The 72089-nt window shown below is 31.9% G+C and overlaps 1 long non-coding RNA gene across 1 annotated transcript; it reads right to left on the bottom strand.

Annotated features, from left to right (window-relative positions):
- Positions 1–30506: 30506 nt before the first annotated feature.
- On the bottom strand, positions 30507–44634 carry LOC123668739. The gene is made up of 3 exons (XR_006745638.1): positions 44468–44634; positions 42628–42630; positions 30507–30517 (listed from the first exon to the last, which is right to left on the bottom strand). It is a non-coding gene; the product is annotated as an uncharacterized LOC123668739 (long non-coding RNA).
- Positions 44635–72089: the final 27455 nt, after the last annotated feature.

The following is a 72089-nucleotide window of genomic DNA, read 5'->3' as shown; positions in this document are numbered from 1 at the left end:
ATACCACAAAGCTTATTAAACTGTTCATATCAAAATGAACTAGAGGAAACGGAAGCGAAACATCTTTTATTTTACTTTGTGGTGGAAATTAATTTATTCTTGTTACAGTTCATGCAGACTGGAAGCTATATGATATATGGTACGTATTCTGTTTTAATTATATTACAAAACACCATGCTATTTTTCGAAATATCATATTATCAGTAAAATAAAATGCGTTCGAAGATTTTAAATATTATATAAATACAAAACGGTACTGATGTAGTATAAATATTATTAGTATAAACCTTTTTCATGAACAAGCATAACATGAATAATTGCTAACTTATTATATATAACTAAATCAGCAAACAAGCGTACGCTCACACTGATGACACTGTGTATTAAAATACATGCAATTTTTCATACTATTTGTTAGTATTTATAAATCAATTTTATGTTTATAGAAAAATTTCCAGCACGCAAATTATTTTAATAAATATTGTTTTCACTAATTATCGAAAATTTAATTTTCACTATATTACCTATATTAGGTACGTCTAAACATTGTCTGAGGTCTTGTTTTTCTTTTTGTATGATTTAAATTACGATTTGTCGTTTGTGTTTTAGCTGTTAATAAACCACAAATGTAAGAGTTTGTAAAAATGAATGAATTATTTACTATGAAAACTAAGTCGATAATTTTATCTATTATATAATTTCAAACATCTATATATTTATATCTGTATATTAATACGTGAAGCAATAATTACATTAATCTTATAAACGTTTCTATTTCGTAAAGATATACTCCGAAACTAGTGAAATTATCTTTATCTAATATAAGTGATACGTGAAGCAAAAACTTTGTGCCCCTTTTTACGAAAATTGCGTGGACGAAGGAGTATCAAATTTCGCACACTTATCTATAGTTTACTAGCTGACCTGGCGAACTTCTTATCACCTTATTTTTTTCTGAAATATAATAATAACATAATATATCAAAATAAAATATAGCCTATCTTTTAAGTTGGATCAAACTGCACACGGTGTGCAAATTTGACTAAAATCGGTTAAGTAGTTTAGGAGTCCATTGAGGACAAACATTGTGACACGAGATTTATATATATTAAGATATAGAGTAAGTAATATCTTTAAATGTTTATTGTCAAAGTCTGATGTCAAATTGAGAATATTATTTGTCTATTCTGAATGTCAAACATAACCATAATAAATTCATTAAAACCTTAATAATGTTCAGACTTATAATTTAAATTAATTATAGTCGAATTTCGACCATCGGGCGACCAGTAGTATAAAATTATACATATATATTATACATTATTTATACATACCTATATTTATCAAAAAAACAGTATGTAGCTAAGTCAGTCGGCTGTTACCTAAAACACAATATACATATGTTAAAGACCTTAATAATTTTCAAAGAATCAAAATATTCGCAGACGAACTCGCGAAGCGTAGTCGATATTAATATAAAATAAATTTAAAATAGATTGCCATAACTCGATATAGAGTAAATTGATTTAATGAATTCGATCATAATCGCTACATCAGCCAATTTGCTCTCGGAACTGGAACAGATTTCGGTACCTTCCATATTTTGCTATATACCGCTTTGCCTATCAATGCTCATATAAAAGTTACCTCGCATGATGTCGACATTTGCACCTGTATATAAAAATATAATGTTACAATTAAGTTACTTTAAAATAAAATAAAATAAATACTTATTCGCAGACAAAATTTTAGGTTGTAATTGAATTTGAAAGTTATATTTATTATTAGTTATATATTATATATCCGTCAAAATATAAGCTTCTTGGACTAACGATCTCGATATTTCTTCAATTTAATTTTAGCACATATAAATCTCTTTGCAAATGAGTAACTCTACTTTTTCCGCGCTGGAATTTATTTCGAGAGAGTAATCAGTGGAAAATCATGCAGAAGCGAAACGAACCTATCAGGAAAGGAATTTAAACAGGAATTTCTTTCGTTATTTATCAACTTTATCAAAATGATAAAGAACTTTTAAGAATACACAGCTATTAAAAAGATCACATCACATTTGATTTTTGAACTTGTTATCCATTATGACAAGGAACTGTAGAATGGTTTAATCCAACATATTCTTGGTTTTTTAATATGAGATTATATTTCCGAGCAAAGCCCTGGAATTTCAATAATTTTAACGAAAGTATCTCTTCCGTTTCTTAAAATGTTGTATTATAATTGTATTTGCTCGCAAACGAAAAAAAACCGACTTCAATTACATCGACAAGTACAAAACGTAGGAAGACGAAAATATAGTCAAGTAAATATGCGTTATCAAAGATTACTCAAAAAGTTGTTATCAGATCTCGATAAAATTTATATGTGACTACATGATAAACATCAGCTTTCGATTAAATAAAAAATTATCAAAATCGGTACACCCAGTAAGAAATTATTGCGGATTTTTGAGATTTTCCCTCGATTTCTCTGGGATTCCATCATCAGATCCTGGTTTTCATATCATGGTACCAAGCTAGGAATATCTTCTTTCCAACAAAAAAAGAATTATCAAAATCGGTACATGTATGGGAACCCCCTTAAATATTTATGTTATTTTGTTTTTAGTATTTGTTGTTATAGCGACAACAGAAATACATAATTTTTGAAAATTTCAACTGTTTAGCTATCGCGGTTCTAGAAGTATAGCCTGGTGACAGACAGATGGACAGACGGACGGACAGACAGACAACGAAGTCTTAGTAATAGGGTCCGGTTTTTACCCTTTGAGTACGGAACCCTAAAACAATCACAATATAGTTCACAGAGTAATTATATATCATAAAAATTTCCGGTTACCGATTGTCTTACAAAAGGAAAACACGATGACAATTAAAAACAAATTAAATTGTCGATGGAAATGATACGCATGAAATATTATACTAATAGTCGAATAAATTTCTTCAAATAAAATAAAAACGAAAAGAGAGTATGACAAAGGAATTGTTTAATTAATAGTTATTATAATTTGTCAGCCGACTGATTAATGTGAGTGATCAAAAATAATTGATATATCGCAATTTCCTGTCTGTGTTAATTGCAAGTAAGTCAACCTTTTGCTGTGACATAACATTTCGTTTTGTTTTTTAACCACCTTTGTATTATACCGCTCAACTTTTCACTAGGTGTACCGGTTTTAATGATTTTTTATGAAAGTTGTTTGTTGCTTGTATTTTTTCCCATTTAAATTTAATTGAAATCTGATTAATCTTAAATATATGTAGTATGTAAATATATTCATTACTTTAAATTTTAATTTTATCTTTAAGGTTTTGAAGAATTAATTGATAATGTAGAAATTGAAAAAGTAAGACATATTGCGTTTTTAATTTGTTTTAGAAAATAACTAGCAGTCCGCGAATTCGTCCGCGTGGAATTTAACAAAAAAGTTATTTTTCAGTTCGCAGAGTTAGAAAATAAATATATTTCTAAAATAAAAGCAGCCTAAGTTACTCCTTATTACATCACCTATCTGCCAGCGAGTCCCGTAAAAATCGGTCAAGCCGTTTCAGTGATTAGCCGGAACAAACAGACAGACAGATAGACAGAAAAAAAAATGTAAAAAATGTTAGTTTGGTATATGTAATTTAGTAAAAAGCGATTATTTTGTTATTACATAGAGACACTGCAATTTTATTTATTTGTATAGATGTTTGATACTATTTAGTTTTTAATGATTTCATGCAACTGTAAATTAACTAATTTCATAAAAAAATACTGGAATCTAACAAGCCCAGAATACTTTTTTTTTTTAATAATCATTTGATAATCGTCGATAAAAATACATTTTTTTTTTGTAATAAAATTTTTCCTGTACTCATAATAGACTTCCAGTTTCAATGTATTAACAAGTAGCAAGATTTTAGGTAATTTAGTTTAACATAGGTTGCTTAGGTATTTTTGTACCTTATAACATTCTCACCACACTTACCTAACTTAGCTAAACTTTAAGTTATTGTGAAGTCACCAAATTAAGTTGGGAATGCCGCTCTGATGCTGTTACGGTTAAACTATTAGAAATATTTAGCTAATACCTCTTTAAACAGTAAAACCAACTAATAAACAAGTGCTATTGTGTGCACAATATCTTGATTTATCATTTTGAACTGACTGGTGCCTAATGCTTAACTGTATCTGTTAGTCATAGACAGTGCAAATGTAGACTTAGTGTGTATTACTGGTATGGGGTGTATGTAGGCTCATTGTCAGTGTTGCTTAGCTCGTAGTGAGCAATCCACTTAAAGGTACTCCTGTAAATACGAAGCTCAACCTGTAGTGTGGTTAAACTTGTGAGGTAAACAAGACTAAAAAAACCTTATAAATTTTAGGAGAATTATAAATATTTGTATATTTCATCTTATTATCATCTTAACTGTTAATAATTAATATTTGTTGGTTATAAATACATCATATTTCTGTAAAAAATACAAAGAGTAGCAACTGTGAAACTTTATTTTCACAAGAAAATAATACAAAAAAAAATTAAACCACTTAAAAGGCACGGTTACAGTACCACGCAGGTAATACGAAGGAATTTCGAATTAAAATTCCATATCTTATTTGTTATTTTAAAATTAAAAATGAAAAGAGCAAGGATGAAGAATTTAATTGTACTTACAGCTATACAATAGATGCTCAGATACGGGGAGAATTCCTTACGATAAGGTATATGTGCGCATTCCTCATGATATACGGGGATCCGAGATATTTTTGAAAAAGAATTTTGGAATTACAAATAATTAGCTTCGAAAGGTATGAGCCCATGCCTTTCATTGTAAATCACCATCAACAAATATTAGAAATGAAATCGTGTTATAATCCACATTTATATGACTGAGCATAGTATAATAGGGAATGTTTCACGTATTCTCAAGTTATTTTATAAACTTATTAACAAAGCGAAAAATAATTGTTCTTGTAAACTTATTTTGCCTTGCCTGATAAAAGTAATCTCACCAAAAACATTTTCATGTAAAATGTCGCCAAGACGAGATCATATGGCTCGCACTGTCAAAAAGTTATCAGATCTCATGTAGAGCCAAGCTTCTAACTCTACACGCCCTAACTCTACAAGCCCTAACTTCACAAACTTTACACCTTAGTCTAAATATGTGGCTTGGCCGTTTCGTTACTACCGGCTACCGATGTTGTAGATGACGACTTTCCTGTCTCATTTATAGAAATATATTTTCTCTTTTTATTTTTATTTGTATTATATGTATATCAATTATTCTTCTTCTTTTTATTTTTTCTTTAATAGAACTATTGTATGAAAGAAAAGTAAAAAACAGTGAAAAATTTTTTCACCTTACGTGACGGTAGCGAAACGGCCAAGCCACATATTTTGACTAAGGTGTAGAGTTTGTGAAGTTAGGGCTTGTAGAGTTAGGGCGTGTAGAGTTAGAAGCTTGGCTCTACATGAGATCTGATGACTTTTTGACAGTGCGAGCCATATGATCTCGTCTTGGCAACATTTTACATGAAAATGTTTTTGGTGGGATTTCACTTCTTTTTGTAAGTTGCTTATGACAATATTATAGTTGCATTTTACCTCCGAGACATTTTATACCATAAATATTATCCGATCTTCACCATATTCAGTTTAAGCACGCTGTTTTTGATTTTATGTTGAACTGATATGCAAACGGTGATCTCCGCCAAAACAAAAAACCAAAATTACAAAATGTAAATTTTCGACATAAACTAATAACCTATTTTTATTTTTTATGTATTTTATTATTATTATTAATAACAAGGAGTCCCTATATCAATTTTCAGACCTCTAGCATCAAAATTTGCGGAAGTCTCATACAAACTTCCATCCCCTAGTTTAAGGGGTTGGGGGGTAAAAGTTCCAAGTTTTAGAATTTTTTTGTTGTATGTGTACTAATAGTAGCTTACATACCAAATTTCAGCTTTCTGGGACTTCAGGAAGTACTCTATGAATTTTGATGATCATCAGTGAGTGACGAAATCGGGGTTTTTTAGGTATCAATAAAATCTAAAGTATAAGAGCTATGCAATTGAAACTTTATATGTTTAATAAGTTCACTATTGACATCATATCCCTAGAATTTTGTTTATCTGGTATAATCCAAACCCAAGTTATGAGGGTTCAAAAAAACGACGAAGCACTTCGAGAAAAGATAGGTAGTGCTTTTCGTTTTTTTTGTTTTTTTTTTTTTTTTTTTTGGTTCGTCTTGGCGGGGGCACTACCGTGCCCCCAGATTATTTGTCATTCAATCATAGAATACGGTGTCTGTCCATCCTCTGTCTGTCATTTTTGAACCGTAATAATATAAGACTTTGGATTCTACTCGTAAAAATATAAAATACGTCCTATGACATAACCAGAATTGTAATTACACTAAAAAGGTTGACTAACTTTTAACAAATATGCAATATTAAACGTTACTAAGACATTTGACTTTTTAGTTAGGAAATAATGGAAAATATCAATTTGATAATATCTTTTATGTACCAACAAGCTTACGTTAATAAAAAGATCAAAGAAATATCATACAAGATTTAACATAAATATATAATACTTAAACAAAAATATTAGTTTATTAAAAAAGAATACTTTAAAATTGTTTAACTGTTATATGACGGTCCATGGAGTATTCGCTTTCTAAATGACGATTTGTCAATACGGTTTCCATTCAGCGTACATTTTAAAATCGGCTACAAATCATAACCAACTTAAGATGACCCCATTCAAACGTTACTCTCATACATTTTAGGCTTCAAGTTATTTTGGAAGTTCATACTGTATGTAGTTATCGTTTGGCAATATCAGACTCCTTTAATTTGACTTTGACAATATGCTTGTACTTTAAGCCGATACGATAAATGGGCGATCCCACTACCGTTTTCCTCTCACTTTAGTTTACACTGTTTTCTTAGTAGCAGTTGATTGCTGACATAATTGATGTGTTTTTTTTTTCTCTATGATGGTAAGGGATTACCCTAGCTTATAGACGCTTGCAACACCAGAAGCATCGCAAGCGCGTTGCTGACCCTACCCCTAATCCCTTAAGGTGTTCTGGGCACCTTATTCACCACAGGAACATAACGCTGTTTGGAAGCAGTATTATTTAACTGTGATCTTCTGTAAGGTTGAGGTTCTTCCCCAGTCGCGTTGCTCCAGATTTGGAGCAGGATATTTCCTGCTGCACCCTACCTCAGTTTACGTCAAAGGCAAAATTTGAGATTGACCGATTATTCAGATTGCGGAAAGTGCAATCACTAGTTTACTATTAGTCAAAGGTACGTTAAAATGATCCTGTGTGTTAATCTCAGTTTATTTGGGCTTATGACTTAGGGTTGTCACGTCTTTCACTTTTCAGAAGTATCAAATATAAATAATAATTCTTGGATTTATTGTAGGACAAAACTTAAGTTGAATAAATTTGTAATTAAAATCCATCTACGCGTTAATGTATTTTAGAAAAATCCATACTTTAAATTTCATTTCCTCTTCTAAGGGAACCGTATTAAATTGCGGGAGGGAAAAATCCAGCGTTCTACGTTTTTCAGCGTTAGCATGAACTCAAATTATGCCTAGACTCATTCTAATTTATATAGTAGTAACTGCATCCTTCACTATAATACGGATAAACGAACACAGAAAAATATACTTTTCATCTTAGTATTAAGTAAACAACGCAATAAACATCTGAATATGCTTGATATATAAATAAATTAATAGATGCTATACACTCAACGACCCCCAGTAGGATTAACTCCTATATAACACATACAATACAATAGCACAAATGCACAGACCACGAAAAATATGACCAATGCAAATGTATTCCATGTGTGGGGATCGCATAAGTGGCCGCTAGCGCTGTGGCAGTTTTTAATAAGAATACATTTAGCGTAAAATGTACTTAAAATGCTTAAAAACATGGTATATTCATAATTGATGCTTATATAAAGAACTACTTTGTTGTTGTTAGCTTCCTTATGACTTTGTTATTGAATCGTTTCGCAATTATTTTTCTTTACAAAAAGTCTTAACAAAGAACTTTTCACGTTTAAAAAATTCACGTGTTCTCATAACAAATACACGTAATATTAAGTTTCATATTGTTTGTTGTTTTTTAAGCAAAAGTGAAACAAAACTGGATCGATCGCTAGTGTATAAAAATAAAAGCATGTCGAAAAATGTGATGCTAAGCGCGAAACTTGACAGGGGCTGAATCGGCATTTTTTTTTTCGGCAGTTTAACAGAAAAGACAAAGTCTGTCGGGTCAGCTAATTCTATATATTATTTTATCTTTATATAAATAAAAATGAATGTTGCTAAGCGTATAACTCGAAAATGGCTCGACCAATTTGGCTAATTTATTTTTTTGTATGTTCCTTAAGGCCCATGGAAGGTTTTAATACTAAAAAAATGTTCAGTAAAAAATTGATATCAACTTTTGACAGAACGATTTCTGTCCATGCAGCTAGTATATAATAAAAAGAGTTTTCGACTGTGAAATTTTAACGTCCATTAGGACAGAAGCAATCACATATACATTAAGTACCACACATTAATATTGGCGCCGACCTGTATGCAGATGCGAACATAATCTCAGGCTCAATTAGATCCTATTGGTTTAATTTACATTCGTATGAATTATTTAAAACAAAAACAAATGCTATCGATTATATCATTGTAATGTAATACATAAGCTATGGACATGTCAAAGATAAGTTGTATTAAACATAGACATATAAAGTAACTTTAAAGTATTCGGCAACTTTTAATTTTTTGTTATCATATTAATTGCAATCGTATTTATTTTGTTTTATCTAGATTACTACTTAAGGTTTTAGAATAGTTATTATTACTACAATATTTAGGAACCAAAACAAAAAATGAGAAAAAGCGGGTAAACCCTTTTTTCAATACAATTATGAATATATATCCTAAAAACAAGTGTAATTATATGTTACAGTACTTTACACAGTCTGTTACTGTGAAAAGTATCTTAGCGTAAGGGAAATAAACGTCAAAACTATATCAACTATGTTACTTGCCATTTTAATAGACCCTGTGTAGAAATTTTCTATATATAAAATGTTCACCGATTATTTGTATATGTTAGCCGCAGAGTGATCTAAGCATTCCAAAGAGTGACGAGCTCATCTAGGCAATGTAGGAAATAGAGTTTCTCTTATTCATAATTATATAAATTGCCCAGACGATCTAGAATGCTCAAGCATTATACTCGTATAGGATGCCAGTCGAGAATCAGGCCAAGAATACAAGGGACGGTTTTTTGACAACCTGTCTTTTTATACTAATGCGCTTGTGTTATATAAGAAAACCCATAGAAGCGAAATAATAAACAACAAAGACAACAGAACAGGAATATTTACGCGCCAACATATATATACAAACGCCTCCATTCCAGGCATTTTAGCCTAGGTCTAAACTGAGTAATGTTCTTTAAACTAAAGTACAATCACCAACCCCTAAGAACATCCCGATTAACTCGTTTTACGTGAACTAAAAGATGTATTTTATTTAATACTTGCTAATATTGTGTAGAATGGCAGATTATATAGACGTTGACTTTTACATACACAAATAAAATAGAACAAAATATACCAAATATTAATACGATTAATATTACACCCCTAGTAACATAGTTATTATTAACATACCTTCGTACTCGATTATTGATGAAATACGGAAACACGTGAGTCCATCCTAAAAGCATATTACCTCTAAAATTTATACCGAATATTCTATCAATATGCCTCAATGCAATATTGTAATTTGGATGTGTATGGGTAACTGAGTAAGCTTCTGGTTCCATTAATAGCTTATAGTGTCATGTTACTGGCAAAAGCTAATTAATACGTTTTAGTACATGATACAAAACAAGTTATTGAAAGACTTGTTTGTTAATGATTATATGATACTAATGAGGTCTTATTTTTTTTAAATAAACTTTTTAATGTAAAGTGCTTAAATTTTGAGTACAATGGTCAATAAAAGTGTACAGTCATGATCTGTTAAGGCCCGTGGACGCTATTAATACAGTCTTGTTGTAATAAGTACTGAAACCTATTTGTTTAAATCCAAAATTCCTACCAAAAATTCGTGGGGTTCTTAGCATTAGTAATTTACCAGTGAACATGAGAATAATTTGTACGCCAATTTAGTCATTTAAAGTTCGTATTTATCAAATAAGACTTAAACCTCTTCGGTTTGGTCTATTCCCGTATTCTGTACACTATGACGTCTGAATTCGGCATAACATTATATTGTGTAGAACATAATTATGATGCTATTTGTGGTGTTCATATCAATTATTTATGTAAATCTATAATATAAAAATGAGTCGCTGAATGTGTTGCTAAGCGCAAAACTCGAGAACAGTTGGACCGATTTCGCTAATTCTTTTTTAAAAATATTCCTTGAAGTACGAGGATGGTTCTTACGGAGAGAATAATTCTAAAAAAAAAAAAAAAATTAATTTCCTGAAAAAGTCTTAAAACAACACTTTTCTATACCTACTCCCATACAAAAGATTTGTGATAATACTTAAAAGTCAATTTGAACTTTAATACCATACGATAAAGTTTGTGTTAGGCGATACGAAGTTCGCCGGGTCAGCTAGTAAATTATAAACAGATGACAATGAAGACGAATATCATCATGGCATATATATAACATAACATCTTACATAAACCTTAATAAATTCTTAGCAATGTACTAATGGTAAAGACCTTGAAACCTGAAAACTTACATCCCATTTATAGTTTTATTTTGCTTCACACTATAATTTTACTGCATAATCTTCATTCATTCATTCATTTCAGCCTATCACAGTCACTTCACAGCTGGACATAGGCCTCCACAAGTTTGCGCCAAAAATGGCCTGAACTTATGTTTATTGCTCATAGTCACCACGCTGGGCAGGTGGGTTGGTTACCGCAGGGCTGGCTTTGTCGCACCGAAGACGCTGCTTTCCGTCTTCGGCCTGTGTATTTCAAAACCAGCAGTTTGATGGTTATCCCGCCATCGGTCGGCTTTTTAAGTTCCAAGGTGGTAGTGGAACTGTATTATCCTTTAGTCGCCTCTTAAGACACCCACGGGAAGAGATGGGGTGGCTATATTCTTTACTGCCGTAGCCACACGACAGGCATAATCTAAAATGCATAATCTATACATCTATATCTATAATATTAAAATAACTGCTTTTTACTAAATTCATATTATACACGGTACATATACCAAAAAACATTTTTTTATAATTTATGTCTGTCTGTCTGTCTGTCTTCTCTTCGTTCCGGCTAATCTCTGAAACGACTGGATCGATTTGACGGGACTTTCACTGGCACATAGCTGATGTAATATGGAGTAACTTGAGCTACTTTTATTTTAAATTTTATAATTTTTAACTGCGAACTGAACAGTAACTATTTTGTTCAATCTCACGCGGACAAAGTCCCGGGCAAAGCTAGTAAGAGTATAAAGTTTGATATAGTTGCATATAATAAGTACTAAGTAGATAATGGGTCCTCTATAATGTATCGGGAAAAGGCACTTAGTATCTATAAAAAACATTTTATCTGTACTTATTCATTATTCATTAATACCGCTATATTAAAGGTTTTATATGTATTCACGTATACATATTTTTAAAAAACCTTGATACACTTTCACAACTCATTAATTATTATCTCGAAACAAATCCAATTATTACATTAATGTAATGTACGTTAAATATTAATTTGAGATATATTTTTTCTTTAGTACCGTGATGTTTTCTTCTACTTTATATAAATTACATTCGTAGTACAGAATAGAAAAATAACATATTTATATTATATTTTTATCTGTTCGAGTGAAATAATAATTCATTCATTCATTTGGACTAATATGGTTTTAACAGTGTTATAATGGCAAGAATGATTTCTCAATGTTACGCAGAATTGAGAAGGCACGAAGGAGAGTGAAATTAATATACTCGTGTAATATAATGTACTCGTGTATGTAATATAATGTACATGCGAAAACGACGACGGGACGTTTTAATAAATACCCAGTGGTCGCCCAGTGGTTGCAATTCGACCATATTTAATTTAAATTATAAGTTGCAACATTATTAAGGTTCTCTTGTCACAGACTATATTTCTATAATAATAAACAAAAGAGAATATATGCGTGGGTGTGAAATACATGGTAATTTGTGTAATGTTTTTTTTTTTTTTTTAAATTGAATTAATGTATTTTTATGCATAATTTAAAAAATATATTAGCAATCTGCACTCCTCTATATAAACTACAAGTGTGCGAAATTTCATACTCCTCAAGAGTACAAATTTTTTGCTTTGCTAAACTAAAAGACATTAAGTCAATCAATGCAGTGCAATCAAAAACTGTAAACAATTTTAAGCTAACCTTTGTTACACAAATATTGTAGAATCAATTATTCTATTTCGATTTTCTGCTTTTATTTTAGTTTTATTTTTTAGTATTGTGCATGTAAATAAAAATGTTTCTGAAAAGGGCATGACAAAAAAAGCGGATAACTTAATAATGTCCACGCTATAGGCAACAGCCACCAGATATAGTGTTTGTTTTTATTTGATATATAAATGATATTTTAACCAGACCTAAACCGAAATCACAACACTGGAGCTGAAAACGAGTCAATCCCAACTGCGCGAACGGGCTAGTGAATGTCGGCTTGTTATTTATCTAATCTAAGTGAAACAATATTTAAATAGTATATAATATAAACTATATTTACCCTAAAAGTATAACAGAAGGGGTAAGACAATGTAACATAGCTTATAATTTTTGAAGTAAAACTTCTTTACATACGCTTAATTTGTGGTTTTTGTTTTTCGTTCGTTTTTTATCAGTATACGTGAAAAGTTTTTTTTTTTTTTTTTAATTAAAATGAACATCTAAATGCTCTAAATTTTTAATGCCTTTTTCTATAAATTATAGTTTACGCTTATCGGTTTGTAACTTATTACTTATGACTGTAGATCGATAGTCTTGTGACTGCCTAATAGGACGTGATTCAACGCTGAAATTCTCCATTACAATGTCACAATTTTTTTGTGAATTCTAGATAATTCTTTTTGAGTTATTCCAATAACATATTAGGTATAAAAACTTTATTTTATATTCAATAATGTTATAGTAATAAATGTGAGTGGAAATATTATATCGAACAAGTTACTTAAACAGTTTGTAGAAATAAATTGTATATACTTTATTTATTTTCGAAGTGTTTTTATATTGTATATTGTAATAGAGTATTTTTGTAGATTTTCTCCGCAGTCGCTTTTATTATATTATGGGTATTTTGTAGGTTGTTGAAAATAGGTATTTTTTATAGATTAATATGACCGGTCTGTTATCATGAACTGTCATGTATTTCGTTAATGTTCTATCAATATCTAATTTATAATTGAAGATCTCCAGTATTTCGATATGTATTTGTAGTAGGGTGGCTCTGTATCTGATCATAAATTATGTTCAATTGTTAATTAATTATATACCTATAACATTTACATGATTTACATTATGTTTATACCTGCTAACATATCCAATATTAACAGGTATTATATCATTTGGTATAAGTTTGTATGCGATTCAAACAAGCACAGGTTATATACTCTGTATTAATTTTTCAGATAGTCTGATATATATTTTTTTTTACATTTAGTCTCATTATTTTAGTGTTCTTTAATTACATGTTTCTTATAATTTTTATTATTTCTTTTATGACACTTATGTCATTAAAATTTTTCAATTGACTTTCCTCAATTACAGCAGACTTATCATAAACATATCATTTTTATGACAATATAAGAAATATTTGGCAATGTCAATCTAACTAAAATATATCAATCACTAGAAAGATATATAGATAATAGCTGTGCCCGCAAACGTAGTTTTGCCATATATATTATTAGCCACCTTAATCCCCCCCCCCCATTATAACTTAGAAGTATAAAAATAGATGTTGGCCGATTCTCTAAGCTACCCGATATGCACACAAAATTCCATGAAATCGTTCCAGCCGTTTCGGAGGAGTATTGTAACTAGCATTGTGACACGAGAATTTTATATCAACGATAACAGTATATTTCTTTTTGAGCTTCATTTGAGCGTGAATAGAGTTGCATTCCATGTGCGTGAAGGTGTTAAGAATTTGTGATGAATTCACATGTCCGGTATAACTTTCCTTATGCAAGGAAACATATCAGCGACGTGGCTATTTTTGCTTTGTCCACCACTTGCATCCGAGTAGAAAGTAATTTATTTCATATTAGAAGGAAGTGATTTTATAATAAGAACAGATAAGAAGCTATTTGGTTTGATCCACGTCCCTTCCACTTTGTCACATATAGCAATTTTTTCTTAAATCAATCATATATGGTAATGTTAAGGATCCAAAGTTGCATTTTATAAAATACGACATTAGTTCCATTAACATAAAAAGGTGTAGAGAGACATTGTTGGAGATCAAATCTCATCATTACATTCGTCCTTGTATTTTCTTTTCATTCAAGCGCCGTCTTTTTCCAATTGATGATCTCTAGTTCTTGAGTCTTAGAGTTTTTTTCATCTTGCGGTAAAGCCAGTTTTAATTTCATTTTGTACGTGTCATACGTATTACAAGAATCTAATTACTGTTTTTTTAACGATATACCACAACATAGTGAGGAAAACATTGCCAAAAAATGTATACAACACTGGTTTTCAGTAACATTTTCTCTACATTGAATACATTAGCTCAATAAAAGTGAATAAAAATTTGAATTATCGTCATGTAAATTTATTGCTTAATTTTTTTTTTTTTTTTTACAAAACATACTTCTTGTTGAATAACCCTTTGTAAAAGAACGACGCCGAACCTACGCAAGCTGTACTGACGTTCAACACGTGCGTCAACACGCAACCTGGTTTATGTAACACAAACCGTTTTACTTTATCTACATATTTTTATTAAAAGTGACGATTAATAAATAAATATTAAATCTATATATTATTAGTTCGATTCTCAGGACATGTCCATAGTTACATCAAAATTAGCGTTATACATAATAATGTTTATCATCATACACATCCATCCTGTAAAATGATCATAAAATAACACCTAAATTGTATTATTATTTTTATTATGATATAATAGATAAGGAATGATATAAATTAGTCAAATGAACGAACAAAAACCGCGCGGCCGGAGTGGCGGAGAATTAAAAGAACAGTTTGTCTTAATATGGTGCAAAACCATAACTCAAACATTTTGATTGAAGCATTTCAAATATTTTGACAGTTATTAACAAAATATCTAAAAAATTATATTTACGTTCTGTTGCTTTGTTTTTTAAAACTAATGACATTATCATAATAATTATCTTCATATTTTTGTCCGTCAACGCTTATAACAGGGTAAAAATAATTTTAAACACAATTCCTGTCAGAAAAACACACAAAGACTCCAAGAATACGTCACAACTGATACAAAATATCGTCACGTACTTTAGGTATGAGTCGACTCATCTCACTATGCATACCTGAATTATTGGCGGTAAAATGCACAATATTGCCAGCGAGATAGCCCGTTTGAACTCTTTTTACTTTTTACATTTTTTCATTATACATTAAACAAAATAAAATAAAAAATTTAAACTTTCAACTACTTCTTCCCGCGAGACATATTAATACTTTGAACCAATAAGTGCAAAATAATAACACAAAATTTCATTAAATTTACGTAAGGATTAAATATTATAAATAAAATAACTGGTACATCAAAGTAAGCAGTAATATTCTATGTAAAAAAAACGATACCAATAATTTTGATTAGAGAAACGCTAATTTGTAATATAAACTGGTTTAAAATGTACTAAAAAGTATTTTACCAATATAATTATGTAAAAACTCAACCTTATTGCGCATTAATGAAATTGCATTAATTTTTACATGTAACAATATCTCAAATAAAAACATTGTTATAATCTTATGTATTGTTTTTTGAAAATATAGGAGTATTTTAAAAATCTTGAAATCACTCTAAGTGGTAGTCGCCGTAAACGCACACGCTACGTAGCCAAATCGTAGAACTAATGTAGACGATAGCGAACTTTTTAAGTGTAGGGTTTCATAAAATGCAACGACTTTCAATTTTTAAAAAAAATCTAATTTTTGTAAGGCTATTTTCGAACAAAATGATACACCGTTAATCTTAACGTTACTATTTCATTCGCATAACATGAAAAACCCATAAAAATTTGACAAATAATGGATTAAAGAGTAATTAAATAACACTATATTTGGCGGCGGTAAACTCGTAACAACATCTAACTTAACCATAAGTTTTTTGATAAGTCAGTATTTAAACGATAGGGGGATGTGGGTGTTACAGGTTGCTAGGGTGTGAGAGCAGGTCGAACAATGATGTGACGCAAGTTACATATCGATAATATTTTAATTTAATTTATATCGATAATATTATAATATATTTCTAGTGTGTTTATATCAACAAAGTTTAAATTAACAAATTGAGTCTTAACTTCGAAGATTCCGCAATGCTTAAATATAAAAGTCTTCGAGCAATGCGCTCTGCCTATTTTAAAATACGGTGCTGAGACTCGGACATTGGCGAAGGGACTGGTCCACAAGTTTAAAGTCTAAGCTATGCTTTGGGTTGAGCCGGACAGTCCTCATAGAGGACAAGTCTGGCCTTGTCGCGGAGGCCAGCCTGTCGCTGGAGGGATCCCGTTCCCTGGAAATCTGGGGCCCTCCAACTAAAGCGACTTAAGGCTCCCGTAGGGGCTTGGTCCCGCAGGGGTAGGTGGGAAAGATAGTATTAGAAATGACACTATCCACGAGAGAACGAAAGTAACCGATATAGTCTACAGAATTAACAAGTTGAAGTGGCAGTGGGCTGGTCACCTGTGTTGCACCGATGGTCGTTGGAGCAGACGTGTCCTGGGGTGGAGACCGCGTCTTGGCAAACGCAGTGTAGGACGCCCTCCGGCCCGTTGGACCGACGATCTACGGGAGATTGCCGGTGATGGTTGGATGACAATTGCAGAAAACCGGGATGTTTGCCGCGAATTTGGCAATGGCGATAATCTGAAGAGTGTGTGTGAAATTAACAAAAAATAATCGATAAAATAGTACAGTAAAAGTCACAAACAAGGCAAACAAATAAAATTTATGACAAAACATGTCAGATAACATTTGACTATCGCTTTTTTCAAAGCATTTTTGTCAAAATAATACCATATAATGAAACGTTATTTTTTATTACTATATGTTAAATTAAATACATGGTCGTCTGTTTCTACAGTACCGTACGTAAAACAACTTAATTAACTTTATACCTGTATTTTATGCAACAGTCGGCTGATATAATTATGTAGATACTTTTTTCGTCTAATAAATGTACATATAAATAAACATGTTATATCTATACTAATACTATAAAGAGGAAGGATTTGATTGTTTATTTGCGCATTGAATAGGATCTGAAACTACTAAACCGATTTGAATAATTCACTGTTGGGAAGCTACACTATCCCCGGGTGACATAGGCTATATTATATATATGTAATTTTTAATTTTGAAATTTTCGTTAAATACCAGTACGAAACCGGGGCTGGGCGGCTGGTATGCAACCAACAATCAAACTTGTTATTGTAACAGGTCCTTTGTTAAACGTCGAAAATAAATAAATATATCGATATCGATGTCGATAAGCAATTTCTTTCACATAACTATGAAGCAACAGGGTGTTGGACGCCTGCGCGTACCACCCCGTCTCCTTTAAAAGGCCCGGCAGGACCGTGTAGGTCACAAATCCATGCCTGGCTCCGACCGAAGAGGAGTCTCTCCGCATCAAGAACCACCGCGCACTGTAGACAGTGACGTAGCAATGTGTATGTTACCTGTGACAATAATTACAATTTAAGACTGGGTGCCGTGCTTTCATTAACGATGACTTTAAGTGACAATAATATTATGGGTGACCATTGCAGTGAGAAGTGGTAAACTTAAAAGGTAAGTCTTTGTTGTTTAAATTATCTCAAGCCCCCGCATTAAATGGTCATAAGGTTTATTTGATTTAAAAAGTCCATTTAGACTTTTTTGCGTGTAATTTTATGAAATTGTTTCTATTTAATTTTTTTATAAACACGGGCTTCGCGATTAATACTTTTTGAATAATACTTTTTACCCGTACCTGTAATAAATTAAGCGATTTATTTGGTAGTTGCAGTAACGTATTTTTGTTTATATTCTATTACTATAGTTAATTTCAAAATTTATAAATACACATAATTTATCTTAATATTTCTCGTTAACAGCCCGAACAGTAAATTTTCTTAATTATAATATAATTATATATATATTAAAGAAAATAATGTTAAATTTATAATTGCCAATTTCAACAAAGGCTAACAATGAACCTTGTGAATATTTGAGCGCGGCGGCAAATTTATTTAATGTACTGTCGACATCAAAATGTAAGGTAACATTTTCTAACATATAAATTGATATCGACGGTACATATGTAAATACAGGTACGGGCAGGTACTAATGTACGAAACAAATGGATCATCAAAATGGTAAGTTGGTACAAATATGCGTCAAAGTAAATTAGTAACAATTTCGCATCATCACTAATTGTTTCTTGGGACTAATGATTCTTAGTTACTTTTCAATAAATTATTCTAATAGTTTTCCTTATACCGTGTAATACATGCGGCCAAGCTTAGCATCGAAAACAAAACTACGATTTTCTTCCGCAGCAGCTAAAGTCGAATGCGTTTCTTCAGTATAAGAACTTTTAAATATTTTTTGAAAAGATAAAAGCAAGCATTTGAAAGCTTTTTCTCTTTACAATGCGACAGTTACATTATTAAGGTTTAACCTAGGACAAAACAAAAGTATGTGTATTTCAGCTCCGACACGCGACTTTTTATAACCCACATAAAAAGCTATATATATATAATAAGCGAATTAAATTGTAATTAATTAAAATAATAAAAGTCTAAAATCGAAACATAAATTGACAAAACTGGCATACTATTATACCTGTATCATAGATAAACAGCTAAAAGCACTTGTAAAATGTCACTATCAGCGTCACTAAGGTGGGTGGGTGAGTCAATCCGTTCTATTTCATTTGCCATCTTTTTTTTATACCACCAATCCTATTAAGAACTAAACTTCAAAAAAATACCGTACAATTAATAGTCGCGTAATATTGGTCGATTAGAAAGAAAGAAAGAAAAATATTTTATTGTTCACATTAAAAAGATCAAAACAATACAAATACGGTTTCATAGATATTACGAACAATACAGGCAGCCACTCAGCATTTGCCACACCATTGCCAACAATGGTGAGACGCTGATTTTCAGTGACTCCTCATTGTCACTCGCTTGGAGCGACATCACTGACAGCACTCAACCAAAAACACACTCACACAATTATAGCTCACTTAAACCACCCACTTAACCAACACCAACATACACCACAAGTACCCTGCACATATCAGAAAAACATAAACATCCGCAACTGCCACACACCACCTACACCCACAAAAAGAGAGAGATATATATACATAGCATACACATACATATACACACACATATACACATACATATGCATATACATACACTTAACGAATATTTTGACAAAATCTATAATATTATTACAGTATTTATCATATTATTATGATTACTGAATTAAACAAATTACATATATTCTCATACAGAAAATACTTACCATTACATAGTTTAAAACAATGTCGCTTCCCGCTGTCTGTATGCTTAGATCTTTAAAACTACGCAATGGATTATGATGCGTTTTTTTAAAAGTAAATAGAGTGATTCCAGAGGAAGGTTTATATATATAATAAATGCATAATATAGTAACGGTAAAATGATCGTTTTTGGAACCGTGAGAAGGCGGGGCGAGTCGCTAGTTTATTTATATTTCCTTGTCTTCTATAATTGTACATAGTAGCTGATCTTTTCGAAAAACATCACAATGAATTTCGAAGCAAAAGCAAAGCTAAAATTGGAAATAATCGAAAACGTAGGTGTTCTTTAATTATTTGATGATTGATGTTGAGGTTTACTTAATTGTTTATAAAAACATTAAAATGAAATTCTATTTTTACAAAACCGCAATATCAATGAATTTTACACGACGTTTCAATTAGAATTTTGAAGTGAATAATTATTTATTGTTTGTTTCATCAAAATTTTCACTATCTTTGGAATTGTCTGTAAAAGATAAATATTACTGATAAAGCTGCCATTTTACTTTTTTAAAGTTATGATATTTTAATTTTCCTTATGTAATTTCAAATGAACAATCAAGTTTTAAATAAATACATTTAAAAATGTCTTAATCAAATCAACACTATCCACACAAAATATACACGGATGTAAAATGATTTTGAATAAAAACTAAAACCTCATTAAAATCTCGCTATAACTGTTATGGGAGGAATCGAATTTCATTTTTAATCTTATCTCCAATATTATATCCTTACAGCTACATTATGCAAGCTCTTGGGATTGAGCCCTATAACATGTACATATAATTTGATTTTGAGTTTGATATGAAATACATTTTTCCTTTCATTTCATGGTTTTAATTTTTTTTTAATAAATATTTTGAATAGACATTTCGATTGATTTCACTTACTCAAACAAATTGACAAGTAACCTAATTACAAAATAAATAATAGTACCTGGATGACCGAGCTTAGCTCGATATTTTTAGTAAATCGTGTTTTTTAAAAATTATATTTAAAACCGAATTACATATTAGTAAAATATGAATATTATTTTTCGATTTTACCAACATAATAATAAAAAATATGAACTGTTTATTTAAATAAAAAAAATCATGAATGCAATTAGGAAAAAATGGAAAAAATAATCGACCTGGAGACATGGGATTTGAACCGTGGTCTTCTCGGCCGATTCCGACCGGCCGATTTCCCACCAGCTATTAATACAACTTTATTGACAATTGCGAAACTTATCTTCGCATACTAACAATATTGTGGCCATTTTTTCATTGCCTAAACACAGGGATAAAACGACATTTTCTAAAATGAATCTTAGCTATATCGATTTATCGCCCCCGAAATCCCTTGCATACTAAACTTCATGAAAATCGTTGGAGCAGTTTCCTAGATTCAGATTCTATATATATATATATAAGAATTGCTCGTTTAATACTATTGGATTATACACAGTTTTATTTTTAAAACTGGCGGTTGCGGGTTCCATCCCCGCACATGACAAACGTTTGTAATGGCCATACAGATGTTTGCCTAGATCTGGGTGTTTGTGCAGTCCTTGTGGTGGCCTCCCCACCATACCTCAGAGAGCACCTTAAGCTGTTGGTCCCGGTTGTTATCATATACACATGATAGCGATCGTTACTCATAGTAGGGAATATATCTGCCAACCCGTATTGGAGCAGCTTGGTGGATTAAGCTGTGATCCTTCTCCTACATGGAGAAAGAGGCCTATGCCCAGCAGTGGGATATTACAGGCTGAAGCATTATAAAGCATAATATTCAGAATAGCTTTCCATGTTTTGATCGACCGTAGTAATAATGAGCAAGTAGTTTCTAAACAAATAATATCAGAAACCCATATTTCGATTAGTTCGGTTTCTCTAAAATATTTGTCTTTTATACAAACATTGTACTGCTAAATAGATAAAAAATAGTTAAATTGATCAAACTTATGTCGTTTATACAGATAGGAGTGTAAGGTAGGACAACTCTAAACTAATGTCCCAAGAGTCAGCCCCACGTTACGCTCATTAGGCAAAATAAGAGTACAAGGCTTGTACAGCAAACTAGGATCTGCCGACTATGTATGGTTGAACATATGGCAGAAGTTACACACGAAAGAAACGTAAACAACAAACGATACGTGCCATATTGGTTGTTATCTTCGCAAAAAGATTTGTGGAATATTATGACCAATCCTATATACTGTGACAAAATGCGATGACTTGAACGAAATGGTGATTTGAAGTCACCACAGGAATGTTCGTATATATAGATCAAGTATTGATTGAAATGCTCACATAAAAACACCTTGATATATAAATAGGCCAGACTACGATCCCAACCCAACTACAGCGATGAATAGGATAGACAGATGTAATCATTAAAATGACGAAAATGGCATTAGAACAATTAAAGCTTGCGTGACGATGCGTTTGCGCAATGCTCACAGCAGTAGGCTGTTGTGCTGGCGGTTGCGGGTTCGATCCCCGCACATGACAAACATATGTTTTGGCCATACAGATGTTTACTGTGGTCTGGGTGTTGGTGCAGTCCTTGTGGGTCTCCCTACCGTACCTCGAAGAGCACGTTAAGCCTTCGATTCCGATTATTATCATGTTCGCCTGATAGCGATCGTTACTCATAGTAGGGAATATATCCGTCAACCAGCATTGGAACAACGTAGTGGATTAAGCTCTAATCCTTCTCCTACATGTGGAAAGAGGCCTATGCCCAACAGTGGGAAGCAGCTGTAATGACAGGCTAAAGCTTAAGCTTTACGTGAGATTTCATGTATTAACTAGCTGTGCCCCGCGGTGTCACCTGCACTGATTTGAGGAAAAAACTGCTTCCTTCTTCTTAATGTATACCCAACCTTCCTCTTTGAATAGTCTATCCAACTCAGTGGATTTTTTTATAATATTAGTAAAGATTAGTACAGATTATGATGTAAAAAACACTTTCGCGACGTATATCAATACATAGTATAAAACAAAGTCGCTTCCCGCTGTCTGTATGCTTAGATTTTTAAAACTACGCAATGGATTTTGATGCGGTTTTGACGGTGCGATGCCGGGGCGGGTCGCTAGTATTTATATAATATACTGACTCTGATTGGATTTTTTTTATTAAGTCAATTTTTTTCCTTTGTAATTTGTTGTATATTTAAGTAGCTTGATATATTTTCCTTAGTTAACACTAAATAAATTTCTGAACGCACGCATATATATTCAATATTTAATTTAAAAATTTGACCATCAATATATATAGTTAATCCTTTTTATTTTAATGACGTTCAACGTGTTTAAAATCTAAAAAACTCCACTATCCGAATATTGCGGATATACTCGTATATTGTCGATTCGAAAGCTTTATTTAAATAAATTCTTTAATATTAGGATTTATTTTATATTATTTAATTAAAAAAAAAATCCAATGTTTTTAATACTTATCATCCTATTTCGGAATAAGAGAAATCCAAAAAATCATATACCATAAAAAGTGTTTCTGCCGTTCTTGAGTTACAAATTGTGTAACTAACCATCATCATCTTCATCATCACGACTTTGTTTTATGTATATACGAGATAGCAAGATCACTTAATAATAAACCTTCTGTAACAGTATAACAGACAAATTTATTATTGTTTTTATTCTTATAGAAAATTAGACTGAATATAGTATTCAGTCTAATTACCAATTTGATTAAAAACTAAATTTAATAAATATTTCTTATTAATAATATCGTTCAAACAGCACAGACGATAAAATACAACTAACAATTTTTAGTGACGTAACGTTACCGATAACGAAACAATTACAGTATTTTCAAATTTACATTCAATTTTAATATATTAATTGAAGAGGGCGGCTTACTGAAACCATCAATTAGTATGTAATCAAGCATTACGGGAAACAATCATATCGTCGATAGTATGCGATAACAATGTGGGTCTGTAAAACGTTAAACGACGTTATTTATTATTGTTCGGTAATGAACACTCAAAAGGTTTTATTACGATATGTGATATGATATTATATTTGCCAACTTATTTGTAGTGAAGAAGTTTTTATTGCTAATAAAGTGTAGTTAAATCTTAAACGCGTTAAAAATTACGTTTAAATATAAAAAATAAAATGTAAACGTAATCACATTATGGGCGTTTTCCTATTTCGGGCGAATTATTGAGCGTATTTTTTATTGCCATCTATCAATATCAGTTTTATTCTCTTTTAAAAACGCAAGTAGGTAAGAAAATCGAACAGATGAACAAGCTAAAATAAGGACAGTGAGACAAGCATACAGTCAGAGAGATGAAAAAGGGATGCAGGAACAGACGGACATGATAGCAGACGGACATTCCAGACGACAGACTACAAACAAATAGCGGATAAAAGAATAGGGAACAAGAAAACAGGAACATAAGGAGACAAGAGAACGAGCGAATAATCTGACAAACTGACAAGCAAAAATACCTAATAGTAAAATAGTCTGTTGATACTTCTGTAACATGACTAAAACTGAATGCTCTCTTGAAATATCTTAATTATTATATTTCTAACACTTTAATTGTCATCTGTCCGACTCATCTTTTTTTTTGACTATCAAGAATCATTTCAATTTAAGTATTTCGGAATTCTTTCCTTTATGTTCAAAAGCTTCGATAAAATTTTGTATTTTTCTCGAATCAACTAGGAGCAGCAAAAATTTTCACCTTTTTTGTTTCGAATCATCGAAATTTTATCACAAGCCAATAGTTTATCAAAACTAGCTTCTACTTTTTCATTTCTCTTCTGAAATTTAAATACTTTTAAAATATTTCTTCAAAAGTTAAAAACATTATGGCTTTTTTATTAGCAGAACATTACGCGATGAATGATGTACCGGCGCTCCGTTACTCATCGCTCATTCAACATCTTATTATAGGTAAAGTAGAAATTGAACAGCTTTAACTTATTTAATTTCTTATTTTGTATATTAATATATATTTATAATTTAATTTAAAAAAATCATACTTTTCGCCTACTATATAGACTTCTACCTATTTAGCTCCCCAAACATTCGCTAAATATTTTTTATTTTGTTTGGCTTCATATTTATTTCAGAAACTTGACTCTCATTTAATAAATGTATTTTGATATCTCTAATAAAACAAAGTTTTGTACCTCCAGTAAACGTGAACATAACAAAATGAATCCAGGCATTAGAAATTTAATATTTACATATGTACGCGTTCAACCATGTTGCATCGTTCAACATGGTGTAGTTAATTTGGCACCTTGAGTCATCAGAGTAGCTGTTCCAGAAAATAATAAATAGTTTTAGACACATTGAATCAAAATAAAGTTAAGGCCATTATTTGACTTGCTATACATGATTTGATATACATTTTTCGAGATTTCGTAATTAGCAAGTAAATTACTGAAAGACCTTTTGCCTTTGTATAAAAAGACGCTGTGCCTTATCTTTACGCACAATAATACAATTTTAGTAATTTACAAGTACAAAGAACATACACGTTTTCATTTTTTTGTTTTTGTTTTTAAGTTAATTCGTAATACCATAAAATTGTAATACCATATTTCGTACACCAATGATTGTTACAATGTTATTTACATATACGGTATAAAACTAAATTTATTTGCACTAATTTCACAATCAAAAACAAGGATACACCACATTTTTTTACATTATTTATAAATATAATATTATAATAATAAGACTAATAAAAATAAAAACTACTAATGCAGCTTATAGGAAAATATATTATATTTTTTTAATATAGTCAGAGACATTCTGTGTACGTCAACCGATCTTCAATTGTTATTGTAGATCATAAAAATTCTAGACATGGGCGAGGTTGCACCTAAAACTGTTCTACGAAATGGACAAAAGAGTGGCTCAGCCGGTTTAGGAGGCATCCAAAATGGGATTCTAAACATAAATTCTTCTACAGGTGTACGCTTAGATATTTTCTCATAATCTTATATAAGAAACAGAGATCAAGTAAGTTTCGTTGGCTGTTTTAATTTAGCATTTTTAGTAACTCCAAAAGAAAATATTCGACTGATATTGTCGACGAAAAATAACTATGAATGAAAATCTTTCATAATCATAATTACTAATTTTTACGAATTCTCTTTCTCTCAGTTCTTCTTCAGTTATACTAAAATATCTATCAAATCCAGTACTGTGTGGCTACGGTACTGTACTGTGTGGCTACGGTACTCAAGAATATAGCCACCCCCTCTCTTCCCGTGGGTGTCGTAAGAGGCGACTAAGGGATAACACAGTTCCGCTACCACCTTGGAACTAAAAAAGCCGACCGGTGGCGGGATAACCATCCAACTGCTGGCTTTGAAATACACAGGCCGAAGACGGGCAGCAGCGTCTTCGGTGCGACAAAGCCAGTACTGCGGTCACCAACCCGCCTGCCCAGCGTGGTGACTATGGGCAAAACACATGAGTTCACGTTATTTTTGGCGTAAACTTGTGGAGGCCTATGTCCAGCAGTGGACTGTATAGGCTGTAATGATGATCTATCAAATAGGTTAAAAATAGAAATAGAAAATTAAACACACCTAGGCTGAGTGAAGCACTTCACGTACTCAAAGAGCGCTAAAAAAATTAAGATAAAATGTATTACTTTTAATAAATTTATTTTCCTTTAGCATCGCCAATGATCAGATAAAAGTTAATTACCGTTTAATAAATAAATCTATTTCCTTATTTTTCAGACCTTAATTCTTTTTTCGTTAATTAATTTAAATAAAATATTCGACTAAATTAGGTGGAACTTCAAATCTTTTTGAATACTTTTTTTTCGCAAATAATATAAGAGTATTTATTAAAGAGAGAGTCGTATTCGTAGTTATGTTAAACTTAACCCCTTAAAGCAAAAACCGAGTAATAACAAACTTAACAGAATTCAATATTTGTTACAAATTATATATAACAAGACGTATAAATTTTACGTGGTCCATATGCTTTATCTAAATATAACCGACTTTTCATAAATGTATTAGTACTCCTAATGAGCGCTGCAATTATATGATACCTACGAGTAGCAACCTCCTAGACAGAATTTAAAAACTTTGTAACTAGTCTTTACTTAGACTCTGGAGAGAATATGTATAAAAATAATTTAAGAATATTATTTATTTGGCTCTTGATGTCGTCTAGTTAGTTAGGATCCGTTTTACGTTGTTTTAGTTATAACGTGTACTTTTAGCGTTAGTGATTATAGACAATTAATAAATATCCAAAATATTAAATATTATTTATTAGAAACATTTAAAATGTGTAAATTTAAGTTAATTTAAGAGATAACGTCGGACATGTCGATTACAACAAACGCACATCATGTATAAACGATCAAAGCTATGACTATGACGAAATCAGTGAAGGTTCAACACTGCTGAAACGTATCAATTCGACCATCGTATTGGCGTCCCCAACGCTAAGCGACATTCGGTCGTGGTTCCGCTGCGGTTAATTAACGATAGACATCATTCAAGACATGGTAAAGTCATTTAAAAATAGCGCAGCAGTATAAAATTGCGCATAAATTACTCTAGCTTTAACTGAGCGAGGATCACACAATGTTCCAACCGATGTTGTATACAATAGTCTCTATCTCGACACGAGTACGAGGGACTCGGGGTAATAGCGGGACTTATCACGACTTACATCGCAACGGAGAGCATTACGCCTCGCTTCTGCGTCTCCTTTTTTTTAACACTTGGAAATGCATTTACGCACTAGCCCGCCTCCCTCCTCAATCCTCTCGCCCCCCCTCCGTACGCCCTCCTGTCGCGAACAGAATGCGCTCGGACTAGACACTCAGCGGTCTCCTCATCATCATGGTGGGGGCCACAAAATCGCTAACGCATGCAACCGTGACGCCCCGACGTTTGACCCGCCTGTGCAAAAAGCACTCACGAACACAGTGAGCGCTCTAGTACCCCGATGATGAGTGAGAGCAATGGTGCCCTGTCCTCACTCTGTTGCGGTGGATAAAGGAGCACATATCGGCTTCTCCTTGTGTCTGGTCGTCTCCTGGAGTGGATCCGCATGGAAGTCGGCTTCACGCTGACGCTCCGCGGTCTCCATAACCTCCTCGCAGAAGGAGTCCACGGTCGACCAGCACCTCTTACCGTCGAACATGGAACGGACGACGCTCGACAGCGAGAGGTCTCCACCTACAATAGCCACCAGGGCCTAGCGCTGATGTCCCCAAGCGGCTCATTACTCTAGCTTTTGCTTCACCTATACGAACTCAATCGACATCGACACAGAGTACAATTATCTGCAGCGACCACATCCAACAAAGTGTCTGGTCTCAATATCGGATCATCGAAAATTCACTAAAGTACATTCAGAGCGGTGCTCTTACCATTTAGTGAACACTTACTGAATAGGATTATAAACACTCGTTCTTGACATATCTCAGTGCTTGATATATTAAATGTAACAATTATTCTACTTGCAGCTATCTATGTGTGGAGAGTTATAAAAACATAGTAAAAAGTTATGAAAATATAGTAAAATGCACCCCACGTATTTTGCTCTGAATTGAATTATTTCTTAATAACTTACATTTTATTATAATTTTATTTTGAAGTAATTAATTATGATTAATTGTTCGATCTCCTACTACTGTAATTAAAAATCATTTTCTACTTTTTAGTTCGATTAGCTGTTAGCGTGTTTTTTTGTTTTTTTTTAATATAATTTTTTTTTTGTTTGATTTTTAACGTATCGTACGATGCATCACTTTTTTGAGAAGATTCTCAACTAACTCTTTGTACGTATCACTTCATCACGCACATTCCCATATATTTGTTTTAATTAAACGAGCAATTCTTGTATATATATATATAATCTGAATCTCGGAAACGGCTCCAACGATTTTCATGAAATTTAGTATACAGGGGATTACGGGGGAGATAAATAAATCTAGCTAGGATTCATTTTTAGAAAATGTCGTTTTATCCCTGTTTTTAGGCAATGAAAAAATGGCTACAATATCGTTAGAATAAGAAGGTAAATTTCGCATCTGTCAATAAAGTTGTAATAGCTCAGGGGAAATCGGCCGATCGCGCTCGGCCGAAAAGATCATGGTTCGAATCCTCACGTATTCCAGATCGATTATCGTTTTTTTTCTTTTTTTTTTCTAAAAAAAATAAAATCGAAAAATATTATTCATATTTTATCAATATGTAATTCGTATTTAAATATGATTTTCAAAAAACACGATTTACTAAGAATACCGAGCTAAGCTCGGTCACCCAGGTCCTATTTGTTTTATAAGACAGCTACTGCCGTCTTACTGTCCGCTTACCATCTTTAATAACATTTAACGTTATTTGTTCATACTGCCATTATATAAAATATTTATATGATAGGGAGTTGTCTGAAGCATCTCCTAATTTTGTTGTCATGCACTATTAACATTATGCACTAGATATGGTTTCAGTTACCTGGTTCAGTGTCGGTAGAATAATTATTATGACGGCCCCACATACTGTCAGTACATATAACATATATGTATATCTCAAACGTACACGCATATAACTTTTAATATTGCCATATAATAGTAAAATTTAAGAGGACAATCAACCATAGTTATCCGTCATTGAGTCCTCCCGACAAACAATGGTTATATATCGTTATATCTCATACATATCACACAGAGTTTTATTATTCACAATATTAATGTCATAGTTTATTTTTTATTTTGACGTTTTATCAAGAATTTTTAATATTGTTCCACCTTATACCCCTTCAAAGCAACTACACGTTACACTAGCTATGCTATATAACAGTTTGTAAATTTCCCACTATTAGGCAAAAGCCGGAAAATATGTACCACCGAATTCGGCCACCGATAGGTATGTAGGTTTCCTAAAAATGTTTTCTTTAGCGCCGGACACAAAGACAGAATTTTCAAACTAATTTTGTACATTGGAATTGAACAATTTTTACTCGAATTTGAAGACGCAACTTCGGTTAAGAATCATGTTTACCATCTACTATCAAAGTTTTAGATTCACAACATCGTATGCAAAACAATAATATACCATAAGTTTTATTTGGTATGCATTTTGCAGGCTCGAATGCTTTTATAATCAGTGTTACTCTTCAGCAATAAAAACTAACGAGATTTTTTTTACTACACTGCTGGGCATAGGCCTTTTTCCATGTAGGAGTAAAACTTAATAAATTTACTTAAGATAATACCCGCATTAAGTATTTAAGTCTACATGCAGTATTTGATATACAATTATATTTATATAACGTTACCTCGAATTTTCAAAAACTTATAATATTATTTGTCAACCTAGAAAATGGCTTTTTTCACTACAATTTATTCCCGGTGCATAGAATCCTTTACAGGCTTTGTTTTTCATTACGTCTAAAGAGGTCGTACAAAGTATATACTGATAAGTTTCTGCACGATTGCTTTTACTTACAAGGAATATGGTTCTTTTTTAAATATAAAAACAGTGTTTGAAATAAATTAATCAAGAGATTCTAAATTTGGATAGAAACTTAAGTGGATCTTTTTTTATTTAAATGTGATGTTCTGCTTACTCAACATACTCGAAACTAAAAAGTAAAACACGATTTTGGTAATCTTTCGATCTCTTGGCAGCTCCACTGTAAGTCGATTCACGTAGAGCACATTGAATTGAAAAATCGCATCCATGCACGGTTAGGAGTTTTAAATTACCATGAAAATAGCACGTTACATGATAAAATATATCTGCAAACAAGCAACGCTGCCAGTGTATTTTGATATCAAACTGATTTGAAACTAAATTTCCCACACAATTTTATTGGTTAAAAACTATAAAAACATTATACTTTTTTTTTTGACTGACGTAAAGCCGTATTATATTACTGAATATAAGATGCTCATATACTTTTTTCTGTTTTACCATCAAACTTCACTTTATTTGTTGAATATTTTTCATGATATTTTCATTTTGCCATCGATTAAACCACATGCTTTAATTTATAGGATCATAGTTGGCCTATCAAAAACTTATGTGGGAGGTCAGCTAACTAAATAATCAGGAGTCTTTAAAATCAGTCAAAAAACGAATTATCAACGTCATTATATAACTTCAAACATATAGCTGAACTATCAAATAGCTATGTTTAGTTTTGCTTTATTCAGGTATGAAGAACGAGAGAACCGTTTTAATTATAAGCACAAAGGACGTTATAACTTAGATCCTTTGGTTATGTTAAGAATGGCTAATGGCTCTGTTACTACTTACGATTAGGTGTGTAGATGGCTTCTGAATACTATACAATTAATCATTTAAGATTTTATATGTAGCTTTGAATTTCATAAATATGTATTATTGTGTTTATGTAATATGAGTATATACATGTTACTGGTGTATGCTGAAACTCAATTGCGATAATCTTTGCATATAGTAGTTTTAGACACAGATTACAAAAATAATAGATCTCCAATTTGATGGGGCATGGAAACTTACATCAGTCAGATTTATTTCATTTCATCCATCAGCTCAGATATATTTTGTTAATAGTGCTGCTTATTAACAAGGAATCGGTTAGTGCATTCGTACAGTAAATTAAAACACGATGTAGCACTTTGAACAAAATGTATCAGCAATAACCCAATTACGCCTGGCAACTCGGCAGTAGTAAAAGTAGAGAACATGTTTATACTCCTGTTACAGAGTGTTTTAGAGTATTTTGTTTACAAAACCAGTGAAAACGCAGCTGTAAAAATATTCGCTTATTAACTATACTTTTAAACAAACTGTTTATTATATCTTGATATTTTGAAGAAAATAATTATTCCAATGAAGATCAGTTAAAAATGAATATAAACTTGGTCCGAATGGCACATGATATCTACTCATTGTATTAATTTGTAAGTTCACGTTTCATTCATGATCGTCACAATTGATTAGGGACAAGAATTATGAAATATAGTGGAAAAAGGATCAAATTTATTGAATATATGTTTGATTTAAAAAAAAAAGCCTGTGATCGTAATTCCTTAATGACTATAGAAAGCTGTCGATTCGCACATTTTCAACCAACTTCAAATAATTTTATTTGTTCGCAAACGAAAAAAAAAACGACCTGAATTACATCGACAAGTAATACGACGTAGATAGAAAAAATATTCAAGTAAATATGCATTATTAGAGATAACTCAAAAAGTGTCTGTTAAATCTCGATTAAATTTAAATGGTCCCGTAACAAGCACTAGCTTTTGATTATAGAAGTATTAACAAAATCGGTACACGCAATAAAAATGAATGAGATATAATACAACTTTGGTGGACGGAAAAATAGTTTTCTTCTTCTTCCTCTTCAGGGTTAATGGCTTTCAATAGTGGCAAATGAGCACAGATGATGCAATGTCACGTAGAATGAAGAAAGGAAAAATAGTCAACGCATGTTACATATAACTCAAAAACTACTTGTCAGATCTCGATTAAATTTAAATGGGACCACTTCCAATAAAAAGTTCTGAGGTACCAAGATTAAAAAAATACAGTAGAATAGATAAGCTCTCCCTTTTTTGAAGTTGGTTAAAAAGATCTATTGGAGCATTGCGAATAGTGACACATAAACTTGAAGTCTAACAAGCGCAACTAGACCTAAAACGTCCAAAAGATTGACCGCAAGAAATACACAAAATAACAGATTCAAACAACAACGGTTAATGCTAGATTGTTCAATACAACACTTTTCTGCAAACTATTTGCAATTCGACACGGCTCATTGATATACCAAACAATCTCTATAACACCAAATGTGCGTCAAAAATGTATATATATTTTTACCATATTAAAAACAGTTAGCTTAAATATACATTTATTAGTATTGGTTCTGAAAAAACATAACGTATAGAAAACGTAATATAGAAAGAAATTAACTTTTGAAAGCTTCAGAACTCGTACTAAATAAATTAACGAAAAACATTTTTCAATATCTACGATATTTTTAATAAACGGTGAGCAACGGAATGTAAAATTTCAATTACATTACAAGAGTTTACTACGTATTGGGTCTCGAAAAATTGTCGAATATAGTTTGCAAACAAATAAACGACTTTCTCGGGTTTTTCTTCTTATATATAAAAGCGGTGAGTTGATTTATCGTCGGAGCTGCGAGCGACCACCGCGTCCCGCTGCGAATCTTGATCGGCGAAGCATTTCAATTTATTTTATGAGTTGACACCTTTTGTATGGAATTGTACTTGGGAAAATATCACCCTACTACAATTTGATAATCAATACACAAAAATATGATTTTCTTAGGAATTCTGACAAAAAAATTAGACCCGTAAATAGTATGGACATGAAAGACGTAAATAGTATGGAAAAGAAAGTATGGACATGGAAGAAAAATACATCAGATATAAAAATTATTATTGACTTTGATAAAAGTCGAAAAAAAAATTGCTCGTAGCCTTGACCCATTGACTACTGTGTATAAATCAAGGGAAATAGTATGCGAAGCAGACTACTTAATCCACAAATTAACCTCTACAAGTAATTAGCAATCTACTGCTTTAATGTACCGCAGATTGAAAAAAAAACCAGAAATGTACTGTTATTATGTATAGTATCTAATTACGTTGGTAAGAAACACAGAATACACCAACAGGCTAAGTGGCGAACTTCATAAAATAACAGAAAAAATGAATAAAAAAATGATACTTATAAACGATTCTACACCCACAGTGGGTCCTAACCCTACATCTTTGTAATAATCTTACTTAAGCCAAGAAAATAAGTGAACTTTTAGGTTTTATATACAACTGCAACGTAGTTTTTAGTGCTAAAATTTTCTCAAGATTCAACTTATTTGGAAGGTTGGACATCGTCAAATCTACAAGGGATTCGTAGTAAAAGATGAAAGATATCGTAACCGTCTGTAAACATTGTTAACTACGTACTACGTAGGACGGAACTCGTACACATTTCTAATAACGACTAAGATGTCGGATAAATATGTAATAAATGATATGAAATCTGTGTTCACCTTCTTTTAAAAACAGAACTACCACTTCTCTATGCCTTTGTTTTCCTTAATAATTTCTTCGTGATTTTTATGTGTCTCACCTTTGACGCTTTACCAGTGCGTTCATATATTTAGTCATCACATGTCGTATTATTTTTTTTATTGTCATAATTTTATAGTTAATGCCCAGTACATATATGTCAAAGTGTTAGGTTGGTTTGGTTACAGACACATTTTAATACGACCTGGTCAGCTAAGAAGCGTAATTGCCAACTGATGGTGAGAGGGTATTATAGCCTTTAGACGCCTGCAACACAAGAAGAATCGCAAGTGCGGTGCCGACCCGATCCCCGATCCTCCCCACGAGCTCTGGTCACCTTATTAACCACAGGAGCACAACACTACTTAAAAGCAGTGTCATTTAACTATTACCTTCTTAGTTTTGATGTATTTCCGCAGTCGGACTGCTCCAGAATTTGAACAGGATATATCCTGTACCCTACCTCAAAAAATTACCTTAACTTGGTCTTAAACTATTGTTCAAAATGAGTTATATCTTTCACTTGTTTGTTGCGATATAAAATAGTTTCTAATTTTCAATTCTTGTATCAAAATGTCCCGTGTAGAAATGTTATTGATATTTTCGGTCTTTAGCTACGTTAGTTGGCTCTGTCTAGTCAAACATCAATATCTTGTTTGTGGAATTATTTGAACTCATCAAAAACCACCTCCACGGGCCTCTGCTTGGAAAAGGATATCATCATACAGAAATCAAACTTCTCCGTAATGGACATCATTGGTCTTCAATATCCCGATTGCCCCTCTGTTACGTTACTTAACTGATACTTCGGTCAAACTCTCCGGTGCAATACCTTACAAAGTTGTAGCATTTAAGTTTATGCAACTTACGTGGCTTTTGAAATATCCCTTACATGATTACTACAAATTTACTTATAAGAAAAATTAAATTTTACGCCGTATGACATATTATATAATAAGATGTATGGGAGATTAAGCAGAACTACACATCTTCTTTCAGCCATGAAAATCTATCAACACGAGGACAAAGGAAAACATTAAAAACTTAATAATAATATTGTTGTGCACGTGAAAGATAAATAAAATCGTTTCGATTAGAGAAAATAATGTTAAAATTATTGCTGAGCAGTTTTTTATTTTATTATTCCATAAGAATAATTTACATAATTTTAGGAAACTTATAATAAAAACAGCCGAATCGACTCAACCACGTTTGAATTTTGTGTTTAGCAACATATTTTGCAGTTCCATTTTATATTCATAGACGATACATAAAAAAGAAATTCAATAACTATTTATCTATTGTACAAAATAGTAAAACACAAAATGCAATGTCAATTTAAAGTATAGGATCGGAATTCCGTCGGTAGCATAAAGCATCGACCGAAAAGGTAAATGGGATATAAAAGCATATCAATATTGACCGCGTAACGCCCGGCCAACGTTCATCATGGTTATAGTGCGATATTGCCTATATCTCGCCCTACCTTGTGTCGCTGTGTGTGTTTTCACGTACACGCCATCTATTGTGCCGTTTTTGTTTTTTTTTCTAAACATTTTTAATTTTATTTTTAACCATTCAATGTTTCTTTCAATTTTATTGCGTTAAATTTTAGTACTTTTTATATTCGCTAGTTATAAGTTTTATAGTCTTAGTTTACCAATATTTTAAAACTACATTTAATACAAAATGTTACAATATCGGTATAAATAACGAAAATAGGAGCGTCTGTTTGTAATATTAAAATAACAGCATTTTACTAAATGCATATGGATGTATACACGGTACATATACCAAAATAACATTTTTCATAATTTTTGTCTGTCTGTCTATCTGTATGTCTGTTTGTTCCGGCTAATCTCTAAAGGGGCTGGACCGATTTTGACGGAACTTTCACTGGCATAGCTGATTGCATGATGCAGTAAGGAGTAACTTAAGCTACTTTTTTTTTTTTAGAAATTTATTTATTTTATAACTCTGCGAACTGAAATTATACTGCTAATTTAACAAGAATGATCTAGAACACGGTTATCAGGCATAATCAGTAATATTGACAACACAGACTGGATAGACGTAATTTAAGAAACAAAAGATTTATAAAAAATTTGCTGTACCCTGCGCGCGTTGTTACGCCTTTTTTTTGGTCGTACCATCTCAGAAACCTTTGTCAAACCTTGAAGATCATGACATGATCAAATGCATAGTTTACGATTCTATAAAGGACATACAGACAAATATTTATTTTATATATATATAGAATAGCTAAATAATTATTTATACATAGCTGAAACTCGATGCGAAAACATTTTCAAAAACGCTGTAAATATTTGCATTAGAAAAAAAAAACTAAAATCAACTAAAAATAACTATAATATTGTATTTCTGCCCCAAAATTTTTTAAATAACGTTTCATAAATTATTTTGGCCTGATTACTTTTTACATCTGTATAGATTTTTATAGTTAAAAACTAAACATTTTATTGGCTTTGCTATTAGGGTTACTCAAAGACTTTCGAATTTAAAAGTTTTTATATAACTTTTAACAATAAATTACTTTCCACTGTTTACAGTTGTATTAACTTATAAGACTTTCTTTACTATCCTTGTGATGGTAGTTCTCTATGATCTTCATTTCCACCTATTTGCATTTATGTAATTTAGAATTTTCATTTTAACAAATCTGTGGGCCGTTAATTCAATTCTGCGATCAAATCACAAGGAACGAGTTTAATTTCTGTTTTCGTTAGCAATATTAATTATTACCCTTCCCTTAAAATTTGTTAAAGTGTTTAATTTCATCAAAAGAAACATATAATTTGTTCACTTTAGTTAAATTAACAAAAGAAATGACAGAAGAGGTATTTAATTAGTAAGTAGCTTTGTTCTCAAGTTTATTTTTCAGTCCATAATTTAATGATGTTTACAATTCGAATTACTTAATTGTATCTAATCAAATTTAAAACTTTATCACATAAATATAAAAAAATAATAACTAGCTCCTCGTCCTACTGAAGCTTAGAACTTTAGAATATAATGTGATATTAGCTAATATGAATTTAAACGGAACTGTATACACAATTATGTAATACGAGAGTCCTTTAAAAGCGGTCCCAACTGATAGCGTTCACGAAGAGTTGTTTTTGGCCCTACTTTACATAACGATCGTCGTATAAAGTCAAAATTTAAGGTTATTATGCTTAAATATGTGTGTAAGCAACGTTTGAGACTGCTTTTAAGGGTCGCTATGAAAAAAATTGTTATAGCGTTTGGGGTGACATTAACGGGCGGTGGAAAATTGCTAGCGGATATCAACAAAGGTTCTTTGTGAATACAAAGGATTCATTGGTCGAAGTGACCGTATTCTCGAAATTAAAATAGTCGTTCGGATAACAAAAAAAAAAAAAAACTCAAGTAATTAAAAATTCACGTAGCCAAAGTATGTTACGAATATATAAACTAAATCATTGAAATTATCTTTATAAAATTACAAACGCGAAGTTTGTAAAAATGGATGAGTGTTTGTTACACTTTTATGCTGAAAATAAAACAGAACAGCTTGCGATAAAACTTGCCATGTTGATAGTTTACCCGGATTAACACATCGACTACTTTTTATCTTGAAATTCTCAAGGGATCGGAATTCAGACACACATGCAGAACTTATAAGTTATATAAATGCGAAAATTTATACAGATGAACGGATTGATGGATCTTTAGTTTTTTGTTATTTTTACATGATTAAAACTATAGATGAATAAAAGTTCATTGAAATTACAAATCCGATCATCAAAGAAAAAAAGCATAAACATAGCATTAAAAAAAATCAATAAAAACTTTTTAATTAATTATTATTTTTCGTGTATCGCATAATTGTAAGTATATTCTAAGGAATGGTTGAATTATTTATGTTTAAGATAAGTCATACAGTTTAGTAGACCATTTTAGGTTTTTGTAATAATCAGTTCTTTATAAAACCTTAATGGTTCAATTTATACAAATGGCAATAATGAACACATAAAAAAAAACGAGTGAGCTTTAGACCACACGACTCAAGTAAAACTTACGAAACATAACTCTCTCTGTCAAGTAGTGAAAGGCGATAAACAGAATCAAATAATTATATTGGGGGATATAATATATATCCCCCTCTCTAATTCCGTTCTCCTCACCTGACCACACTTTTCGTAACGCTCTCGTGACGCATTCACCAGCTTACTCAATGCAATTAGATATTATGCAATTTTATTGATGTAAGAATCTAATATTAGATATAACAGGCTTATTTATTTTTCAGTTGCTTATGTTTTTCTGTATGAAATATTTATGATACAGCGGAATATTCCTCCAACCAGAAGTAACCTCAATCCTTATTTACTTTGTTTTGACATCTTTACGACAATTATAAACATGTCCATTGCACAAATAAAGAAAAGTATACAAATGCCTGATAAATTCTGAAATAATATATAAAGTAATTTAGTTATACAGAAAATAAATATACCATCAATTTCGTCGTTAATGGCGTTACAATAAATAAATAATTTTAAAATATATCATAGAATTTGAAATAGAGTATGAAACGTTTATGTCACTCAGACATTTATGATACAAATCTCTTTAAATTATATTGTACCATAATTTTTTTTTTTTTTTTTTTTGCTTTGCATGCATTCAGCCTGTATCATCCTACTGCTGGGCATAGACCTCTTTCTCAACATAGGAGAAGAATTGGAGTTTAATCCACTACGCTGCTCCACTGCGGCTTGGCGGATTTATTTTTATCTGTACATCTATACAAATAAGTAAAAATGGAGTGTCTGTTTGTAATATTAAAATAATAACATTTTTTACAATCTTTGTCTGTCTGTCTGGCTGTTTGTTCCGGATAATCTCTGAAACAGCTAGATGGATTTTGACGGGACTTTTATTGACAGATAGCTGATGTAACAAGATGTAACTTAGGCTACTTTTATTGTAGTTTTTTTTTAAATAATATTGCGAACTGAATAACTACTTTTTAGTTTAATCCCACATTATCGTTATATATATAAATATAACGGTAAATGTTAAAAAATAATATTAATAAATAAATTTATTAGTTTTCCCCAAAGACAATAACTAAACATTTCTGCGAACTAAATTATTTATTATATTTAAGTAGAGTACATAATAGTTATTACAGTGAAAAAATTGTTTATTTTTTCTTTTATTAGAATTATATACAATATAATAGCAGTAGCCAAACAATATACACGTGTAACGTACCCATTTTTATTTCATAAATCAAAACAGTTCCAACAATTCGACATTTACAATAGACATATAAAGTTATTATAAACACATTTTTCGTGACATTTATAAAGATTATCCACAGAAATAAACAATTGGTGCGATACGGCGAACTGTGTGAGGGTCTGATAACACGAAACGTGAGGGCGAATATGTTAGTGACGTGCTCTTTTGGCTCGCGTATAAAAGAATGGAGTCGATTAAAAACATCAAAAGAATAATTTTATCTCTGTGGTGCTGTTCATGACGTTCTCTGTTTAGTTGTTCGTTTGAAAGATAATTAAAATACATCGAGAAATTTTAAACTATTTACGAAAATTTAAAGGTGTAAAACGCGTTTATTTACGTGTTATATATAATTATTATATGAATTTTAAACCAGGGGATATATATATATATATATATATATATATATATATATATATATGATGTGGAGATGACTTGTTTTAGTAGGGTTTTATGAAATTCATATAATCGTAAGCACATTAGTTGCAACTCGGTGTAAACGAATAACTTCAAATCCATATGTCAATCAGTTCTATGTCCTTATCTAATAATATAATTATAATCATTATTATGCGTACCTACTGTTTTGATTATAGCGGCTAATGAATAATTTATAATATTTAGTTAGGATCTACTTTGTGCATATTATTTAACGTAATATTGTATTATATTCTATATATTAATAGGTGAAGCAAAAACTTTGAAACTTTTGTTGGAATTGACAAAGGAGTGTGAAATTTTGCACACTTATTGTTTATATAGAGAAAGAGTGCAGAATGCTAATATTTTTTTTTAATTATGCATAAAAATATATTAAATCAATAAAAAAATTTACACACACTACCATGTATTTGACACACAAATGTAAATGATAATCTTTTGTTGATTATTAAAATCTGTAGTCAAATTAAAAAAAAATTAAAACAGGTTCTTTAGGTTTTTCCATTATTTTTGTTTTTTTTAATTTAAGTTTTTAATTACGGTCGACCACTAGTTTTCATTAAAACACTTAAATCTACTCAGTACGAAATGTAAAAAAGAGAAGTTTTTTAAAAAGTGATTTATATCATAATAAGAAAAAAAATATATCACTACAAGAAAAAATTAAGCGTATGAATATCATAGCCGGAAAATGGCCGAAAACGTTTCAAGTAATGGAAGTGCAATTTGAAGAGAGAAAAGATAAAAGTGCATCGTCAAACGTGAAGGATTGCGGAGTCAATTTTAAATTTAAATCTTGCGTCGGATGCCTTGCTTTCACCGACATTTATTATTCAGTTTCATTGCTCACGTAATCGGTGCATCAGTAATAAAGAATCGAACAGTATTCTCTGACCGAACAAATGTTTACGCTGTTTGTAAACAGTACACTCGCTTTATAAATCGTTTTTCAATCAAATTAATCTTGTTTTTATCCATTTAAAAGCAATTACGTTATAGCTCATTGAACAATTAAATCTGGATCGTACAAGATAATGTTGTTTTACCGTTGCGAGACGAGGACCTGTAGGATAATTGTTGAATACCCTCACAACCACGACTTGCCGTGTAAATAATTCTAGTTCTATCCGTCGAAGATTCGGTCAAATTCTTAAAACTTTCATAAATATCGTTATAATGTTACTAAATTTATATATTAAAAATGTACGAACATTCTATTTCCATTTTTATAAACAAACTACGTACGTACGCTACGTATGAAAATTAAAAATTTAATTATTTCTCATTAATTAAAATATATATCCTTCCAATATTATACTGCAGGAGGCCGATACTCAAATATAAAGATTTTATACATTACTAGCTGTGACCGCGACTTTGTCCGCGTGGAATTAAAAAAAAAATATTGCTCAGCTCGCAGAGTTACAAAATAAAAATATATCTAAAATTAAAGTAGCCTAAGCTACTCCTTATTACATCAGCTATCTGCTAGTTAAAGTCCCGTCAAAATCGTTTCAGCCGTTTCAGAGATTAACCGGAACAAACGGACAGACCGAAAAAAAATTTGTAAAAAATGCCATTTTGGTATATGTACCGTGTATACAACCGTAGGAATTTAGTAAAAATAGGTTATTTTAATATTACAAACAGACAGACAGGTTTTATTTATTTGTATATATTTAATAATTTTGTGAGACATTTTAATTATATTCGAAAGCAATATAATAAACACGGAATACTCATAATTATATTTGCTATCTTACGTAATTAAGAGCTGAAAAATCTTTATTTGAGTGTATAGTATTGACAATTTATTACATCAGTAGATAAAAAAATACTTTAATGGTCTTTGTTTCCTCCATTTCTGAGCACAGAGTGGATTAATTTCATAAAGTACACAATTTAGGTCGATTCAGTGACAGTCGTTCACTTTGTCATTATAAGAGGGCAGATGTTTTGACGTAATAATGAGAAAATACAAGTTCCATTTCGAAATCATGTACCTATTTTAAAATAAATTTAAAAAATCTGAAAATTTATAATATACTATTTCACTAATAAATATTTGTAACAATTTTAAATAATCGTCTTACTAGACCAAGACCAAAAATAATAAATATGGATATTTATTTTTAACAATATATTGTACAACAGAAAACAAAACAGATTAAAGAAAACATTACAATTTATGTAGAACACGAGACATCCTATGGCTAATTAGCTTCCAGAAAACCTTTTTTTTTAATATTTATTACAACTTATCTGAATCGTTAGGAGAAAAATCTCTCTTTGAGAGAGTTTTAGACAAAACATGTTAGATTAAAATGATACTTTTTAAAAATGAAAATAAAAAGTAAAATGTCATAAGCCTCAAAGGCTTGTCTGTGTGAAATATTTTTATTTAAGGAAAACCACAAGAAATAATACTTAAAACAATCAGTAATATATCGAAATCAAACTGTGGTTAATGCGCGCGGTTAGTTTTATACAATAAAGTTTCAACAATACGAAAAATATAATTGTAATTATACTAAAAATTATATTTTAGAAGAGACGTTTCAGTAATGCAGAAAAAAACAATGCCGAGAAAATGTTTAATAACAAACACCACAATGAGATGGATACCTAATTTTTAAATTGAAAGCATTGAGAAAAAATATTATGCAGACGCACGCGCCGCACCCGCCTTATCACAACCTCATTGGCAATCTCTGACAATGGAAGCGCACACCAAATTTTATTTTGCAGAAACCCTCAAAATACTTCCTTTCCCGCTAAAAATATTTTGTTACTTTCATATACATTTAACAGCTTTTATTAAAAACATTTTAAAGTGCTTGATTTTATCGTATTTTTTAGCATTGTTTAATGGCCCGCTATCTATTAAAATTTAATAATATGCTCGTATTCTATATTAGTTTAGTTACCTTCCAAAATTTGCATTTATATCAATCACACTTTCTTTAAATTTTATCATTATCGAAATAAGAGTTTTAATTTATTTTTATTTGCGTAAATGAAACAAAATGTTATTTTTATAATGTGACTAAGAAACAGTTTGACGAACAACTTTTATATTTATACTCCTACTCGCTTTTACCCGCGGCTTCGCTCGCATTCAAGCTATTAAATAAGTAAAGAGAGATTTTTACCTCTCGTAAAATATTTTTCTTTTAATAAAATGTATCCTATGTTACTTCTAATACCTCCAAGTATGTGTACAAAGTCTCATGATGATCGGTTAAGTAGTTTTCACGTAAAAACGTAACAAACAAACTTACATTCACATTTATAATATTAGTAGGGATTGCAAAACAAAATGAAATAAGGATAACATTGCAGTAAAATTAAGTTATAAATTTTAAACAGTTTTTTTTAAAATATTCTAAATCAAATTTTTTTTACACTAGTAGCACTTTTGCAGCATTACATAATAATATTCATCAAAACAACGTATATTAATTATGATTTTTTTATTATTAATTTTGTTAAATATTTTCAATAGTTGTTACATAAAATGTTAACATTAGATATTACATTCCATATTACGGTAGCCGGCGAAGGTACGAACTAGAATTTCTAACATGTACCTGCAATTTTTATATTACCTTACCGGCCAGTGCATTGGCTGAATAAACTGGGTACAATGTGCATCGATTCGGGGGCATGCGGGCCAGACAAAGGAACCCGACCGTCGCATTATGATAATGCATCTGGAAATATCGCGCCTGAACCGAAACGGCGATAATGCAAATGATATTACTTTTATATTAAAGAAGATGGCCACTCAGGTTGCGAGGTTATAGATAATTGAAAATTCAAAAATAATATTAAATATTCTGGCACTTATATTCATTATATCTATAAAAACAAATAAAATTTGAGTGTCTGTTTGTAATATTAAAACAACCGCTTTAATATGTACACGGTACATATAACAAAATAACATTTTTTATAATTTTTGTCCGTCTGTCTGTCTGTTTGTTCCGGCTAATATCTAAACTGTTAGGCTGGACCGTTTTTGATGGGACTTTCATCGACAGATAGCTAATGTAATAAGGAGTAACTTACTTTATTTTTTTATTTTATTTATTTATAAGTGCGAACTAAACAATAGCTATTTTGGTTAATTCCACGCGGACGAAGTCGCTGCCACAGCTAGTTCACATATAAATGTTTTGTAACACTGCTATTCTATAAAACACAGTAAAGTAGGTTAATACCTACTTTGTGAATATTCTACTTTTAACTTTGTATGTTACATTTAATCGGTTATTAACCTGATGCTGCGTCGTTGATGTTTGAAATATGCTTTGATAATGTTTTATAGAAATTTACAATAATACTAGCTGACCTGGCGAACTTCGTATCACCTTATTTTTTTCTGAAATATAATAATAACATAATATATCAAAATAAAATATAGCCTATCTTTTAAGTTGGATCAAACTGCACACGGTGTGCAAATTTGACTAAAATCGGTTAAGTAGTTTAGGAGTCCATTGAGGACAAACATTGTGACACGAGATTTATATATATTAAGATTTATGTATATACGGTGTGTGTTATAAGAGTTTAAACCGTGAGGAGCACTTACGCACAATGACGCTGATAGTGACGCTTTAAAACACATTTATCTGGTATAATAGTGTACCAGTATTTTTGTAATACGAATTGCAAACGTCAAATTATGTGTCGATATAAGATTTTTGCTACATGACCCCGCAAATGTTGTTTTGCCATATATTTTATTAACTCTGTAGGAATATAAGCTTGTGGGCTAAATAAAATGTTCAACTGACTTGTTATCTCGTATATTAACTCCACCACAAGATATAAACAACAAAGATGGAAGGAGAGAGAGCCACTAGCACAAATACAGTGTACAATCTATAATAAATAAAAAGGGAAAATGAAACAATACAATTATCTTTTCTAAAAGGTCTTAAGCTTTCCTGGTTGTTGAAAATGGTATAAACATCTTGTTACTATGGTCAAGTCTTGAGATTTCTTCTTACGAAAAAATAAAATTATCACGTCATTATAAGACACAGATTACACAAATTATATATAAGTAAAAATAAAGATATGTGCCTACAACTCTTTAATGCCCCCCTCCCCCCTTATAACTTAGAGGTATGAAAGAAAGATGTTGCTCGATTCTCAGACCTACCCGATATGCACACAAAATTTCATAAAATTCAATCCAGCCGTTTCAGAGCAGTATGGTAAATTGCATTGTGACATGAGATCGTAATTTTTAAAAAGCATGGTAATTTTATTGCTTATTAACGCTCAGAGTATTCCAGCTCATTTTCCTGACATGTTATCCTCTTTCCAGAATAAACATTTACACGCTATTCTAGTGTCTGAAACGTGGTTGAAACCTTGTCTGCCTTCAATGTCCTATTCTCTTCCTGGTTTCCACTTGATTCGTAATGATCGTATTTATCGACCAGGCGGTGGTGTTGCCATCTACCTTAGATCCCATATTCCATTTTCTATTGTGAGTTTTTCTCAAAATAATAATGATGGTGAACCAGAGCACCTTCTCATTGAGGTTACCCTCTCTCACACAAAGTTACTTTTGGGTGTGTATTATAGCCCTACAAAAAACGTTGACTACTTCCTATCTTTTGAAAATTTACTCGACTCTTTTACTCCACTTTATGGTCATACTGTGATAATGGGTGACTTCAATACGTGCCTGCTGAAAAACGATACGCGATCTTTGCGTTTGACTGCAGCTGTCAATGGTTCAAACCTAAATATACTTCCTCTTTCTGCAACTCACTGTTTTCCAAATTGTATCCCTTCATTGCTCGACCTAATTATTGTCTCTTCTACTGATCATGTTGTGAAACATGGTCAATGCCCTGCACTTGCTTTCTCATATCACGATCTTCTATTTCTCTCTTATAAAATCAAACCTCCAAAGGCAAAACCAAGTATTCTTCTTCAGCGCAACTTTAGTGGAATGAACTTGGATCGCTTGCGGGAAGACGCTGCTAAGATCGACTGGTTGGCAGCGGTGAATGGTAGACCAGTTGATGAACAAATCGATATACTTAACTCCTTAATAACTCAACTGTACGATATTCATGCACCAATCAGACGAATTCGAATAAAATATTTACCAGCACCTTGGATTACTCCTGAAATAAAAACTTTACAACAGAGGAAAAACTTGGCAAAAGCAAAATATAGGTCGAATCCAACTGAAGAAAACAATTCCATTTATAAAAAGTATCGGAATCGATGCAATAAGTTGTGTAGAGATACACATCGACGGCATATTCACAAATCTATACTGGAAGATAGTAACACATCCAGAGTCTGGAAATTTTTAAAATCTCTTGGAGTTGGCAAAATACTCAATGCAAACATACAATCTAATGCTATCGATCTCAATCAACTAAACCATCACTTTTGCTCTTCTGATGCTATTGATTATGCAACTAAGTTAAATACTATTAACCTTCTTTCAGCCAGTTTAGCTCCAACATCATCCTCATTTTCCTTTCTTCAACTAACCGAATGTGATATTAGGAAAAATATTTTAGCTATAAAATCTGATGCTGTCGGCTGTGATAGTATTAGCCGTAAAATGATTGTTCCTATTATTGATTATCTGACTCCAATTTTAACTTCAATTTTCAATAACTCCATTATGACCAGTACATTCCCCTCTTCCTGGAAAGATGCCCAAATCATTCCTCTCCCGAAAAAAAGCAATGCTTCTTCACTTAGTGATTATCGTCCTATCTCCATTCTCCCATTCCTATCTAAAGTTCTAGAACGTCTTTTATATCATCAGCTTGAATTTTTTCTTTGTTCAAACAACCTTTTGAATCCATTCCAATCGGGTTTTAGAACTGGTCACAGTACAACTACTGCTTTGGTTAAGATTACTGATGACATCAGATTGGCTATGGATAACCAGGAACTTACTGTATTGACATTGCTCGACTTCAGTAATGCTTTCAATACGGTAGATTACGACATATTACTGGCTGTTCTTAAATCTCTCAATATATCTCCATCAGTGATTAAGTGGTTTCATAGTTATTTAAATGGTCGTCGTCAGCGTATTAGAGTCCAAGACTCATGCTCTGAATGGCTAACCGTGAATGCCGGTGTACCTCAAGGCGGCGTTTTATCGCCTCTACTATTTTCAATATTTATTAATAATATAACTTCTCGTATAACTTCTCGCTACCATCTGTACGCTGACGATCTCCAAATTTATGCTCACTCCAAGCTAACTGATATTCCTTCTACAATTAGTTCATTGAATTCAGACTTAAATGAAATTGTTAACTGGAGTAATTCTTTTGGATTGAAAGTAAACCCCGTGAAAAGTCAGGCTATTATTATTGGTAGCTCTCGTTTGGTTCGTCGCTTAGATGAATCACTTCTGCCACCTATTATTTTTAACAACAATATCATTCCTTACAGTACAGAAGTGAAAAATTTAGGCGTCATTTTTGACCGAAATTTAGCTTGGAATTCACAAGTAAAGGAACTAAGCCGTAAGATGTTTTGTGCGATCAGTTCTTTGCGCAGGTTACGAAATATTTTACCTATCCCCACAAAGATTGTGTTAGCAAAAACGATCCTTCTACCTATCCTTGATTATGCCGACACCTGCTATCTTGACCTAAGGGAAGACCAACTTAATAAACTCGAGCGGATTCAAAATCTCTCCATTCGGTTTATTTTTGGGTTAAGGAAATATGACCACATCTCTGATTTTCGAAAGCGACTCGGGTGGCTCCCAATTAGGTTCCGCCGAAATACTCACTCTCTATCGCTTCTCTACTGTTCACTGTTCAATCCGAAGACGCCTTGCTACTTAAAAGAACGCTTTGAATTATTATCGAATTCTCACGATCGGTCTCTCCGCTCTGATAGTAACCTCCTTCTTAAAATTCCATCTCATTCTTCTTCTTTTTACTCTAACTCATTCTCTGTCCAAGCGGCCCGACTGTGGAATTCTTTACCCGTAAGTATACGGCGTGCACAATCATTAGAGTCATTTAAGAGCCATTTGAAAGACCATTACTTAAAGTTGCTATAATATCGTTACTGATTTAGTGCTATATTTCTCTTGTACTCTGTCGTTTATATTTATAATATCTATTAGTTGTTTATATTGTATGTATGTATGTATGTATGAATCTATGTATGTATGTATGTATGAATCTATGTATGTATGTATGTATGTATGTATATGTATGTTTATGTATGTACTCTTATATGTAGTTTCATGCCTGTAATTATATCTATTCAAGTGTATGTATAGTTATATAATTATATGTGTTTACATATATTATTTTAAAGTACACCTCTATGCCGCTTTATTCTTATTCATGTCCTTTTTCTAAAGGTTGTCTGGAAGAGATCGCTCTTTAGCGATAAGACCGCCTTTTGTACATTCCTTTTTTGTTATTATTATTATTATTTCTCACTTGTTTCTTTTTCTTTCTCTTTTATGTTATTTGTATTGTTTTTGGTTGTACAATAAAGTATATTTGTATTGTATTGTATTGTAATCGTTTTTATATTGTTATCTGTTTTATTTTTCATGGGATCGCCTTCTTTAAGAAAATAAACTATGACACTAATTGTGATGAGGTTATCTCTACAAAAAATAGATACTTCCTTAGAAGCTATTACTATATAATATTAACCTCATACAAATACTAACTTAAAAGGGCTTTAAAACATTGAAAAATAACATCATTGTGATAAAATTCTTGTTCCGTCATCGTACTTTTTCGTAGTAAATCATATTTTTAACGTTATAATCGATGTTCTGCGTAAGTAGGTTTATACAGTAACAAAACGCAGTCTTGTAATGCTGTAATGCATTCAATGCCCTCGAGTTGAGATTTTTGACAGAAACTTGAGGATAATTGCAATTAGGAGTTACATACATGATTGCGCCGCAAACGCACGTCGCCTAACCTGACACGAGCGCCACGCGGGCTTCTTATGCGGTGTTATCGTGAAACACCATGAACTCTTAGCATCTTCTCAACTCCAAGACCTTTGATGTGATGTACAGAACATCCAACCAGCCGGTGTGCCCAATCGATAGTGGAAGTCATCATCGATTCTCCAAGGTACGTGAGTGCATTCTATTTTGTTGCTGCGTGCCTAATAACGTCCTGAACATCAATTCCATCGGCAGATTATTCCTGGTCTGACCCAAATGTAGTAAGAAGCCACCTATCATTTCCTTTGTTGAGGTGCATTTGCTACAATTCTAAACAGCAAAGAAGCAAAAAAGTTAGAAATAATGTATTTATAGTTTCCAAACTCTCTGAGTCGCAGAAGTACGTCACAAGTGCTTTAATCTTTGGTCCCAAGTGATATACATTTCGCTTTAACGACCAGGTAGCTGCTGAAGCTTAATATTTGATTTACATACACTTCGAATAAGATGAAACAGGTTGATTTAGAGCAAGGGAAGGAACAGCATTAGCTTAGACATAAAATCAATAATACTAAAAATATATACTTGTACATATAACGCTACTTCATTTTAAAATCGACATATTATATTTACGATTCTATAGCAAAGCTCCTAATATAAGACTAACATACATCGATCCGGATCACTAGTTATGCTTTACTATTCTATTCGCAATAGCTTGGAGTACTCAGTAGATTAGTATTAGATACTAGAGTAGAGATTAGTAGTAGGTAGTAGATAGTATTACGAATTTCAATTTCATACATGTAGTAGTTTTCCAGATTTCCAGATTTCATGATTCGTTGATCAAATGAATGAATTTTCGCTTGTAAAATGAAATATAAATTTTTGATGTACTATATGGTTAATTTACAAATTTAACCAAAGCCAGTTGTACTGTAAACTCATCAGAAAATTTCAGTTTCGAATTCGATAGACCTTATGTACCATTATGTTTTTGGTAATGGTGGTATCATTGAGTGACGAAGTATCTTAACATCAGTTTCTGTTAGAAATGGAATAAAAAGTTCAATTCGGTTCAAGTTCAACAACAAACGCGGGACCCCACGAGATCCCGCACTCTTAAAATAATATTCTAAAATATTATAGGAACTACAGATTTTTGTCTAACATTATATTGTATGTAAACATTTTAATTATTGATATATCCTAAATATTTGTTTCCTAATCAAGTAAATTATTAAATTGTAATTAAGTACAAGTTAATAATTAAATTGTAATTAAATACAAGTAATCAGAGTATACGGACCATTCGGATGAATTACCAATCAAAAATGCTGAAGACTAGTAGTTAAAATATGGTCAAACCGAATATGTGTAATATCTTCCTTTGGCATAAAAAGTATCTTTTGTGATCCTTTTTCAATTTGATTGATCTGACAAGTCTTTTTGAGCTATTCCTAATAATACGTATTCAGTCGATTATTTTTTCGATAACCTACGTTGTATTATGTTTTAGTCACTCGGCGCTTAGGTTGAACCGCCATAGTCAACCGTCAGTTACAGTCCGATGTTATAGTATCATCCGAAAGGTTTAGTACTAGTATTTAAACTTGTGGGATCTGCGGATCCGTGTTTTCGAGGCGCGGAATCCCGCGAGTTTGCCGGATTCCACTTTGGAAAATTGCAATCCTTAGCCACTAGTCACTCTGTGTGAAATATGCAGTCAAAATTTGTTTTTGCACAAAACTTCTTAGCAATATTTGGCTGCAAAATTAAAGTAGAGCTTTCCTAGAAGTATATAAAGAAGTATATTATTTTTAACTGAGGTAGATCACAGCAGGAATTGCCTGCTCAAAATACGGAGCAGCCCGACTGCGGTAGTACCTCGACCTTAAAGAAGATCACAGCTAAATAATACTGTTTTCAACCAGTATTGTGTTCCTGTTGGTGAGTAAGATGACCAGAGCTCCTGGGGATTGGGGATTCGGCTGGCAACGCGTTTGCGATGCTTCTGGTGTTGCAGGCGTCTATAAGCTACGGTAATCTCTTACCATCAGGTGAGCCGTACGCTTGTTTCCCGACCTAGTGATATAAAATATATATATATATATACATTAGATGTCCCAACAATAAAAGCTGTACTAATTTTAATTCTACATGCAAGGAGGACACATACAATATATATATATATATATATATATATACACACACATATAATATATTCAGAAGACATATATCAAGTATAGTACAAAATATTCTATTACTTAACCCTTCTAAGGTTTTAGCTAAGTCCACGGATACGTTAACAAGGCTAACTAGTAACTGTAAAGTAGTTGCAGTCTTATCTTAGGAACTAACGGTTAAGAATCTCATTTTTTCGATAAACTTCTTAAATAGTTCTTCAACTATAAATCAAGTTTCGTCAATAGCGAAAGAAAAAAGGAACGCTAACTTTTCACACCGAAAGCTGCATTTTCATCTCTTTGAATATTTTATTTGAACTACTCAATTTCAGGATCTACGAGTTCAATTTTAAAACATTTTATAGTTATTGAAAACATAATGAAAACGATAAAGTCTATAGAAAGTAGCAATACAACTGAATATGAGCGAAACCGGTCGCGATGACTAGTTGAATACAGCCACTATAATATCGCTTTCCTAACGCTATTTAAATTTAAATTTTATATATGTTTTAAGTCTAAAATTGTAGAATCTACTTCTCTTAAATTATACATGCCATTTTAAGTGCGTAAGTATCGCTTAATGGGCACCCAGCCCCCTGAATTTGCTTATCTGCATGATTTCACCCCGAGATACCATTTTGGGTAAATTGATTGAAAAATGTTTGGGTCCGCACATAAAATGTTCGCACGGAATAAGGATTTAGTCACTTAATTGAAAATACCTATTGAAATTCCGAACTAATGAAAACGTTACAACAATTGGTATTTCATTTACAACGTTATTTTAATCACTACTAACGGTATAATTTTAATTTAATGATTGGATTTTAAATTATCATACACATAATAATTGATCGAAAAAATTTTAAGTGATTAACTTGGCATTTGCAATGAGATATCTATAGATAGATAAAATCTTTTGCCACGATTTTTGTCCCATCTATTCTCCGAAACTACTAAACCGAAATTATGCACAGATGTAACTTTATCCAACTCAAAATATAGCCTACATTTATTTTGATATATATTATTATATTCATGAAAAAATTAAACAGTTTGAAGTTGCCGGGTCAGCTAGTAAATATATATATATATATATATATATATATATATATATAACTAGTCTGGCCATAAATACTGTTACATAAAAACTTTTCTTTTTTCAACTTTTTAATCGATTTTGCGCCATTTCACATATCTTTTCGTGTTCATTATTAAATTATAATATGGAATGGGGTGTTAAAGAAAATAGGATTGCAGTGATTGCCTTGCATAAAGTGTGTATGGAGTCGTCGATTATATTCCAGACACTTCAAAAGCTTGGTATCAGCCGTATGTTCGTATATCATACTATCAACAGATACAGCAACACTTCGTCCGTCGAAGACCAGAAAAGATCGGGGCGGCCGCGTGTTGTTAGAACTACAAAGGCTGTTAATGCTGTTAAAGCCAGAATTCGTCAAGACTCCCCCCCTCCCCCTCATTAGGAAGCAAAACATCTTATCGCGAGATATGAAGATTCCCGACAGGACTCTGTCGCGTATTATAAAACAAGACCTGAAGCTCGGTGCTTATCGCCGATATGCAGGACATGCCCTAAAAAAATAATCTTTACAATTAAAGATAGTGAATCGATCAAAACTCCTTCTGTCGCGATATATAGTTGAAAGGCACAGAAATATCCTCCAATGTTTTCCGATGAAAAAATTTTCACGATTGAAGAACACTACAATAAGCAAAATGATAAAGTGTACGCTCACAGTTCTAAAGAAGCTGCTCAAGTTGTCGGAAAGGTACAACGTGGTCATCATCCTGCGTAAGTGATGGTTTGGTGGGGCGTGTCTTATCAAGGAGTCACAAAACTATATTTTTGTGAAAAAGGAGTAAAAACTTCAACCAAAGTGTATCAAGATACAGTCTTGGATCATGTTGTGAAACCTCTCAGCAATACACTTTTTAAAAATATACCGTGGACTTTCCAGCAGGACTCTGCACCTGGTCACAAGGCACAAACTACCCAAGCCTGGCTTGAAACCAACGTTCCGGACTTTATAAGAGTTGAAGACTGGCTCTCATTTAGCCCAGACCTCAACCCTTTAGACTTCAAATTATGGTCAGTTTTAGAGGACATGGCCTGCTCTAAACGACACGGCGAGATTGAGTCTCTTAAAAAATCTTTGGAGCAAGCAGTGGCGAAATTTCCCTTGAAAACAGTGCGTGAATCCATAGATTCGTGGCCAAACAGATTAAAGACCTGTATAAAAGCCAAAGGTGGCCATTTCGAATAGAATATTTCTTTATTTTTTGCTGAGACGTTAATAAATATATAGGTATAAATTTTAACAATATTACATTACTTCATTAAAAAAAATGCATTTTCATTTGTAAGAGAACTTATGGCTGGACTAGGTATATATATATATATATATATATATATATATATATATATATATTCGCCATTTTACACGGAACAAAAGCAATAATACTGTGACGTGAAATACTCGTATCAACGGATTGAAACCGATGCGCAAAAGTTTATTACAATTTGAAGGAACAGACGTCATAGAGTGGAACAGATCGTGCCGACATTGTATCGAGCCCAATAAGGAGTATCGCAAACCGTTCCACATCGCTCCGTTTTTCATCGTGGGTTCAATCGATTCACTGAATATTGCTTCAGCTGCAGTACGGTAAGAGTAGGTACATTAAAATTGTTCGTTGAAAGGTATATGCATTTCATATATAATATAAGACTCTAAATATGCTCCACATCGTTTAAAAATAGAACTCTTACAGCTGGTATCTGACAATTCTTAAGCTGTCTTTTAATTTTTCGTGGTGAGAAATAATTAAACGTAATAAATATGTCACACTCCGCATCCACTCCGGGTTTAGCATGAATTGATTGAAAAACCTGTGAAATACTGAAAACATTTTTATAAATGTCATAAGGATGCAGTTTGGAAATATTCCCATTGCTTAGAACAAATCAATAACAAGACAAACCAAAAAAATAGGTGCGGTAAGATACTTACCACCCAAAAAAAAATTGATTGAAACACACGAACAACAACAAATCGAATGCTGTGTTACATTACTCAACCGTCACAATAATTACGGGATTTTGGTTTGTACCGCTACTGCTGATGAAACATGCATTCTTTACTATAATCGAAAACGCTCTATGACTACTAAAATATACCGTCGATTTCTAGTGGATTAGTCTTCGAATCCAACCATACTAGAAGAATCATGCTCCAATATATCACATATACAAGCAACTATTATTTTCTGATAGCTGGAAGCTCTTAACAAAACTCATTCAAAAATTTTTCATAAGATAACTAAACAATAACTATAGTCTATTTCACGTAGGATGGGTACGGTGACACATGTCAAATTAACTCTATAGTGAGGTGACCATGCATAATTAATTGATGTAATTCGATTATCGAGTACAAATGCGGTTAAGGTTTAATCGATTATATAAAAAAAAAAAATTTAACTGCTTATTAAAAATTAATCATCGCTATAGTGAATAAATAATATTTTAAGGGTGGTGTTAAACGCGAGAAATGAGCTATCGACAAACCCATTAACACAGCACACGTGGCAAATTATTAGTCGTTCGCCTTTACCCTCCGGTACTTTAGTCGAAGAATGAGCAGTGTCGTCTGTCCATACTTTGCCAACAGTATGATTGGCGTTCAACCATGTCTAGTCAAGGAATACTACGTTGTTCCAATCCGTAATGTTTTTCGCCTTTTCTAAGAATGTCACAAAATTTTCACGCACTTTTCCGTTTGTTAACTTTTTTTTTATTTTATGGTAATCCAATTTTATTTAAAAGTCGCCATAACAATGTCACACTTCCATTAAATAATTTAGCACCTTTCAAAGACATTAATTATTGTAAAACTGTGGGCAACTCATTTCTCCGCTAACAATCATATTCAACCTCAACGAACAAACATTTATTTCCTTTGCCTCTTTTTGGGAGTCGATAACTTATTATCTTCTATATTGGTGTCACCATACTTTTCTTTATTTATTTTTGACACCAAGCTGTGTGGCTACAGCAATAAAGAATATAGCCCACCAGCGTCTCTTCCCGTGGGTGTCGTAGGAAGCGACTAAGGGATAACACAGTTCCACTACCACCTTGAAACTTATAAAGCCGACCGATAGCGGGATAACCATTCAACTGCTGGCTTTGAAATACACAGGGCGAAGACGGGCAACAGCGTCTTCGGTGCGACAAAGCCGGCCCTGCGGTCACCAACCCGCCCAGCGTGGTGACTATAGGCAACACACATGAGTTCACGCCATTTTTTGGCACGAGCTTGTGGAGGCCTATGTCCAACAGTGGACTGCGATAGGCTGAAGTAATTTTTGACACTGTATTACGCCTAATTTCAAGTGCCTGTGCAACTCGATCCACTATGTGGTTGACAGATAATAATGGACCGCTATTTTCTCACTCCTGTTCAAAGTATTCCCGAAAGCGGACAACCAATTGACTGTCTGAAACGGTCTTCTTTTGTTCTTTTCGGTATTTTACAGAACAGAACACACACACAAAATGAATAACTAAAAAAAATAATAACAGAACTTAACAACAATAAAACAGCAACAAATACAACTATAGCAACTGGCAAAACCAAAACACGGGAAGCATACAAGAGACAGAAAGTACTGATTGAGATATCTCGAGTCAGTGAGATGACGCGATTCACAAGATGGCCGTTACGATTATTTATTTTAGCCGATTACTACGTGTCAATCCCTATCATTAAACGTTTCGTTTCATGCCTGTAATTTTAAGTTATCATTTTTTCTGTACCTTTTTTATTTTGTTTAAAATGTAAAAACACATATATAAATACAATTTCAATCTAATCAAGCATTATTATTTGCTTTGGAAACTAATTGGTGATTTTTAAAAATATATATTTATCCGATTTGTTGAAAATAGTGAGCGTGTATTGGAACATATGAAATGTCACCGTACCCATCTTATGTGAAATAGAATATAACAACTAATGTTTATCCGCAAACGAAAAAAAAAAAATTACCGAGTTCCTAAAATGGAGGAGGTTCTCAATTCGATAGTTTTTTTTTTTAATCTATGTTACCTCAAAACTTTCTAGTGGGTGGGCAGATTTCAATTATTCTTTTTTAATCGATAAGTGGAACTTGTCAGGTGGTCTCGTTTAAACTTAATCGATATCTTAACGAGTACTTTTTGAGTTATCTCTAATAACGCGTATTTGCTTGACTATTTTTGGTCTACGTACGTTGTATTACTTGTCGATGTAATTGATAGTGAACTTTTGGTGAAACTTAGTGAAATTTTAAAGTGTCGATGTGATTAATTAGTGAACTCAATAATCACTGTAACTGTGTTTTGATTATTATCTTCGCCAGCTTATTAAGTGTTATGTATGTAGGTATGTATGTATGTATGTATGTATGTATATATGTATGTATATATGTATGTATATATTTTTATGGTATATATATATATATATATATATATGAATTTATTTGCTCATGTATATACTAAGCACTAACTTTACTTTATATTTCCTCCCTTTTTTTCTTCACACCACAAACCACCACACCTACAAACCTCTGTTCTTGTACGTCCTAAGGTTGGCTGGTAAAGAATGCTTTTAGCATTAAGCTCGCCTTTTGTACAATTCTATATTGTTTTTTGTGCAATAAAGTATTAATAAATAGTGTCGGTTATTTTTGGTTTGCGAGCAAACACTATTTCTGAAGTCAGTTAAACAGTAATAGTTTTCAAATAAAAACAGTTGACAAAAAATAAATTCATAACTTGGTTTTACCAAATCCGGTAGCAAGATGTTTTGTTTCATATCCTGAAATACCTACGCCTCTTTTATAATGTACATACATAAATACGAATTAAAACCGAAAGAAGCTTCACGAATAAATAATGTTGTCTCATTTTTTAGATGTCTTAAGTCCTTCGTCCCACTTTATACGCTCATGTTTTTATTTTTCATTTTAAAAAGTCTGGTAATAATGAGGTGGGTTTTGGGTGGAAAGTATCTTCCCGCGCCTATTTTTTGGTTTGTTTTGTTATTGATTTGTTCTAAGCAATGGGAATATTTCCAAACTGCATCCACATGACATTTATAATTTTTTTTTTCTGTAGTTTCACAGGTTTTGTTGTACAAATATATATTTACAATATTTATAGAAACATATTACAGCTGACGATATCTCTACTTTGAAAGTAATAAACAGGTTATTATGATATTTCTATGAAATATTTGTGAATTAATTTGAATAAAACACTAAGACAAAAGGTAGACATTTATAATGATGTCGTGACTAAATACACAACCATCCATTACGTTAATAGCTGACATTATTTTCGATAAATACCGTAATTATTATACTTGGCCAATGCAAAGTAATCACGCGATGAAAATTGCTCGAATTCTCCATAGATAAACAGTGGAATAATACTGAAAACTTTTAAATAAATAAAAGTAACTTTGCAGAGAATTCAAGTTATAATTCAACAATTAAAACTAGCAGGAATTAATATATAAATGATAGATAGTAAACATGCCACGGTATTGATTTTTGTAACTTTACTGTTTTTCACGATATAAAGTTTCACTAAAACAGGGACTAAGGTTAATGTTTTAAAATTTCCTACTTATGTTGTCCTACGCTAAGATTTTGCCGTGCAGACCATAAATTGTCTCAAAACGACCGCTGAGGGTGAGGAAACTTAGTTCATTTTATTACTACATCTTTAAAATGTAATTGTAAGTATGTATCAAGAACAGAAAAACGGCGCAGTTTTTCTTCTTTTATACATAATTATGTAAGAACGACTTCGCAAAGAATTGTGTGAACTACTTTCTTATAAACTATGTTTTTTAGTTCATTATTTTGATATTTTTTTTTTTGTATTTAATAGAAAATTTATACTTTGTTTTATATAGTTAAAAACGTATATTAATCGATTGACTTAGCCTGTAACATCCCACAGCTGGGCATAGGCCTCTTTCTTGGATTGGGGCTTAATCCACCACGCTACCACACTGCGTGTTCGCGGCTATATTTCCCTACTATGAGTAACGATAGCTATCACGCGTACATGATAATAACTGGGAACGACGGCTTAACGTGATCTCCGAGGCACGGCGGCATGATTCACAAGGAATGCAAAAACACCCAGACGCGGCAAACATCTGAAAGACCAATACAAATGTTTGTCATGTGCAGAGATCGAACCCGCAACAACCAGCGCAATAGCCACCAACCAGTGCTGTGGCCCTACTATTACAATGTACTCTGTGGCTGTGACCGATGCGCTAACGCGCCACAAATTTTTTTGTTGTTGTTGATAAATAGTTCGATTTGATCAAGATTTTTGTAGACTGTTAATGTTGTGAAAATAATCGAAAAATTGAAAAATGTATGTGAATTTATAAAATTACATTTCCTCTAGGAGTAAATTTAACTATTCTCAAATTATAATGTGAAGATTTGATTCAACGGAAATAATGTACCGAATTGAGATCAGTCTTAATAGGACAATGTCTTTCAGGGTAATTTCCTGTAGAATACAAATGAATGAATGAAATTCTTTAAACATATATATATATATATATATATATATATATATATATATATATATATATATATATTTATTTATATATATAATTATTTATCTACCATAATGTTTTAAATAAAACATAAAAAAACTATGCACTTTTATTCTATGTACAACACAGCAGCAGAACTAAAAATTTCTTTTTTTAGTAACAATTTCCGTTTTAATTCTAGGAGTCAATAAGTGCAATGCTTCTTATAATAAATTTTGTATTTATCAGCTCAGAAAATTAAGCTAATCTTGGCCGGTCAGCTCTCTCGCTAAATTAGATCACAAACGATCACCCACTAAGATATTGAACTCCGATTGGTAGCGTTAACCACAGAGCACTACAGACATTTATTACGGATTTTTTTTTAAATATTAACTCAAACGACTATGGTTTTAAATTTTATACCCATGTACATTATTAGATAATCTTTTTAACAATATATTTCTATTGAATCGAAAGAAAAACGAACTGTTCGTTTTATCTATCGATCTATCATTTTTCAATTGATTCAATCAAATTTATTCCATAACGTAAACGAAAATAAGATATGTAACAAGCAAATTATTATGTCCGTAATAAATATTGTACTTCGTTTCAGCTTATCACAGTCCACCGCTGGACATAGCGTCCACAAGTTTGCGCCAAAAATGACGTGAACTCATGTGTGCCTGCCCATAGTCACCACGCTGGGCAGGCGGGTTGGTGACCACAGGGGTGGTTTGGATGGTTATCCCGCCGTTGGTCGGCTTTATAAGTTCCAAGGTGGTAGTAGAACTGTGTTATCCGTTATTCACCTCTTACGACACCCACGGGAAGAGAGAACGAAAATAGTAATCAGAGAATTGAAAAAATAATTCGTCATCATCGTTGTCTTCAGTTGATGACTATTCACTGCTCGGTACATCCATCATTCATAGATTCCCACTATCTCTGCACTGTTATTTAGACCAGTGACAGGTCAAATGCTGGTGAAGTTTCTGCCAATTTCGCTCTTCTCGATGTGTGATCCCTATTAGTTCCCTTGAAATATTAAAGATGATTGTTTCTTTGGACTTAAGTTTGGGCTAACACACTTGCAACTCTAGAATCACGACGAACTAACTGACTCCTCTGGATTCTTTCAATATAAAAATTGTTACGTATAAATTTTACCAATAACATTATAATACCAATGTAGATACTATATATAAGTTGCTGCATATAATTAATAACATATTTCGATAAATCAACAGATAAATTCAGCAAATTATTTGACATAAAAATAAATAACCTGTGTCGTTATTCATCTAAATATTAATTACTGCGGAATTATAATCACATTCGTTTCAAAGTGTCGTGATGTGGCCATTTGCATTAATCACCGCGTTATAGCCGATACAGGCCGAGGGAATTTGGTCGGGAATGTCGTTTACGTATCTCATTATAATCTATGATATAATATCACATTGAAATGTCATTGGTGATGTTGCTTAAATAAATAATTATTATATTTAAAATTACATTCAAGTTAGTTCACAAGCATTCATGATATGTATTTCTGATTGTAGAACTGCTGCTAGTTAGTACTACAGTACTAACTACTTAAATCATGATATAGATAATATGGCAATATTTTATTGACCTAAACCTTAGACCAAACGTACTTATTATACCTAAACTGCCTATAATCCCCATTTACAAGCTATAATCATGCTTGAATTAAGTTGACTATTCACTATATTGATCACAATTTTTATTTTTATATCGATAAGTTTGAGTACGGTCGTCGCTATGAACTTTTATTCTAGATGTCACAATTTCCGGGACTGAAACTGTAATTTAAGTTAAGATAATGAAAATGCGTAATTAAATTCCTCTTAGACTCAGTCGCTTGATTTCACTCGCCGTAGAACCAAACTGATTAAGCATTTCATAGATGGGTGTGATATCGTACCCAATCACATCACTTTCAGAGGAATGACATTTTGACACGACATGATGGTTGTGGCAGAGCGAAAATCGAAGTCAATGTCTGAATTATACGCAATCTGATACCGTTTTGCATTTCACATCTATTTGTCTTCTGTCAAGAGCTTCAATGTTACTACTTTTAAAGATATACTTATTTAAATATTGGGTTAGCTTTTAAAGTGTGGAATTTAATGAATTTCATTAATCCCTTATTTCACTTCCTCAATTTAAATTGACGGTAAAATTTTAATAAAAACGCTGACATGGGTTTGATCTTATTTTTTCGTCGTGGCCCAAAATAAAGGTTTTTTCGTCCTTTTTTTATTACTAATAACGTAACAAAACATATCTCATCTCATCACTCGGTTTTACATTACAAATTTTTTTTAGAGATATATATAAATATTAGCTTTTAAAGTCTTTAACTTGCAAGATGACTTTTATAGCATTTCTCAATCAAATAATCCTTTCATATAACTATAGAATAAAATCGTTTTAAGAAAAAGAAATCAGTTTACTTTAGCCATTCAAATTAAAACAACATTTAATAAAGTCTACTGATTTTACCAAAATAGAGACAATCAGTGCCATATCTGTTGAAGCCAGCATACTCACAGATATTTCAAAAAAAACACTTTTTACATAGTTCTAAAATGTACTTACACGAAATTAACATTTCATTATTATATCGACATTGAGAACTATCATATGTAAATGTTAAAACGTTATTGCTTTAAATTATAAATTTGTTTAATCTACACGAAGTATCTCAATAGCGTACAATATGGTTATGTGTATACGCTGTGAATGTAGGAGGGTTGGTTTGGGTTACAGCAAGTTGGATGGCATTTTGAATGAATAATTGCGGGCCAGATTTGACGTGAGGTATTTTTATTACCTTCCGCTGCGAACGTTTCGAATAATATACATACGCTATCGAACTCACGGCTAAGTTATTTTAATTATTTATTGCAATAAAAATATTTTGTCTATTTTTCGTCCCATAAACAAACACTAAAGTATTACTTTTTGAAATAGTTAAGAAGTTTAGGTAAGAAAAAGTTCTGTAGATAGAATCCGTGAATCTTAAATGCTGAGCTTAAATGATTGATGAATGATGAATAATGAACCTTAAACTTGAATTATCATAAAAAAGTTGCCTACTATTATATTACGTTGAATATTATAAACGTATCTAATAAAACAAATAAGCGGAAAAAATTCTACTTCAAGTAAGTGCATTATAAATTCTCAACACGTTAAAATTTTATTTGTATAATATTCAACAATATAGAGAATTACAAAGTCCTACTGAACGTAGGAAATTGAACATATTTCAATTCCATTACTTTGAAAGATCGGAAGTATGATTAAAATGACAAAGGTTCGACAGGGACTCGCGTCCTAATCGTTGTATATTCAAACGAATATCGACTCTAAAGGTGTTGATTTGAACGCTATATTGCTTTACGTTATAGTAAAGCAAGTTTATGGCTTCATTAATATTTGTTCCGTCTGTGCCGGGACATGGTAATATAATTACATTACTATATTATATAGTTTTAACTTCAAAAAGCGTAGGCAATTTTCCATATTGTACACAATACAAAATCACCAAACTAACAACAAGTTTTACACCTATAATATTTTTTAATTATTTTTGAATTACGCTCGGTTGCTTGTACGAGTATCTATTGTTAAACATGTTATATTTTCTAAAGGGCCTAATGGATAAAACAGTTATGTATATTATTTATTTATTTATTTATTTAACACTTTATTGTGCACCAAACAAATAAAATAAGCAAGCAACATTAGCAATAATTTGTAGAAAAAAAAATGTATAAAAGGCGGCCTTATTGCTTAAGAGCAATCCAGGCAAGGCAAGGAGATGATATATTGACGATGTAGGTGTAGAGTATAATTTTATAAAAAACAATAGGAAGCAACTCAATAAATAGACATACATACTTAGTTGCCATATTGACAAATCTATTGATTTGTCTTAGTTACCGAAGTGATGCGAAAACTGACATAAGAAAATAGGAAGTGGTCTGTAATATTGGGAGTAAGTTGCTATTACGGAATAGTGTTTTAAGGTATAGCTGTTAAACTCAAGATATTATTTTATAACTTTTCAGACAAAATAAAACTTCATAAATTATTATTATTCAATCGATGATTGTTACTGTAATTAAGATATTATTAAGGAAAACGTCAGCTAAACCCAAAGCGATTAAATTGTTGATAAGTGTTGATCAAACAAACAAGTGGCACATCATTTTTATGAATAAAAAACACTATCATTTTATAACGAATACACAAAAATCAAACAAACAAAAAAATATGCATTAACTGCTAAATCTTTTTTTTTTTTTTGGTAATATTTTGTTGTTTGAAATATTTTCGATATTCTAACGATTTTTCCTACACAATACTTGGAGAAAATGTAATAAACTAAAAAATAACTTTTGAAATAAATAATGTTATGTATGTGAAATCTCAAAAACAAATCAAATCTCAAATATCTACTAAATGTCTACGTAAACGCAGTATTATAACGTTAAGATAAGGACAACTATATTAGTAACTGAATCAACCAATTATCAAATATTGCTGACTACTAATTTACCTTTTGAAAAGAAAGAAAATAACAAATTAATATTATATAATAATATTAATAATATTATACAGTTGATTAAATGAAAAAGACGACCACGGATTAAAGACTGCTTGTGATAATTATATTTTTTGTTTTAACCATCAAGTAAATACCAATCCAATTAAATAAAAGTAAATAGAATCTCAAAATGAACAAATCAAAATAAAATTTTAAATAATCAGTTCAATAAACTCTTATCTCAACAATTTATTTCCCTGACTACCTTTCAATATCTACGTTCGATTTATACAATTTTTTGAAAAAATGATTACTCTTAGATTAAACCCTATAATTATATAAAAAGTAAAGACAAGTATTTAGATTTAAAGTAGCATTTCCAGTAACTAAGTCCTAGTACAAAGCTCTATGTTCTGTAACTTGTAATATCATTCCAAATTAAGGAATTTCTTGAAGCTTCTAAGAAAATTTATCAAATAGCTGGCATTCGAGCTGAAGCAGTAAGCATTATTAAATAACTATTCCTTTAGAATTAAATTAAATTTCATAATATATAAATACACATCTCATCAAATTTCATTCATTGAAATAATGTAATATAAAAGCCAACATGAAATGAGAAAAAGGATATCGTTACATCGATAAAGTACAATCTTGTATCAGATTTTTATAAAATTTAATGAAAATATTGAAACGATTCGTAACTTACATCATAGAAAGTTGTGATAGTTTTTCTTATGACTTCCGAGGATTATTTAAAAACAAGCTGCATGAAATACAAATACAACGCAAGCAGAACTATTTCACTTATTAATTCCGAAACAAGAATCGCAAGTTGTGTGATTTACGAGCCAACCCGCATGTTTCCTGGACTCGTTTGTATTGCAATATTGTCCTCAGTTTCATATAGGGCTGCAACCCGACTGAGTTTACTGATTTTATCGTACGGTAGAAAAAAGTTGTTTTAAAAAAACTATATTGGTTTAAGAATCTTAATTAAGTCGAAGTACTAAAAATTTCTGCTCTGTGGTTACGGCAGTAAAGAATATAGGAACCCTCTCTCTTCCCATGGGTGTCGTAAGAGGCGACTAAGGGATAACACAGTTCCACTACCACCTAGGAAATACACAAGCCGAAGATGGGCAGCAGCGTTATTTGTGCGACAAAGCGAGCCCTGCGGTCCCCAACCCGCCTGCCCAGTGAGGTTACTAGGTGCAAAAATGAGTTCACGCAATTTTTGGTGCGAATTTGTTACTCAAAATTCGTATATTGAAATAAATTTGAAATTTCTTCGACAAAAACTCAACTCCACCCATGTATTTGTACTTTTAGTAAGTTTGTCCATTTCCATAATGTATGTCAGTGATGGCAGCCCTATTTCCACGGCTCCGTTCCACTCCTCGCACGTTCCGTCCCTCCACTCTCGGTCACCACTTATTTCATTTCATCGCGACAAAAGCTAGCTGAGCTCGGCTACCTCAATACTAATTAGTGATATCTGACTTTTCCGGTGACTTGGAAAAACTAACCAATCATGAGAGTGGAAAGTCTAACTCGGTTTTCCTACATTTAAGAATTAGTACTTTTTATTAAATATATTTGTTTTCTAAGGATGTATTTATTTTATACGTCAATTATATCGATGTTTAGGTTTCAAATAAAAAGATTTATTTGAAACTAACCTTAGTTTCTACTTTTTCGCACTTTCTAAAAACATTTGCCACAGTAATATATATTTTTTACACCATGAGAAGGTAGAGATTTCAATGAACAAAAAAGCAACGGAAGTTTTTTTAAAAAGCTGATATTTTGACGTAAGAATTTTCCATCAAAAATTAGGGTGCTTTTTAGATATTGAGGTCAAAATAAGGTAAAAAAATAAATATTTTAAATCAAAAAACTTACAGTGTGTTTGAAAAATAAAAATGTAAGATTTCACCATATTTTGTAAAAAAAAAAGAATTTTGTTAAAGATATAAGAAGAATAAGAATAAAAAACCAAAAAACTTGGTTTTTTGAATTTTCCACGTGTATTTTGAAATTATGTGTAAAAAGTGTAAATGCAAAAGTTGAGGATCTTTTTAGTAAGTAAATTTTTGCCATTGATTTTTTTTCCATAGGACTTGTGGTTTCGCCGAAAATCGAGATAAACCGTTTTTTACCCTTAAACCCCCCTCCCTACCACTTCCGTCAGATCGCCCGTAATTTATTTTTCCTTTCATTTTCATTGTATTCTCTTTCTTTCACAATGTGTCTTACTATATTTTTTTTTTGTTACAAAAGCTAAACACACTAAGTCTATAGTCAAATATGACTAATAAGAGAAAGTAATTAATTTACATCAATTTTTTTCAGTTATATATAGATCAATCATTTTTTTTTTAGTTCAAAAATACAAAAACCACATACTTAACACCGGTTTTCTTTATTATAATTTCAACATAACCTCGTTTCTTATTTCTAATATGAGATAAACTGGGTTACATACATCGCTTGTTATTATTTCGGAAGTAAGGAGAAATCGTGTGCTAACCATTGTCGACCGATTATCTAAACTAAATTCATCGAAATCTAAAAGCACATGTTCTCAGAAACAAGACAAAAAAAAAACTGTGTCTTTACGCCAAAGAAAAGAGGCTTAAATTAACGAGAATGGCTCATTATGAATGAGCCCTTGTGTTTATCCCAAGAAGTGCGTGTGTGTATGCGTAAACATATCCTCAGGGGCTGTAATACAATAGGTGTTTTCCTTCTTCCGCTAGAGAAATTAACTCCTAATTTATTATTTACTTTAATTCCCTGGTGCTAATAATAGAAAACAAAGACTATTCGAACTAGAAGTGGTGTGTATTTTCTAAATCATATGCTCTAGTGTTTAAAATTTCGAGCGCATTATATATACAAAAAGTTTTCGATGTGGCTATGCATATTAATTTACAGATTTTTTTTATAACCTAACTAGCTGACTCGGCAAACGTTGTCTTGCCACTAAACGCTATTTAAAAAAAAGGGGTTGGTGGTAGAAGGGTGAAAATTTAGGGTTGTATGTATATTTCAACCTCAAATCATAATAAAATAAAAAATAAATAATTTATCTAAAAATTAAAAAAAATTAGGTTCGGACTACCCTTAACATTTAGGGGGATGAAAAATGTTGTTCAATTCTCAGACCTACCCAATATCCACACAAAATTTCATGAGAATCGGTCAAGCTGTTTCGAAGGAGTTTAACTACAAACACCGCGACACGATAATTTTATATATTAGCTAAAATTTGTCCGTAAATTTTAATATTTATATATATATATAAAGTTTTAATAATATGTACGTATTGTACGTACATTAAAGGTCATTAAGCCTTGTACCTTCTAATTACGAGTATGTCCAATGAAGAATCTGAGTTTTAATTACATTGAAGAGTTCCGCACGCGTCTTATGTTGTAGTCGAACTTAAAATTTATTTTTTATATTAATTCATATCCTTATAGTGTCCGTAGTAACAGGTTGTGTAAAAATTTAAGTTACCTACATCGGTTCCTAAGGGTGGAAGAATGCCAGATAGGATTTAGTTTGTTTTCGATGTAGTCTTTGGTTCCAGAATCCTTTAACCGTTGTTTTAGGAAACAGATAATAGAAATCTTATGCATCTGTGGGTGAATCAAATACTTTCAAGTTCATATTCTAGTATGTTGCTTAAGATACAACGTACAATTAAATGTATAAATTAATTGAGAAAATAGTAAAATAAAATATTTGAATTAAAAAAACTTATATCACGTATTATTTATATTTCGCTGTATATTATTTATACTTTAATGTATATATTCGTATTATTTAAAAAAGGTTTCAAGCTTATCAAAGCATTAAATGCGCTTGTTAAAGTATTTTCTTTATCATGTGTCCAAATTCCAATTGTTTAAAATTGAAATACCTATATGTTATATTTGTTATTTTTTTTTCTAAATAAATATTCTTATTATATTAAGATCCGTTTCTATTACTCTCTAAGCTCAGAGGGGATAACATAAACACCCCTTTGTCAGGTGGGATACTTAGTTTCATCTTTCTCCCCTTCTCTCCCTATTTCAAGCAAACAAAATTTTCCTAATGGTGAAATTATGTAACTCGTATTCGATTTGTTTATAAAAAATACGTAACGAATCCTATGTCTGAAATGTTATAATTGTATTGAGATTTTATAATAATACAATAATATTTTATTTGTAATGTTTACACATAACAAAATGAGCAAAAGCTATCGGTCTTACACTTACAAGAAGTCTAAAAAGTTTTCTAAACATACAAATTATACATGACATTTATTTAGTCGTTTGTATTCGATTAACGTTCAAATTACCAAACAATCGACTAACGAAAAAAGTGCGTAATGCAAAATAAATAATAATAATTACTATTAGTATTTAGAGATTTAAGATACGTTTAATGAAATAAGACAGGTAACAAAAGTACCTTTTAGTTTCAATATAAGTATTTTTCAAGTTATTGTTACTTCATTAACATTAACTCGTGGTGTAATAATTATTCAAATTAAACAAGACAGAGAATGAACATTGAGCGAATGCAAACGGGTTAGCAGGTATTTACGCGACAGAGCGACACCGCGTAGCAATTTGCAAGCATTTCACAGCTCCATTGCTTTAACATAATTACGAAATTAAACTTAATACGATTATCCTTGACGTTTCATGGCATAGAATAAATTTAAAAGAGAATTGGTGCCTCATTGTTTATTGATATTGATCAGAATTACTCCTACTCAATCTAAAAGCATTGGCAACCAACTGGTGTACACATACACCATATTTGTGTAAAAATACGAAGATAGTCTTAGTCTATAACTTTGCGTGACCATAGGCATAGTGCGGTACGTTAGTATAGGAAACAAAATACCTATGCTGGAAGGATTCTAGACGACCGTCTCGCAATAAGAAAGAAGATAGGTTTTAAATTGCTAATATCACGTGCATGGTAAATTGATGCAAGTCAAATGTCGGAGATATTAAATATAATATAATCTTAATAAACGCGAAAATGGTAGCTAAAAAACTGGAGCAGACTATTTGGGATACAGAAGATCAGAGCTAAATAATAATCAATACTATACTGTACGCTGATTTGTCACCTTTGTAGCAAAAAAAAAAACGCGATCATATTTGTTTTGGTTTTTTGATATTATTAAAATATTCATAAAAACAAGTTAACCTTTGATCTTTAAAATAACGTGACGTACAATTAGGTTATTTAACATAACTCTCGCTCTATACACCGGTAACACTGTTTGTGTCAGAGACAAACGCTTTAAACTTTGCATGTCTATTATACAAGGAAATTGTTACTACACAAAGTTGTACATTAGTTTGTATATGCAGACTACATGTAATTACTCCGAGATAATCAATTGGCGATATGTCAACTGCAGACTTGGACAATCACAAAGTTTGTTAGGATTATCATTAATTTTTAACTGACTTCAAAAAAGGAGGAGGTTACTCAATTCGACCGTATCTATATTTTATGTATGTTCGGGGACAACTTCATCGTTTATGAGCCGATTTGCATATTTCATTTTGTTGGAAAGGAGATATCCCAGCGGTGATACTATAATAAAGAAAACAGGATCTGATGATCGAATCCTAGAGAAATTGAGGGAAACCCTCAAAAATCGTAGTGACGATTTGTAAATTTGTTTTTTTTTTTTTTTTTTTGTCAACATACATTGTATTACTTGTCTATGTAATTGAAGTCAATTTTTTTCGTTTGCTAGCAAAAACAATTATTGTTCTATTAGTATTTAATGTTTTAACGTTAACATTTTATAAGGCTAATCAATATAATGTACAAAATTAGTAAATTTTATTGTTAATTAATAAAAATACTTATAATTGTACGAGTATAAGTATAAATGCTACACATTTTTTCATAAAAGAAATAATGCCGGATAATTGAAAGTAGATATTCTCAGATGGCTGCAGGTTACTTATTTATAAGTTGATGAGTTCTGAAGGCTTGATTAAGATATAAATTTCATTAAAGTACATTCAAAGTAACAAAATGTGTTCATAGTTTTTTGTATAACTGCATCTAATTTAAAAAAGAGTATTGCGTTTTAGATCTGTTAACGTAAACAATTAGACAATAACTTTCTATTCAATTTTTTATTCCTACAACGTCCTTAAAACTGTACATGTAGCGATTAAGGCAACGGTTAATTTGTATTATTACTTTTAAATACTGTCTAGAAAAATTACTGCTCGAATCACCGACTTTTCTAAAGACTAAATCTTAATTAAAATTTAACTTCTTATAGCCTATTCGGGTTCAAATAAGTACAATGTATTAAACCTGTTATATTATAAGAGTACCTTTGATAAATCAAAAACTCACAACTTAAAATATTTTGTGTCTTCCTTGGTTTTTAACTTACGCTCTAATTTTTATAATGTGGCCAATTTTACGATATGTTTATACGTAGACGGTAAAACACATGGTAAATTAAGGGTCACATATTGTAGTTGTATAATTTATATCCTTGAGAATAGTTTAATGGGGCGACGCTATAAGGAACATAGAACATAGGAACATAAAACTAAAAATAAAAAAATAAATTGGACGACTGCTGGGCTAAGGCCTATCATCTCTATATAGGAGTGGGGATTAATCTAACAGGGTGCCGGTTTTCATTTAATTGCCCTACCATGTAAAAATTACAATGAGGTGTTTGTGACAACAATCTGGATGAACTTTTTAAGGTGCTTTCTGAGACATAGTGTAAAAGTTTGGGCCGGTATTAAACCCGCAACTATTATTTTTTAAAATACTAGATCACCTAACAAGCATACAGCCCTCCTGATGGTAAGCGGTTACGTATAGACCTGCAACATCGACAGCATTGCAAGGGCGTTGCCGATCTTATCCCTGAATTGCCCCAGGAGCTCTGATCACCTTACTCACTACAGGAACACAAAAATAATTGAGAGCTCTAATTTTTGTTATTTTGTAAGATTGAGGCACGACTAAATACAAACTTTAACTACTTCTCGCATCACTACACAAGTTGGTGTCCAGGTCTCCTCAGCAAGACTAAGCTCTTTGACAAAAACAATAAGTTAGATCTAACATCACTTCAGCCTATTGCAGTCCACTGTTGGACATAGGCCTCCATAAGTTCGCGCCAAGAATGGCGTGAACTCATGTGTGTTGACCATAGTCACCACGCTGGGTAGATGGGTTGTTGAGCGCAAGGCTGGCTTTGTCACACCGAAGACGCTGCTGCCCGTCTTCGGCCTTTGTATTTCAAAACCAGCAGTTGGATGGTTATCCCGCCATCGGTCGGTTTTTTTTTAAGTTTCAAGGTGGTAGTGGAACTGTGTGATCCCTTAGTCGCCTCTTACGACACCCACGGGAAGATAGGGGGTGACTATATTCTTTACTGCCGTAACCACAGAGCTAGATCTAACGTATTAATAAAAAATATCAATATTATTCAACATTCTTTAAAATTAAACACATTGTTTTAAGCCTTGGATATTAATTAAAATGAACGAAATAAGAAGATAATCTTAAAAAAGGAAAGAGTAGACGCAAATATAATATGCATATTAAGCTAACTAATTTACTCAACGACATAGCTAATTTACTTGTCGTCAAAGACAATATTCGAGCATCGTTCAGAAATGGTCTTTAAACAGAGTCAATACTAGTATGTCAATATACTGATTGGGTGTTTACATAGAGCACGTTGCTAGTCCCATATATTCTTCGCACCTTAATTATTCTGATCACGGAAGGAACGAGCATCTCAACATTCAGAATAACGTGCTCGGTATAAACAAGGCGCTGATGTGAAAACAAATTAATTATAATTAAGTAAATGTGGCCTTCATTACACTTACACTTCCCTTTCACGGTACCGGCCTCTATTACATATGCAACACATCACAATATGATACATAATGACATAGTAACAAGAGGATATGTACCCTTATGAAACTCATGGGTGATATCATTTTCTATAGTAGAGAAAATATCCACATTAAATTTTAATAATTAATAATCACTCTTTCAATTCAGCCTATCGCGGTCCCCTACTGGACATAGACCTCCACATGTTCGCACCCAAAAAGGGCGTGAATTCTTGTGTGTTTCCCATAGTCACTACACTGGGCATGCGGGTTGGTGACCGCAGGGCTGGCTTTGACGACGCTGTTGCCCTTCTTCGGCCTGTGTATTTCAAAGCCAGCAGTTGGATGGTTATCTCGCCATCAGTCGGCTGGATTAATATTAGTAAAGGGATGTAAATGCCAATGTAAGCTTGACTGGTTTGTGCGCTATCTTGTTATTATTTCATATTTTATGTGATATTGTATCACTTTCCGTGACATTTCATACATTTTTATGGAATTTTAAAATTTATTCGGTGTGGAATTTTTAGCACCAGAACTTATGAAATTGAGATAGAAACGTTTTGAGAGCACTGTTTTTTCAACGACCGTAGGTGGAATTCAATTCGAATTTTATTTGCATGACCTTTGTTTGACATTTTCCACTGGTCTCGTTCCTATTTGAAAATTCATATTTCGTAGCACCTACATGTTACTATTTTAGAGTTTTCGATAAATACTTGTAATTGAGTGTTTGAGTCATTTGAGTGTTTGAGTCATTTGAGTGAAAGAATAATAATTAATTATCTTAATTCTTCTTATACACAGAATAGAACATAGGTAAGTACTCTAAAAACGCAACTGTAAAGAGCGCATTGTCTAGTCTGACTAATTAATAAATACTTATGCAATATATATTTTACATCGTGATTATTACTGCTTATAATGTACGGATTTTACGCTTTTTTTTTTCTTGTATACATTATTTATGATTCATTTTCTTTTATTTATATGTAATATAGACCAGTGCCGATAATTAAAGTTGGATGAAACCCATTGTAAAAGAAAGGGAATACAACGGAAATGAAAGGAAAAATAAATTACGGGCGATCTGAGGTCGGAAAGTGGTAGGGAGGGGGGGTTTAAGGCTAATCAAATGGTTTA

The sequence above is a fragment of the Melitaea cinxia genome, chromosome Z (assembly GCF_905220565.1).
Source record: "Melitaea cinxia chromosome Z, ilMelCinx1.1, whole genome shotgun sequence".
Classification (NCBI taxonomy): Eukaryota; Metazoa; Arthropoda; class Insecta; order Lepidoptera; family Nymphalidae; genus Melitaea; species Melitaea cinxia.
Note: the sequence above shows the minus strand (reverse complement) of the source record. Positions and strands in the feature narration are given on the sequence as shown.